Here is a 72,089-nt window from a genome sequence, read left to right on the forward strand (position 1 = left end):
TGAGTTGAATGTGTGAAACAAAATTATTTAAATGTGATTATATTGTAATCGAGACGACGAGATATGGCGAAATCTGTTAGGGAGCTTTTGCGGGAAGCTGCCGCAGCATTAGAACATGGAAACAACCAGCCTGACCATGTTAGTTATGATGTTAGACTCAGACTAGACCATAATCGACGATGAGGTTCATTCATGTATTAGGCTGTTTTGGAAATTCAACTATTTGGGTGTACAGAAGTCTTAGTAACACAATTTCTACAACAATTATAGCCAGACATTAATACCCACTGGCTTTAACCGAGAACCTCGGCCAATGTTTCATATTCGCGTCGTGCCTAACAACGCCCTTCAGCCGTGACTTATTCAGATACAGCACTAGCCTAGAGTAGCCTACCTTATTGCTTTTATAAAACGGTTACCACGCAATACAAATATTAATCCCGAAACATATGTATATATGCAACTTGCATGAAGTAAAATGAATCACTAAAAGCCAATTCCTTCCGCTGGAGAAAAAAAAATAGTCCCTGACCATTTGCAACAGAAGAAGTTACATTATTTCTCCATTAGATGGAGACAAAGACTGTCTTAATGAGTGAGTCAGTCAGTCAGTAGAGAAGACTTTTGAAATGACTCAAACTTGTGATCACGGAGAAGAAAGACGCAACTGACATGACTATAGGCACGGACAACCCCTATTAACTGTTAAAAGTACAAGATATCACACCGGACATTCAAACGGATTTTTTATTATGAATATAGGACTGACCTGAAGGAAATATCTAGCCTACTGTAAATGCAGGTACACTCGCTTTCTCGGTCTCATCCAGAAGTTGTTACTGGAAATGAAAATCAGCATTGTGATTATTTTTGTACACAAACTTAAAGACACGTAGCCTAACAGTTAAACAGCGGACTGATACAGGCTAGTGCTGTATCTGAATAAGTCACGGCTGAAGGGCGTTGTTAGGCACGACGCGAATATGAAACATTGTCCGAGGTTCTCGGTTAAAGCTAGTGGGTATTAATGTCTGGCTATAATTGTTGTAGAAATTGTGTTACTAAGACCTTTGTACACCCAAATAGTTGAATTTCCAAAACAGCCTAATACATGAATGAACCTCATCGTCGATTATGGTCTAGTCTGAGTCTAACATCATAACTAACATGGTCAGGCTGGTTGTTTCCATGTTCTAATGCTGCGGCAGCTTCCCCCAAAAGCTCACTAACAGATTTCGCCATATCTCGTCGTCTCGATTACTATATTATTTAAATAATTTTGTTTCACACATTCAACTCATGCGGGACGTCGATGACTTCGCTTTACAGAAGGCGTGCCTCTAGCGCCGTTACTAGAATAAGCCACACCCACTCATTAACATAGAATTTGCATGCAGGTTGTCTTTGAAAATGAAAACGAAAATGAAAACTGAAATAAAAGAGGAATTAAAATGAAAACGAAAATTTACATTTGTATTTGAATTGTGTCACTATTATTGCGTGAGCGTTACTAAAGAGCATTGTAAAAACTGTATTTGTAGTTTCTTTTTCACGTTTGGCTTTTCATTTTAATATTGGCAGTCTTGCCTCGAGACTGTAGTGAAAGTGAAATGTGAAATCACCAATTGCATTTTATTTTTCAATTTGACAGGGATAATGCTGTGAAAATGAAATCATTTAATTTCATTCTCAATTTTGTCACATATTTTGCGTACTGTTTTCTGTAATGAAATCGTTAATCTGGTTTTAATTTTAATTTTAATCATTTAATTTATTTATTTAAATTTGGCAGAAAATGCCCTCCATATGTAATAGGTGAGTGCCAGCCAATGAGATTTCCGTTTGCATTTTATTTTCTGCTTGTTCATAAAAAGCTGAATAATTCCAAATGAGCTCCATTATTTTTTTACAGGAAAATACAACAAAGAATATCGTTTACATGTAGCATGTCAATTCTGTGTGGTATAAGACTCTCTCTCTCTCTCTCTCTAGTTCCTCTTTTAGCGATAAACTCCTCCTCAGCTTCACTGGTTAAGTTCAGTTCCGCCATAGTTGTTTTCGCTCTGTGCGTGAGCTGCATATGGGTCGCAAACAGAAAAACATCATCAACTAGGCTTTATCGTTGTTATCGTGGGAAGACTGATTCTTATCGTGAGGGGAATTTTTACCGTTATATTGCAAACAATAAGATATCACCCATCCCTATTGAGAAAATGTTTAGTTGTTGATGTTTTATTGAAAGTATTAAAGTTTGTATTTGCTTTATAACATTACTTTTTCTCTGGCTGCTGTAATGTCTGTAACGTACATCTAGTGACGAAGATTGACAATTTCAAAGATTGTCAATGTTCAGTAAATACGGGGGAAAATTGATTCATGGCTTTTGAGAATCAATATTGAATCGACCACATTTTTTAAAACTGATTAATTTGATCTTTTTAAAAAAATTCTTCTTTTTTTTTGCCCAGCCCTACTAATGAGTGATTATCAAGGGAATTAATCAACTGACTTCTTCAAGCTTATGAGATTTACTGGAATGTGCTCTCCATTTTTTAAAGACAGAGAGGCAACCAATATGTGTTAAAACACAAAGACATCATATAGATAGACGCCCTATTGGCCGCTGGGCACTGAGAAATGCGTCCGCCATCTTAAACCGGTCATACTCCTAGTTTCGTTGCGTGGCAGCAGTTAAGATGGCAGAGCACTATGCAGCATTTTCCTGTTCAAATCGGCGGACTATCGCAAATAGGGCTCGGGGGATTACTTTTCACAAGTAAGATTTAACATTACCGTACTATTGTATTTTGTGAATAGAAACTTAGCAGAGAGTTGAGAAGGAGCAAGGATATTTGATATTACTGTACTGAAATCGTAGCCAGCTAGCTAGGCTATGTTTACTGCACCCGCCGGTGTTCACCCGGCTATGAACTGAGACTTGATGAGTCATATTCCATAACACTGACTTAGATTACAACTGACACAAGAATGCTATTGTACAAATAAAAGAATATTACTGGTATAACATTGGCCAGCGAATTTTATATAAGTGGCACAGACTGTATTATCAGTGTTGGGCAGTCACTACTTGTAGCTTAGCTAGTAACTTAGTATTTTGGTGGTAGCTTCACTATTTCCTCTGTGTGTGTGTGTGTGTGTGTGTTATTTTGGTTGGGTGACAGTTGTATGTTACAGTTTGACAAGAGTTTACAGTTTGACAATAGCACAATTATGTGTTTTATTGCGAGTGTACACACATAAGTAAACACTTTGCAGTTTGAATGATGTCCTGAACAAAATGATGGAGTACCTGAATGTTTTAATGTCTCCATTGTTCTATCGTACCGTGCCCCCTCTCTCTCTCTCTCTCTCTCTCTCTCTCTCTCTCTCTCTCTCTCTCTCTCTCTCTCTCTCTCTCTCTCTCTCTCTCTCTCTCACACTCACACACACACACACACACACACACACACACATTCATATTGGAAAACACATGGAAACATATTCCAGCATTATAAGGAATTATTATTATTTTTTTATTTTTTATTTTTTTGACTCTGGGATATTGCATTTATACCACTATATCAGTGGGGATTTCTTTAAGACTGCAAGGGAAGCTTGGCTTCCCCTATAATGTCAAAAAAATAATGGTCACATGTGTACTGTTGTGTTAACATTTTATTGACTAAAAAATGCGTTAGAACACGTTCATCTTGAAGACGAGTTCGTTCAGAATCAGTTACATATAGCAGGTCGGCTGACTCGATTTCCTTCTCATACATTCACAAATTTCCCTGTTGAAGCCCAGCGTCCATTGACTTCAAAGGGGCTGCTTTGAACTGTTTTTTTCAGTGCTACGAAACTAGATGGTCATTGGATAAATGCTGCGATTATGTCCCGTCCAAGAGCTCAGCGTCTCTGGGGGTGAATGCAGAGCCGGATTAACGCAAAGGCAAACTAGGCACGTGCCTAGGGCCCGATTGGCGGGATGGGGCCCAGACAGAGGGACAAAAAAATAAAAAAATAAAAATAAAATTAAATGTACAAATGTCCTATCTACAATTTATTTCAATATTTATTAATTAACTAAAAATAGTGACGATATTTATCTTAACCATAGACTGTTACATTACGTCACATTAACGCCAGCCCATGAGGCGCCAGCCAGTTAAGTCCGAGGGGACGTCAGCGGCGGTCAGAGCGGGACAACAAAGCTAGCAGTCAGGTGTGTTTTGAGTAGGCTAGCATTCAAGATGCTTTCCGGTGCGGCAAAAAGAAAAAAAATGAAGAGGAACAAAAGAAGAGACAGCGGAGGGCTTTACAGAAGTTTCTGTCGGGATTTATAAATGTTGTAAGCTATTGCATTTTGCAGAAAATCTTAATTACAACATTTATAAATGTTGTAAGCTATTGCATTTTGCAGAAAATCTTAAATGTGTTAATTAAATGTAAACAGAGCAAATAAGATAAACTTATTTGCTCTGTTTACATAGTTTACTGACACCTATTGGTTATTTACTGGTACTACTGCCTTAACAATGACACTCCCAATGGATAAGATGAGGATAATTTAATAGCATTTAATAGAGCCGTGTAATGACGTATAAATAATGAATATCAAAAAATAGTCTGATAGCCTGTTTAATATACAACACATGACTTATTTTGGCATACAAACAACCGATTTGTAACCAAAGACTAGGCTATGTAAAATGTGAATTAACTTTTATTAGTAACTTTGGTAAGTTTCAGATTTCAATTCATAAATAACATCGATGGAGGGGGGCCCAAAAAATGCAGCCTGCCTAGTGTAGTCCATTTATTCAATCCGGCTCTGGGTGAATGAGGAGTGGGCTGGCCTGGACTCCGGGCTTCTGCATGATTCGAGGCTCTGTCGAAAGGCTGCATCTCCTTTTGATTGACAGTGATTTTGTACTATAAAAAGTCGCTGACGCTGAAGCTATTCGAGGTCAGTCCCATCGCGGATTTTGCAAGTGTAGTCGAAAGACAAGCTGCTACAGCCTATTTCTTGGTATTTGCTTGGTGAAATTGTTAGCCAATTTTCATCATACTTTTCACACAATTATACACCACATTCCTGGTTTCAGTTTAACCTAATTCCCACATTTCCTCCGTTGAGGAGCACACAGGGTTTGCTCTTACACGTACACTTTAAAAAAAGAACCAAAAAAACAAAAGCGGGGCAGTTCAGACAATATATACTTAAACGTTTATCACTTTTGCCACTGTTTTATGTAACTTCAAAGGGTTTCCTGTAAAATTACACCAAAATTGTGTATTTAGATCACTGTATCTTATGGGAAGCTTTTCAATTCCCAAATTTGGAAATCCCTAAAAATGGTCCCTGATCTTAACAGGTTAACACCCTTGAGTGTGGTCTCAAATAAACTCACAGGAGAGTTAATTTAACAGTTTACATATACTCAGTTTTTGCTGTCTATATGTAAATCATCCTATTCTAAATGTTACTCATGTAAAGACATATGTGAGCAATAATAATAACAGAACTAGAAAGACTTCAGAGTCTTCAGAGATTTCACTCTCTCAGGACAGACAAAGCAGGAATGGTCAGGAGAGTGACACTGGAAGCACAACTTTTTCTCAAGACAATGTGTGAGGCCAGAATGAACAGGGCTCGAACAGACAGTGCATGGCAGGTCATTGAGGCCTTTTACTCGAGGTAGACCCACTTTGGGCTTCACGCGTGAACTTGGCTCTTTGCTGGCAGACTCTTTTAGCAGGACTTTTTCCAACAAACTCATGACTCGCTCTAAAGCAGACGCTTCCAGAGACCTGGACTGCTGGACATCAGAAGAAGCTGGAAGTGCTGCAGACGACAGTTCCACTTCTTCTGTTCTGTTCACAGGAATTTTAGTGGGTGCTGCATTTCTTACTGCAGATACAAGACTGGAATCAGAGTGATATTCATTCAAAATATCCTGAACTACTCGCACAGACCATGCGCCAATTGTTTTAGATCGAAAGGTGATGGCAAGCTCTTTACACGGGCAGTGTCTGATGAACATGCGTGTTACCTCTGTTCCTGGACAATCCAGTACTTTACCCTGTTCCTTCAAGCACTCAGCAGTTATGCACAATTTCAGTGTCACAGTTTCTTATCCCAAACTTGACCACATCCCTTGCTTTGCCTCTTAGATGGGCCATAATCTCCTCCGCTTGATGCTCTTTCCTCAAATTATTGCGTTTTATGTAGTCTCTCATGATATCTATCCACTCATTTAAGTCAACAGTATCAGAAACTTCTTCCCTGAAGCTAGGAGGTTCTTTCACATTTCTGGAAAAGGACAACTGGCTTTGTATCAGGTCCAGCATTTGTGAAGCTGTACCATCTGCAGTTACATTTTTGGAGGAATTATCAACTGAATGTGCGTCAACTTTTTGTGTAGGGCTTAGTCTGGTGACTATGCTATCAGCAATTTGCTGACTGACCTGGCTGATTATGTCAGTCATCGCAGTGATTACATTTGGTGGCTGTGCATTAGGGTATGGAGTAGACGAAAACACACCCTGCTGCTCACTTAAACCATCCGATTCATAACTTGTGGATGGGCCCTCACAAACTAATGGATCTGAATCTGAAGTGTTACTGTCTAAGATCACATGAGCATCACTCTGTACATCAGGCCCACTGAACTGTAAAGACTTTGGTACTTTCAATAACCCCCATCCTCTACCTTTACTACCACAGACTGGAGTGTGATATTTATCAAAACCTCTCATAATGAATATCAGTACTTGTAAAAAAATAAAATAATACAATAAATCAAAAACCTAAAATGTTCGGTTGTCTGTATAGCAAATTGTCCTTAGCAATTGTTGCAAATTGCTTAAGTGCAGTCACTAAAAAAAAAAACGTTCCTGAGCAAAATTGTGTCCAACTGACTCCAACAGAAGCTTTAAGATGAACCCTCGGCCGCTTCAGGAGCAATCTTGATTGAAGAAACAACGGGTCACGGCACCAATGTGACTGTATGTGTTTGTGTGGATGGAATCACACTGAGAGCAGGTGGATGGTTACTCAAGATCTCTCTTTACTGGACCTGGGATAAACACGACCAACAGCTGGTTAGTGTAAATCAATGCATCAGCGTTGCTCTGAAGTCAGCAGCGAGAGATGTGAGACTCTGCTGAATACATTTTACAAAGTGATCATGAACATATAGTGGAATAAAACTCAAAATAAAACATACATTAAAGAAATAAAATATAAATCACTGTCTCTGTTCTCATTTCTCACCAATTTACATAACCACAGAGTGCTATAAACTTAAGTAACCCTCATTTTACATATTTTACATATTTTACATATAATTCAAATACAGAAAGAGAAGAACGGCCACCTAAAATGGCGCCGTTACACAGTACAGCATGTGCAAGCATATAGCATGTGTGTTAATGCTAATACTCAATTCGGTTTAATATATTTTTTCACAACATGACAAATCCGAATATAAAACATACCTGGGATAAACACAACGCTTGTTAGTGTAAATCAATGCATCAGCGTTGCTCTGAAGTCTTAAATAAAATCAACAGAGATTCCAATTTCACAAGTAGGTTAACACACACACTTCAATTTATCATCGCAAATAACACATTTGACTCGACTGACCAAACTGACAGACAATTGAAGTAAATTTGTGGGTAGCATTAAAGTCCAACCTTGCACTTGAAAACAATTCAAAACTTTTTTATAATGCAGCGCTTATTGATGCGACTTACCAGCAGCAAGAGATGTGAGACTCTGCTGGTGGTGACGTAGCTCCGCCCGCAATATCACGCACACAAATGCGAGTGACGCAACAGCCAATGTCGAGTTTTCCCAATGAATGCATAATTTAACAGCATTAATAAACTCCGTTACATATATACCCCTGTCTTGTTTCTTGTGTCTTTTATTTTCCTTTCGTTTATTTGTTCTACGTTGTGAATGTTTCCTTTGTTTATATAATGTTCTCAATAAAAAAAAAAAATTAATCTGTTTTTATTCATTTTGCAAAAGGGTGATGTGTCACGCACTCATGCTACTCAACGTCGGCGGGCTGTCAAAAACATGATGATGACACAAAAACCTCAATATGGCGCCATGAGCGGTCGTGCGTTTGCAAGCTGAGAAGCAATTTCGAGTATTTCCCCACAAATGAAGATACAGTTTTCGTAAAGTTGCTAACTAATATTTAAAGGTTGTTACTGGTTGCTGAATCTGATTAAATTTTGATTTTGGAGCAGTGTGAACAGTATTAAATTACCAAATCATCAGCAGTTTGTTACACAGTTTGAAAAAATGGCTGAGGATGCTAATCTTGGCGCAGAGATGGAGGTTGAGATGGTAAAAGAGAAGAGAAACTTCAGCGATACCCACTCGTATGCCTGTACAGTTAAACACGGAGGAAGCTGTGATTTGTGTCCAAACACACCTAGCAAAAATCAACCTTCCAAAAGACATAAAAATGTGGTTCTCTCTGAGAAGATTAATGAGAGATCTGACCAGATTGAAAGGATGGTGAAGGAGAATTCTTCCAACTTTGAAGCTTTTGGGCAAATATCTTATACGTCAGTTCATGATGATGTAATGGAGCTGCAGAAAGAAAACAAAATCCTAAAAAATGCTTTCCTAGGAAAAAAAAAGACATGGAAATTAATACGAAAATTCATGACCAGGAACGTTACGGCCGCAGATGGTGTCTGCGTTTATACGGACTGTCCGAGCAATCCAATGAAAACGTGAAAACGAGAGTTGTGGAAATATGCAAAGAAGTGTCCGCTGACACAGCTGACAGGCGTTTGGTAGCGGATGCTCTGGATGTGGCACATCTTCTTGGCAGACCTAAAACCTCGGATGATGGCGAGTTCAACCGAGACCGGTGATCATGAGATTCATTTCTCGCACGGCCATAGATTTAATCTGGAAAAATTAAAAAAATAACGAGTATCTGACCACCAAGGGGCTGCGGTTTAAAGAGGACTTGACTGCTTTTGACGTTGAAGCACGGAATCGTCTTTGGCCGGCTGTGGAGAGGGTGAGGAAGGAGGGCAAAAGCACATACTTCAGCAGAGCGAGGGCTTTCGTTGATGGTAAAGAGATTCATCCTGAAGAGGGCAAGGGAACTTCATAGACTTGTGGTCGTTGGGTAGGAGTCTGCAGTTGGTGGTATCCTGAAAGTCAAGGTTAATCTTCTCTATTAGAGACAAGAAGTTCTTCGGATGGGTAAATAACGGATGCACTTTAAGGTTTATTTAAATGTTTGCAACTGCTATAATTTTTGAAGATTGTTTGTGGGAATCCCATTATGTTAAAGTTTAAAGTTTAGGCTATTTACCTACTCTTGTGGTTTATTTTTTACTAATTGGCTACTTTTGACACTTTATGTCTCTTTCTTTGTTTTCTGTCAATGCCAGAGGTATTCGTGATATCCTAAAGAGAAAAGCTTTATTTTTGTATTGCAAAGGGAAATGTGTAGATCCATCCATCCATCCATCTTCTACCGCTTATCCGGGGCCGGGTCGCGGGGGCAGCAGTCTAAGCAGGGATGCCCAGACTTCCCTCTCCCTCGACACTTCCTCCAGCTCTTCCGGGGGGACACCGAGGCGTTCCCAGGCCAGCCGGGAGACATAGTCTCTCCAGCGTGTCCTAGGTCTTCCCCGGGGTCTCCTCCCGGTGGGACATGCCCGGAACACCTTCCCAGGAAGGCGTCCAGGAGGCATCCGGAAAAGATGCCCGAGCCACCTCAACTGACCCCTCTCAATGTGGAGGAGCAGCGGCTCTACTCTGAGCTCCTCCCGAGTGATCGAGCTTCTCACCCTATCTCTAAGGGAGCGCCCAGCCACCCTGCGGAGAAAGCTCATTTCGGCCGCTTGTATCCGGGATCTTGTCCTTTCGGTCATGACCCAAAGCTCATGACCATAGGTGAGAGTAGGAACGTAGATTGACCGGTAAATCGAGAGCTTCGCCTTGCGGCTCAGCTCCTTCTTCACCACGATAGACCGGTACAGCGACCGCATTACTGCAGAAGCTGCACCGATCCGTCTGTCAATCTCCCGTTCCATCCTTCCCTCACTCGTGAACAAGACCCCGAGATACTTGAACTCCTCCACTTGAGGCAGCAACTCTCCACCAACCTGAAGCGGGCAAGCCACCCTTTTCCGACTGAGGACCATGGCCTCGGATTTGGAGGTGCTGATTCTCATCCCAGCCGCTTCACACTCGGCTGCAAACCGTCCCAGTGCATGCTGGAGGTCCTGGTTTGATGAGGCCAACACGACCACATCATCCGCAAAGAGCAGAGATGAAATCGTGTGGTCCCCAAACCTGACCCCCTCCGGCCCCTGGCTGCGCCTAGAAATTCTGTCCATAAAAATTATGAACGGAACCGGCGACAAAGGGCAGCCCTGCCGGAGTCCAACACGCACCGGGAACAAGTCTGACTTACTGCTGGCAATACGAACCAAGCTCCTACTCCGGTCGTACAGGGACCGGATAGCCCTTAGCAAAGGGCCCCGGACCCCATACTCCCAGAGCACCCTCCACAAGATGCCACGAGGGACACAGTCGAATGCCTTCTCCAAATCCACAAAGCACATGTGGATTGGTTGGGCAAACTCCCATGAGCCCTCCAGCACCCTGTAGAGGGTATAGAGCTGGTCCAGTGTTCCACGACCGGGACGAAAACCACACTGTTCCTCCTGAATCCGAGGTTCTACTATCGGCCGGATTCTCCTCTCCAGTACCCTGGCATAGACTTTCCCAGGGAGGCTGAGAAGTGTGATCCCCCTATAGTTGGAGCACACCCTCCGGTCCCCCTTCTTGAAAAGAGGGACCACCACCCCGGTCTGCCAATCCAAAGGCACTGTCCCCGACCGCCACGCGATGCTGCAGAGGCGTGTCAGCCAAGACAGCCCCACAACATCCAGAGACTTGAGGTACTCAGGGCGGATCTCATCCACCCCCGGTGCCTTGCCACCGAGGAGTTTCTTGACTACCTCGGTGACTTCAGCTTGGGTGATGGACGGGTCCGCCTCCGAGCCCTCAGCCTCTGCTTCCTCAATGGAAGACGTGACGGCGGGATTGAGGAGATCCTCGAAGTATTCCTTCCACCGTCCGGTGATATCCCCAGTCGAGGTCAACAGCTGCCCTCCTCCACTGTAAACAGTGTTGGTAGGGCACTGCTTCCCCTTCCTGAGGCGCCGGACGGTTTGCCAGAATCTCTTCGAGGCCAGCCGATAGTCCTTCTCCATGGCCTCACCGAACTCCTCCCAGGCCCGAGTTTTTGCCTCCACAACCACCCGGGCTGCAGTCCGCTTGGCCCGTCGGTACCCATCAGCTGCCTCAGGAGTCCCACAAGCCAGCCAGGCCCGATAGGACTCCTTCTTCAGCTTGACGGCATCCCTTACTTCCGGTGTCCACCACCGGGTTCGGGGATTGCCGCCTCGACAGGCACCGGAGACCTTACGGCCACAGCTCCGAGTGGCCGCGTTGACAATGGAGGTGGAGAACATGGTCCACTCGGACTCAATATCTCCAGACTCCCTCGGGATCTGGTCGAAGCTCTGCCGGAGGTGGGAGTTGAAGATCTCTCTGACAGGAGATTCGGCCAAACGTTCCCAACAGACCCTCACAGTACGTTTGGGTCTGCCGAGTCTGTCCAGCTTCCTCCCCCGCCATCGGATCCAACTCACCACCAGGTGGTGATCAGTTGACAGCTCCGCCCCTCTCTTCACCCGAGTGTCCAAGACATACGGCCGGAGGTCGGATGAGACGACCACAAAGTCGATCATCGACCTCCGGCCTAGGGTGTCCTGGTGCCATGTGCACTGATGGACACCCTTATGCTTGAACATGGTGTTCGTTATGGACAAACTGTAACTAGCACAGAAGTCCAATAACAGAACACCACTCGGGTTCAGATCAGGGGGGCCGTTCCTCCCAATCACGCCCCTCCAGGTGTCACTGTCGCTGCCCACGTGGGCGTTGAAGTCCCCCAGTAGAACGACGGAGTCCCCAGTCGGAGCACTTTCCAGCACCCCTCCCAGAGACTCCAAGAAGGCCGGGTACTCTGCACTGCCGTTCGGCCCGTAGGCACAAACGACAGTGAGAGACCTATCCCCGACCCGAAGGCGCAGGGAAGCGACCCTCTCGTTCACCGGGGTGAACTCCAACACATGGCGGCTGAGCTGGGGGGCTATAAGCAAACCCACACCAGCCCGCCGCCTCACACCATGGGCAACTCCAGAGTGGTGAAGAGTCCATCCTCTCTCGAGGAGTGTGGTTCCAGAGCCCAAGCTGTGCGTAGAGGTGATCCCAACTATTTCTAGTGAAATGTGTAGATTTATGTTTAATTCAGGAAACGCATGCATGTTCTTCAGACGCCATGTTCTGGAAAAATCAGTGGGGAAAAGAGATTTGGTTGTCATTTGGCAGTAATCGATCAGCGGTGGTCGCTATTTTACAAGATCAATTTACAGAGCGGATAATGAATTATGAAAAAGATGATTGTGGTAGATGGATATTACTTGTGATAGATAAGGATAACAAACACTATATATTAGTTAATTGTTATGTCACCAATAACAACATTAACAACAAAATACTCTTTTTGCAGATTGAATCTAGAATTTAGCATTTTATTTTCTTATATTCTTTAGCTAAAGTTATTTGGGGAGGAAATTTCAACCATTGATAGATGGCCTTCTAAAAGTAGGCCTGGCCCTTCGAGTGAACTAGTTCATGTATGTTTAAGATTGGGCCTTACTGATGTGTGGCGAGAAGAAAATTCAAAACACCTGGGTTACTAACTGCAAAATATTCATCAAGCTTAACGGAACACCAGAGGAGGCCAAGGTTTTGGTGATTAGAAGCATGGAGGAGTTGGAGAAATATGACTGAGAACGATATGGGATCAATGAGGTAAAAGAATTTATACAATGTCATCCAATCACATTTCATTTACTTCAAGAGATACTAACGACATAGGGTTACAACAAAGGATTCTGGACTATGATCACTTGGAACTGAAACCATTTGATTACACTGAGTACAATGCACAAGACTTGGAAGACGAGATAGACCCTGATAACAGGTTTTTCTCGTCTATCAATATTAATTGCAACTATTTCACTGAAGATGATTATAACAACAGTATCGACTCAGAAGGGAAATTGTCAATCATACACTTCAACTGTAGAAGTATGTATTCAAACTTCAATACCATCAAAGATTATTTACAACAATTTATACATCCATTTAGCATTATAGCAATGTCCGAAACATGGTTTAATGAGGGTAAAGGAATTGATTTTGAATTAGAAGGTTCTGACCTAAATTATATGAACAGAGTAAATAAAGCAGGTGGGGGAGTTGCTATATATGTCCATACGAATTTTAAGTTTAAAGTAATTGACAAGATGACATTAACAATAAATGATATATTAGAATGTATTACGATTGAAATTCATAATGAAAAGAAAAAAAATATTATTATAAGTTGTATATATAGATCACCGGGTTCAAGTATGGAGTTATTTACTGACTGGATGGAAAATATGTTTTCTATAGCAACTAACAAAATATTATTCATCTGTGGAGATTATAATAGATTTGATAAATCCAAATAAACATAAAATAACAGATGAATTTGTAAATAGGATGTACAGTATAAGCTTATACCCAATAATCACCAGACCCAGTAGAATTACTTCACATAGTGCCACACTACGGTGGCCCAGTAGTGCACAGCACAACGGAATAGCCACAACACAACGGAATAGCCACAACAAAACGGAAACAAGCCACAACACAACGAAATAGCCACAACACAACGGAATAGCCACGAAGACGGAGCTCTAGCCTGCGTGATCATCACCTGATCTCATTTCACTTTAGCTTTCTTTGCTGCTGCAAATGTGTTTGACAAACACACTGTCAAAGTGTTTTTTTTGCAAAAAAGACAAAAGATATAATACGAGTTAAGAGCCCAACTAATGGAAACACTATTCACTGTTATGGTGACTTCAAATGAACCAGAGTTAAACCTCTGTTAATTCTCAATAAAAACTTTTGTATACGTCTGCCAGAAATAAAGTCAGTCTGGTTAGTAATAAGTGAAGCTGGTAATGCTGTTTGTGGAGTTGTTTAATCCTCCTCTGCTGAGATCTTCACAGATTTAATGTCTTCTTTTTCTCTTCAGTTGATTTCATCTAAGGCTGTGGCTGAAGTCAGTTGTAGTTCTTGTGTTTCTGCTCGTCTCTTTTTTCTGTTCTCTTCTTTCTTTCAGTGATTCTTTTTGTTAACAGGCTGAGATGACTTCATATTTAATATACACAGATTTTGTGGCTCAGATAAGGTCCAGTTCTGGTTTATTTCTTTGCTCTTGGCTGAGATGTGGCATTGCTATGGCCTGCTTGTGGCCCAGATCTGGCAAACAGGAGTGGCCCACCCAAGTGCCGTAATTCCACGCTGCATGTGGGCCAGATCATCTTTCCACGTGTGCCAGATGTGGGCCGGATCTGGGCCGACACAATGTTGCTATGTGGGTTGTTACTGGTTAAGTTTGTGCTGGTTAAGCTGGTTTGGTTTGTGCTGGTGCAGTTGGTACTGATTAAGTTGGTACTGGTTATGTTGCCCTGGTTAAGTTAGTATTGGTTACTTTTGTGCTGGTTAAGTTTGTGCTGGTTAAGTTGCACTGATTAAATTGCACTGGTTATGTTAGTACTGGTTAAGTTGGTACTGGTTAATTTGGTACTGGTTAAGTTGCACTGTTTAAGTTAGTACTGGTTAAGTTAGTGCTGGTTAAGTTGGTACTGGTTAAGTTGGTTCTGGTTAAGTTGGTACTGGTTATGTTGGTACTGGTTAAGTTAGTACTGGTTAAGTTGGTTCTGGTTAAGTTGCAATGGTTAAGTTGGTACTGGTTAAGTTGCAATGGTTAAGTTAGTCTGGTTAAGCTGGTGCTGGTTAAGTTGGTACTGGTTAAGTAGGTGATGGTTAAGTTGGTACTGGTTAAGTTAGTACTGGTTAAGTTGGTTCTGGTTAAGTTGCAATGGTTAAGTTGGTACTGGTTAAGTTGGGTGCTGGTTAAGTTGGTACTGGTTAAGTTGCAATGGTTAAGTTAGTACTGGTTAAGCTGGTTAAGTTGTTTTTCTCACCTCACTGCAGCATCAGGCTGATGAACTCTTATATCATCATATTGACATTCATTCTCCTCTGCTCTCTTCGTCTCTGTCTTTCTGTGATGTTGGACAGTTGTGTACAGGATCTCCTCAGTATCTCTGGATTCAGGACTTTTTCCTCTGAATCTTTTGGGTTTCACATTGGCATACAGAGCGTCATTGGTTGAATCTTGTTCAGAAAGAGGCTTGTCATGGACTGAAATGCTCTGTGACACGCAAGAATAGAGATCATTTTGAAATACAAGAAGATTTGTAATTATTATTAAGACATGTAAATCAGTTTGATCTGAAGATTCTCAGTCTAGAGGAGTTTGCCTCAAACTTTTCAGATCAAGTATCAGGTTAGACCAAATCAATGTAGTGATGTAAAATACAGGTATATTTCATTGATTCACACATGGAGTGGAGAATAGGGCAGAATGAGTAAATTAAGTGACATGTTCATTCATCACACTATGTGTTAATGATTATGCAATTAGACCAACAAACCTATATTAAAACAATACATATATAAGTATTCCATTAAACCATGGAAAAATTAGTTAAATGTTTTCATTAGTTTTATTTATTAAATTTTTTTTTGGATTGTGTTGATAAAGTCTTTGATAATGTTAGTTTGCGATCAGTTCATACAGTTACAGTCTGAGACACAGATAACGGCTGATCGACTGATTTTCTGCTTCTGTAAAGTCGTGTTGTTTTTAAATGATTTACCTCTTTCACTGTGTGATCTTCAGCTTTAACACTCCTTTGTTTCTTCCTGTTATAATCACAGACATTAACAGCATATGGACGAATGCATTAAATTAAGAGAAAATATGAACGCTGTTTTTAAAGATTACTAATAATCAAACACAAATGGATAATTTCCTTCTACATCAGACCAAAAGTGTACTTGTACAATCACTGCAGTTTTTTAACTCACAGTATAAACAGGATGATGATGAAGATGATGATGAAGACTAATCCTCCAGATGCCGCTGTGATCACAATCACATTCCCACCAGCAACATGATGAACTAAAAGAGGAAGATCATCATGATTAACTCTCCAAACTGATGAATGATGTGAAGATACAGGAGTGTGTTAATAAAAGCTTCACCTGTGACAGTTACAGCGTCTGATCTCTGAGATCCATGTTGATTGTAAGCCTGACAGTAGAAGCGTCCACTCTGTAGTGCACTGAAACTCTGTCCAGATCCAACAGCTGAGGTTTCATTCTCCTTAAACCAGCTGATTTCTGCAGGAGGGTTTGAGTCACTGATGCAGTTCAGAGTCACTGAATCTCCCTCCACTATTACACCAGATCCACTCATCAACACTGAGACGTTTCTGGGACGGTCTAAAGACAAAAATGAAAATTCACAACACATATTAGAAAATTATGATTTTTTTTTTTTTTTTTTTTTTTAAATGCGGGACCCTTGAGGTTTACATTAGTTGGTCATGATTAAGTTGTTTGAGGGGAAATGGGTTTGGAAACATGTTATGCATGAGTGTGGATATGCCTGTGTGTATATGAAGTGATAGCTGCAGGGGCAAAAGCAAAAGAGAAAATAAAAAGAAAATATATAAACTTATAGAATGGAAGGGGGGGAGGCATGTGTCTGGTAATGTACACGGCTTGTAATTATGTTTGTGTGGTATTAAGAAATGTCTAAAACAGGGACCAGGCGTCTTCAAAGGCTGATATTTGCTTCCTTCTGTGTGCATTGTGTTTCTCCATTGAAATGTGTTCTGAGATTAAATTTGTCCAGTGATTGATGTGGCAAGATTTCTTTGATTTCCAGTTTTGGAGAACTACTTTCTTAGCGACAGCTAGAGAGATGAGCAATGGATTCCTGTATTTTTGCGGGGTATGGATTTCGGAAAAGTCGCCTATGAGACAAAGTGTTGGTGATGGTGATTCTGTGGCTCAGGATAGTGGACAGTGTCTCAGTGACTGTAATCCAAAAAGAGTGAACTGGTTGGCAGTGCCACAAGGCATGCAAATAGTTGTCTGTGCTACCTAATGTGCATTGTGAACAAATATCGGTGTTGTGTAGGCCCATTTTGAACATTTTACTTTGGGTGATATGAGTTCTGTGAATGACTTTATATTATATAAGCTGAAGGTTTGTGTTATAGGTCATGAAAAATATGTTCCTACAGATTTGTTCCCAGTACTCAGGGTTGGAAGAGACGGCCAGGTCGGTTTCCCACCTGATTGTTGGGAGTGTTACTGTTGTGTTTTAGTTGGAAATCAATGTATATAGTTGGGAGGTTAATTTTTTGAAGTTATTAATTTTCATAATTTCTTCTATAAGCTGAGAAGGTTGTAATGTATTGTTGGTAAGTGTGGTTTTATCTTTAATTTGAAGTCTAAGTTGTTGATATTGAAGGAATTGTTCTCTCCCAACCCCATATCTCTGTGTGAGTGTGTTAAATGACATGAAATGGTAGTTCTCAAATAAGTGGTGAAGGTGTGTGATTCCTTTTTGTGCCCATGTGGGGAAATAAAGAGGTTTGTTCTGTATCATGAATTCTGGGTTGTGCCAGAGTGGGTTTTGTGATTTGTTTCGTTTTCCACCAGGCTGTCAGAGTTGGATGGATGGTAATGCGTTGGCAGAAGTTGGATTTCTTCATTGATTGTGAGAGGAAGGGGAGGTCTTCAACTGGGATATTTGTGCATTGGTTTTGTTCCAATTCCAGCCACGGGTAATTATGCTTGTGTCCCAAATTAGCCGGGACGTCCCGCATTTTGGGTCTAATTTATTTGTCCCGTACGAGACCTCCCTTGTCCCGATTAAATAGACTGCTACGCTGATCTAACCACTGACTGATACAACAGCAACACGACACTTGAGAATGATCACGACACCGCATCATCCAATCACAGTCCACACTCACGCGCATCAGACCATACGAAGAATAACAAACTCTAAAATAGAATTAATTATTCTTTTGGGACAAATTATTGTTTGATTTGCGAACTGAATCCTCTGCTGTCTGGTGGCTCCCGGTTCGATCCGGAGATTCCGGACTCGCGCTAACGGCAAATTCCTTTCACTGTCCGGCCGGGTTTTGATTTCGGCAAATCAGTTTTGGTGAATTCAAACAACGTGATAATTGTTCATGAGCCCAACATCCAGCCATGCAAGAAATTGTCCTGCATTTTTTTTTTCTGAAGTTAGCAACCCTACTCAAGCCCCCCATGTGATTTTTTATTTTGTAGTGTAGAAAGTGATATTCTGTGTTTTTTTGTTTTTCCAATAAAATTGTGTTAAGAAAAAATCGTTTGAACCAATTATCTGTAGGAGTGATGGGGATCATAGAAAAAAAAGGTAGTTAATTTGGGGTAGGGTTTTCATTTTGACAGCAGCTATTCTTCTGATGAGTGTGAGTGGGTGTTTAGACCAGCGTTTATATTCGTCTTCAATTTTCTTTAGGAGTGGAGTGTAGTTGAGGGTGGAAAGCTCTGACAGCCTGGGGGAAATCTGAATCCCTAGGTACTTGATGTTGCCTGTGTGAAGGTGGAGGGATGTGTCCTGTGCTCCAGAATCCCATGCATCATCTGAAAGTGGTAGTATAATTGACTTGTTCCATTTGATAGTGTAATGTGAGACAAGGGAGAATCTGCTGATAATATTGAACATTTCTTGAAGTGATACTCGTGGGTTCTGTAAATAAAGTAAAAGATCATCTGCATATAAACTGATTTTGTGTTGTACGTTGTCTACCTGAATTCCTTTGATTATGGTGTTTTGTCGTATTGCTGCTGCGAGCGGTTCAATGAAAATGGCAAAGAGGTAAGGCGAGAGTGGGCATCCCTGTCTGGTGCCCTGATGCAGTGTGAAACTCTGTGAAGTGATACCGTTAGTGGTGATGGTGGCCTTGGGTGATGTGTACAGTATTTTAATCCAGTAGATGAACGACTCTCCAAAACCGAACTTGTGAAGTGTATTGAATAAAAAAGACCAGTTTACCTTATCAAAAGCTTTTTCTGCATCAAGTGAAATGATAATGGTTTTCTGTTGTCTTTCTTGTGCTATGTTAAATAAATTAAAAAGTCTGCGGACATTATCTGTGGCGTGTCTATTTTTTATGAAGCCTGTCTGATCTGAATGAATGAGTGTGGACTGTTTCTATTCTGGCTGCTAGTACTTTGGTGATCATTTTCAAGTCAGTATTCAATAGTGAGAGAGGTCGGTAACTAGAAGGGTGAGATGGATCTTTATTGGGTTTTAGCAGTAATGTCATGGCTGCTGTATACATGTGTGTGGGTATGGTAGATGACGTTTTAATTTCTATAATTACTCTGTTGAATAGTGGTGATAATATGTCCCAGAAGTGTCGGTAGAATTCAGCTGGGAATCCATCTGGCCCGGGAGATTTATTGCTAGGAATTTTATTGAGTGCTTTAGTAAGTTCATTAAGGCTAAGGGGTGCGTCTAGAATGTTGGTTTGTTCTGCAGTTAATTTTGGCAATGTCAGACTGTTCAAGAAGGTGTCGATTTCTGATTGAGTAGGTTGGTGAGTGGGGGAATAGAGGTTGCTGTAGAAATTCCGAAATGTGTTGTTTATATCCTGTGGGTTTTGATTAATGTTTCCTGTGACGTCTAAGATGGCTGGGATGATTGATTTCTCTTTCTTGTGTTGGAGTAGATTTGCTAAATATTTACTGTTTGTTTTATTACTGTATTGAAAACCATCATATTTCAGTTGCTGAATTTGAAGTTGTGTTTTTTTCTGTATGATTTTATCGGTTTGTGTTTTGAGGTCCTTTAATTCCTTCTGTTTTGGTTCACTGGGATAGTGAGATATTTCATTCGTTAGGAATTAGATTTTTTGCTCTAATATATTTTCCAATTGTTGTTGCTGTTTTTTCCTATATGAAGAGTATTTATAGACAGAGAGATAGGAGAGTGATCACTGATTACAATTGGATGGATTGTGTTATCTGATATCTTGGTTATTAGCGAATTGCTGATAAGAAATAAGTCGATTCTAGATGAACATTGGTAGAAAAATATAAATATTCCCTTAAGTAAGGGTTCCTCATTCCCCAACTGTCGCTAAGGCCATAGTCCTCCATATATTGCTTTATTATGTCAGTGGAGTGCCAGTTTCTTAAGTTGCCAGAGGTGCTTGAGCGGTCAATTGTGGGATTGATGACTGTATTGAAGTCTCAAGCTATGATGAGGTTGTTTGAATTTGATAGTATGGAGAAGAGATTGTGGAAGAAAGAAGGATCATCATTGTTAGGGCCATAAATGTTTGCCAATGTAAATGTTGTATGATTTAGAGTTACATTAATGATGATGAATCTACCGTCTGGGTCCATGATAGATTGGTTTAGTGTGAAATGAATGTCTTTATTTATTAAAATAGAGACACCTCTTTGTTTGCTGTTATATGTTGAAGAGTATATTTTGTCAAATTGTTTAAAATTAAGATGTTGCAATTCTGTGTCTGATAAGTGTGTTTCTTGAAGTAAGCAAACATCAGCCCCCAATTTTGTTAGATGATTAATTACTTTAAGTCTTTTGGTTTGGTTACGGAAGCCGCACACATTCCATGTTATCAGGTTAAGTGGTTGCATGTGTGTATGTCAGGTACATCAGAGTTGTGTATCACGTATATAGGTTAAGGGCCATATGAAGTGATAAAGAGAAAAAGAGAGTGAGGAGGTGGAGAGAGGGATAGAGGGGTTCGATTGAGGGAATATGGCGTGAGTGTTTTCTTTTTTCTGGTCAGTATTGAGTGGATGTGCACTGTTAGACCTTACCGGTTTTTTTTACAGTAAAATACTGGCAACACTGTTGCCAGTAAAATACTGTCAATTGTACAGTTCTTTACTGTAATCTAGTTTGTTTCTGTAAAAATGCACTAAATTATAGTTAACTAATTACACTTGCAGAAACCGACTGCCTTAAATTGACCAACTGTCATTTAAATGTATTAACTAAAATGTATAATGCATTAATAATGTGAGTAAAGTATTACTGTGAACTTCTTTTATTTGAGACCACTAAAAAACTATTGTACATAAAAAGATTTCCACTGGCTCAGCAACTACTGTACACAGTCACCGCCTGTTAAATAAAGCAACATGCAGCGTATCATCAATGTTTGTAGATCTTCTGCTGGACTGAAGCACAGGCTCTACTCTTCTGCACAATGGTGACCCAAAAAATAAATTTTACAGTAAACTACTGGCAACAGTGTTGCCAGTATAAACCTGTTTTATAACTTACAGTTTATTACTGTTAAAAAACATTTTGTGGGTGTGTCTTTTTTATCTTACACAGTTAACCCTTTCAACCCCTCAGGGAAATCCACACTACAAAGAGTAAAAAGTAACGATGCAGTGAGATAATTAAGGGAATATGTAAGTGATTGTAAGCAGAATCACTGAAGAAAAGAGAAACACAAGAACAGAAAATAGAGATACACAATAACTACGACTGACTTCCAGCCATTACACATTATTACACTTATTATTAACCAGTATGACTTTATTTCTGTCATACATCTACAGAAGTTGTTATTGAGATGTTTAATTGAAAATGTTTGGTTTGAAGTTACCGTTATAGAGATCAGTGCTTGCTTTAGTTGGGATGCTGATGCTAAAACGTTAGTTTTTCTTTTGCTGCTTGAGCTGTGTTGTTGCAAGTCACACTTGCGCACACACAGTTTATGAATGACTGCAGTTATAATGATTATGATGACAAAATCATCATATTGCCTGTTCATTCACTAAGGAATTCATTCTCACTTATTCAGAGTTTAATCCTCAAGTAAAGTGTTACATTACCACCACTGTGAAAACGCAGCAATAAGAAACAATGACTCTTTTTTTTTTAACACATGATGCATAACCAGAGAAACAGAGCAACACTGTGTTTTAGAAACACAGAGATATCACAATTTAGCACATGAATCTCAACAATGGTGGCAATATTTCTTTTTTATTATTATTATTATTCATGCAGCAGTGCATGCTGGGAGTTTTATATTATCCTGGAACCCAGCATGCATTGCGACATGAAACTTTTCACCATTGTTGAGATTCATATGCTGATTGTTGATGTCTGTGTGTGTCTGAGTCAAGCAGGAGTAAAATAAAATTGAATGCACTATATGATTACAATATTCTTCAGAAGACCTGATTACAGAAATATTGATTTCATTTAATAGATTCACAGATATATGCTAAACATGAGATAACTATAATTTCAATGACTATATACAGGAAAAACCTGAAAATCAGGCATGTCCAGGATGATTGTGACATCATCACAAAAAAATAAAAACACCTGATCATCTTCCTCTTGACTTTTTCTTGCCATAACAAATGTGTTTTATAAACTCACTGTTACAGCAGCCAGAGAGAGATGAAAGGTAAGAAGTCCAGGGACAAGAGACCAACTAAAGCAAATACTGATCTCCATCATGGTGACAACAAATTTTATTAATAACTAAATCTCTGTTAATTCTCAACAAGAACTTTTGTACATGTATGAAAGAAATAATCATAAACTGGTTTGTAAACTGGTTTCACACTCAGTGTGGCTGGAAGTCAGTTGTAGTTCTTGTGTTTCTCTTTTTTCTGTTCTTGTTTCTCTGTCCTTCAGTGATTCTGCTTATCAGGTGTTCATCTGTGTCTCAATTCACTCACTTCTTTTCATTCAAGTGGACTATATTAGTGAACTAATGTAGGGAATAGTGAATGAGGGTATAGGGTGTGATTTGGAAAACAGCCTCTGAGTGTCGATTTTGAGCACTGTTAATTCACAGTATATTCCTGTAGGCTAGTTTTATTTTCTACGGTATATTACTGTTTTAATGGAAAATGGTATAATATTGTCAGAATTTTACAGCAAGGGTTAACAGTGTGTGTCATATCTCGCATAACATGTTTTCCAGCGTTTTTACTTGGGGTTGAGCTTAGAGGTAGTAGTGGTGTTGAACATAAATACAAAACTAACAAACACACTGGACAAAATCACTTTACACATATAGACAAAGACAAACAGAGTCAAGAAAATTATGATTTTAAAGTTTTTGAACATTGTGCAGGTGATCATTAACTCACACATGACGTTTAAAGTCACAGCATCAGATTTTTTCTCTCCATGTTCATTGATGGACTTGCACTTGTATTCTCCACTGTCATCAGAGCTGATCTTTGAGATGTTGTAGATTCTTCCAGATCCTACAATCGTTCCTCCTTTAAACCATGTAATGTTCAGAGCAGGAGGGTTTGAGTCACTGATGCAGTTCAGAGTCACTGAATCTCCCTCCTTTATTACACCAGATGGACTGATGGACACTGAGACGCTCCTGGGTTTATCTAACACAGAGAAATATTGATATCATTAACAATCATTTTAAACTTAACATCACAGATGTTTAGAGGATTAATGTCACAGTTACTGAACCATCATTAACTTACACATGACGTTTATAGTCACATTATCAGAGTATTTCTCTCCATGTTCATTGATGGACTTGCACTTGTATTCTCCACTGTCATCAGAGCTGATCTTTGAGATGCTGAAGATTCTTCCAGATCCTACAATCGTTCCTCCTTTAAACCAGCTGATTTCTGCAGGAGGGTTTGAGTCACTGATGCAGTTCAGAGTCACTGAATCTCCCTCCACTATTACACCAGATGGACTGATGGACACTGAGACGCTCCTGGGTGAGTCTGAAAAGGACAAAATAAACTCTATACTCATGTTTTGCATTTGTTAATCCACTAATTTGTTGATCACAGTTACTGAACCATCATTAACTCACACATGACGTTTAAAGTCACATTATCAGAGTATTTCTCTCCATGTTCATTGATGGACTTGCACTTGTATTCTCCACTGTCATCAGAGCTGATCTTTAAGATGCTGTAGATTCTTCCAGATCCTACAATCGTTCCTCCTTTAATCCAGCTGATTTCTGCAGGAGGGTTTGATTCACTGATGCAGTTCAGAGTCACTGAATCTCCCTCCTTTATTACACCAGATGGACTGATGGACACTGAGACGTTCCTGGGAGGATCTAACAAACAAACAAACAAAACATTAACATATCAAATTTGACATCACACACTTAGTTGAGACTTATAAATCACAGAGTCACTGAATCTCCCTCCACTATTACACCAGATGGACTGATGGAGATCACAGGTTTCACTGGAGGATCTACAGATGTCAGGTAAAAGTATTTATCAGAGACGGCTGGTGGAAAATGTTCTAGGAAAGGCTGCAGTTGGTTATTATTGGACAATTTCAGCAAACATCCCAGTTTAATTTTTCACTGTTTAAGGCTAAAACACATTCCCCTGTAGGATGTGAGGGAAGGTTGCAAGGAAAGAAAATAAAGACGGAGGAATCGAGGGAAAGTTTATGGGTGCTTCTCAATACTCAAATTGCTGCTTCGTTTCCTCGCTCCTCCGTCCTCCAGCCTGTGACCCAGAAACTGATCAAACTCAGCATCTTGAAGGACATCTCAATTCTCTCAATTCCCTTCACATGTCACAATCATTTTTATTTATACTTTACCTTTGCAGTTTAAATTAATTATATATCAAACATATATCAACAGGGCTTATTGCTTTATCTTTATCATGTATGAATTTCTTAAATAACCAAACTTTAACAACATAAGGGCAGATCCCTTGATCGCAGCTGTTGACGCTTTGAAGTGACGCTCCAGTGATCAAGAATATTCCAATATACAAATAGAGCGCTTCTCATTTCTTATTTGTGTTTCCTCGCTTCCTTTCCTCGTGTCTCAGTTCCACCCCCTGTAGTGGTGCTCGTTGCTCAGCGGTGAACACAGGGATTGTGGCAATGGGACGTAACTTATTCCTTCCCTCCTTCAGGAAACAGGGGTTATATTACACAGCAAAATCCCCAGAGTTAAATTAACTCTGTTCAGAGAACATTTGGTCCCTCTCTACAGAGAGTTAAAATAACTCTGAATCAGAGTTAAAGTTAATGAGATACTTAAGTGATTAATTAAGTGATGATTAGGCATTAATGATGAACACCTGCTGTTAACAAGTTCTCAGCAGAGGAGGATTCAACAACTCCACAAACAGCATTACCAGCTTCACTTATTACTAACCAGACTGACTTTATTTCTGTCATACGTTTACAGAAGTTCGTATTGAGAATTAAGGTTTAGCTGTTGACGATTTATTGAAAATGTATGATCACCATTATCGTGATGAGTGTTTCCTTTAGTTGGGCAGTTTGACTCTATCTTATTTTTTTGAGTGTTTGTGGTTTTTGTAACAGCTTTTACCAAAACATGTAATTTGTTGCAAAGAATGCCAGATGCAAAGATGTTCAGGTGATCTAGTTTTCAACAACAAAAAGTAGAATGATGCACTTATATCATCACTGTCCAAAAGTGGTAATTTGATGTTAATAGATTATGTTCACTAACAATACTCTCTTGCCACAGATCGGACATTTTGAATTTTTTAAATACATAATAGGGGAATTTTTTTTTCTAAGACACAGATATCAAGAATCAGCATATGAATCTCAACAATGGTGACGTGTTTCATGCCGCAATGCATCCTGGGAGCCATGAGTTTTATACTATTGTGGCTCCCAGCATGCATTGCAGCATGAAGCATGTCACCATTGTTGAGATTCATAAGCTGATTATTGATGTCTTTGTTTAAAAAAAAAAAAAAAAAAAAATCCCCCATTATGTATTTTAAAAAATCAAAATGTCCAATCTGTGGCAAGAGAGTATTGTTAGTGAATATAATCTATTAACATCAAATGACCACTTTTGGACAGTGATGATATAAGTGCATTTTTTTACTATCTGCTGTTAAACACTATATCACCCGATCATCTTTTTTTTGGCTTTCTTTGTAACAAATTACGTGTTTTGGTAAAAGCTGTTACAAAACCCACAAACTTGCAAGAAGAGTCCAACTGCCCAACTGAAGAAAACACTCATCACTATAATGGTGATCATACATTTTCAATAAATCGTCAACATCTAAACCTCTGTTGATTCTCAATAAGACCTTCTGTAGACGTCTGACAGAAATAAAGTCAGTCTGGGGTGCGTTTCCCGAAAGCATCGTTGGCCAACTATGGTCGCAAGTTCGTCGTTACCAATAGAGTTCAATGGACATTGCGATGAACTTGCGACCATAGTTGGCCAACGATGCTTTCGGGAAACGCACCCCTGGTTAGTAATAAGTGAAGCTGGTAATGCTGTTTATGGAGTTGTTGAATCCTCCTCTGCTGAGAACTTGTTAACAGCAGGTGTTCATCATTAATGCCCAATCATCACTTAATTAATCACTTAAGTATCTCATTAACTTTAACTCTGATTCAGAGTTATTTTAACTCTCTTTAGAGAGGGACCAAATGTTCTCTGAACAGAGTTAATTTAACTCTGGGGATTTTGCTGTGTAGTAACCTAGACGTTCCCATTCAGTCATCACTATGAGTTACGTCAGTGATTGATCCCTGAGAAAAACGCCACAAACACTGTCTTCCAGCGCCTGTTGTAAACCGCCTGATCCGCCGCACCCTTGGAGAAGGAGAGGGCTTTACACAGAGAATTCACGCAGTTCCCACGCAGTGAGGATATTGGATAACACTGGGAAAGCGTGGCTACTCGTTGTTGTGCGTTCAAGTTATCTCGTAAAGATTGTATTTTCATATCCCGAACGAGTGGGAAGCTTGGGATTTTCTTTAAAGGGGTCATATAATGGTACATGCACTTTTACAAGTTGATTGTACTGAAATGTGTGTTGGCAGTGCCTGTACACAACCATAATAAAGTGATACAAATCCATGTATGGATATATGTTACAAATATATGTTTCCTCCTGTCTCAAATCAACCTGTTCGATATTGTGACATCACAAAATCGACGCCCCTCCCACGATGGCTGATTGGCAGCAGCGTTTCAAACACAGACCCGCCCTCGTGAGCGAGCTGTCAATCATAGCACGCGCCGACCGGGTTCATTGTTGATAGCTGGAGCACTGAGTAGAATGGCGTCTAACGATTGTGGTGTTTTGTTCTTGGGTGTAATAACGAACACAGCATCATGTTGATGTCCCTAAATCCGTACAGCTGAAGACACAGTGGCTGAGTTTGTTTTCGAAGGGAATATTCCCCACGATCAAAGTCAATGCTGTCATGTTTGCGCAAATCATTTCACCAGACTGCTTTACAAACGAGGGTCAGTATAAAGCTGGTTATTTGCTAAGAAGCTGCTCCTGAAAAAAGGATCAGTACCAACTATTCGTGTTCCTGCTGCACCTCCAGAAGAACAAGTGAGTGTAACGTTTTATTGACCTTTATATTAATCTTTATATTAATCTTTGCAAATCGCTAGCACACTTCACAATGAATGTGGCTATTTTTACACTCAGGGTACATTATGGCATGTTTTCTATGTACGACGTTATCAATATAATTCATAATCCCACGTTTATAATGAACGACGCGTTATGGTTATTGTGTTACAAACGGTGTACGCACACAACAGAGGGGCGGGGTGAGCAAAGCTCATTATCATTTAAAGGCACATGCACTGAAACGGCGTGCTGAAAACAGAGCTGTTTTTGACCAGGTAAAATTAGTGTTTTCTTTCAATACTAATGAGATTTTTTAATTAAAGTATATTACAAACTTTTAATTTAGACCCTAAAGAATCATATTAGCTTGTACAAAAATTACATTATATGACCCCTTTAAGGCCCGATCTTTACAAGTTGAGGGCGTGTCGGTGAGAAACACGGTGGAATACCACAATACTTACAGGTATTTAGCAATCTTTGCTAGACTTTACAGTGAAGTAAGCTAATTGCCTGCACAGAATATGATGGCATTATAATATAACAATGCAATATGTAACGATAAAGTTTGCAATGGCTTCATAAAATAATTAAAAACATAAAAGTACACCTAATGCACATTTCTTTGTTCTTCATTTTCTACAACTACAGTTTAAGAACATTGCTGTATTCTTGTGTAATTAGTTAAGAGAAAGTACACCGGCGTCTTACTCTGACGAAAGTGACTTGAACGCACATGATGTCTTAAAACCGACTTCACACTTCGTAAATACGAACTTCCCAGGAGGACTTGAACGCACCATAGGATCATAGGATATGGCCTCCTCGACCTTCGGAAAAACTCATGCTGACAGGGACAGTCCGAAGGGGAGGACTTTGTACTGGTATGCCCGTCCCTTGAACGCAGAACGGTCTGTGTCAAGGGAGAATTGAGATATTAAAGTACACGTCCTTCTGGTCGATCGCTACGAACCAATCTTAAGAGCGAACACATTTGAAAAGGTGTTTCTGTGTCAGCATTTTGATCAGAAGCTTGTGAAGGGCTGATTCAAAACCACCACTCTTCGTGGGAACAGTGAAGTAGGGGCTATAAATCCCTGATCTCACTTCGGCTGTAGGGAACGGCTCGATCGCGTCCTTCGCCACACCGTAAAAAAAAATCCTAATTTTACAGAAAATAACTGTGATTTTTTGACGATCATTTTCTTTCATTTTAAATTGTACTCTGTTTACACTGTAAAAATACAAATAATATCTGTAAAATAAAAAGTCAGCTGTTATTTTAGGTATTGTGACATTAATGACAAATTCCAGTAATTCACATTTTTTATACAAAAAATTTATTGTATTTTTCATACAGTATTTTTTCTGTTTTCTTAAATTACATACAAATTTATGTAAAATTACCATAAATTTAAAGTAAAATATCCTCATTTAAATAAACCAAAAAACACTGTTATTTCACAGGTATTTCCTGCATCATTATGATCAAATACCTTTATTGTAAAAAAATCTTTAAAAAGGGTCAAATGACTGGCAGCTGCGGCTGTCAAACAAAAACCATAAAATTAAAGTAAAATATGCTAATTTAAATAAAGTGTAAAAAACTTTAAAATAAATTTGATGTCACCATGATTGAGATCAGTGTCTGCTTTAGTTGGGCTCATGACCCTTGAGTTTATAACTTTAGTTCTCTTACGAGAGGTCTCTCGTACTGCGTTGAAAACGCTAGGGGAAAAACCTTTTTTCCACGAGATACTGAAGCAAAAAATTATCCTTTAACTTTGAATTATTGTAAAGCGCGTTGCAGCAGCAGTACACAGCCATAGGCGAGACGGCTCGCTCGCTCATTGGCTGCTCTGCGGCAACTGCATAAGCCTATCGAGCGAGGCCTGTAGTGACGTCAGGCAAATGCCTCCTTACCACTTCGCGCCGAAACGGGCGTGGCCTAGCCCTATAAAGGGAGCTCGAAAAGGCTGATTCACTGATTTTTCATCTTTTCAGCGAAGCTCATGCATCGTTGGATCACGAGAGAAGCAGCGCGTCGTCTGAGAAAGCACTTCAGCGGGACGAGCCACTTCAGAAGCCGCTGGCCAACGCCGCCTTCGACTGCCGTACCTGCTGCGCTATCCGGCGCCTATATCCTTTCAGTCCAACTGTTCTTTGTGTGTGTGTGTGTGCTCGCCCTGCGACACACACTCGTAAAAGAGCTTGCGTCTTTTTAAAGATGCCTTCATGCGGCTCGTGCCGAGCCCCACTCAGCGAGGGAGACCGCCATGTCATCTGTGTCTCCTGCCTGGGTGAAGATCACGCAGCGCTCGCTGACGGCGGCTGCCCTCATTGTGAGCTTCTGCCGATGGTGACTCTGAGGACTCGCCTGGCAGTATTCTCCGAGCCTGCACCTCCCGCTGTGTTGCCGCGCCGTAAAAAGCGCCGCGCTCAGCGGGTCCCGGAACCTTCTCCAGCCCGACTAAGCTCGCCGGTTCGCCCGCCTGCTTCACCGGCTTCCCCTGAATCTCTTCCCGATGCACAGCGACCGCCGTCTGCCGCCGCTTCATTCGAGGAGGTTGATTTTAAAGCCGCGTCGGGGGAGGAAGATTCGTGCTCTCTGTTAGCCTCGGGCAGCGAAGACTGGGCGAGCTCCGTGGATCTCGCGCTTCCTGCTCGTAAACCTAACAGAAGAGCTAACGTCGAGAGGAACCTGATGCGCGTACTCACGCTGGCCGCGGCGAGCCTCGGCCTCGAGTGGTCTGCGCCGGAACCCCCCTCTCAGACCCGGCTGGATGGTTGCTTCCTTCCTGGTGAGCGCACTTCTCCTGAATCCAAGCCCGCTCCCTTTCTTCCTGAGCTTCATGAAGAAGTTGCGAAAGCCTGGAGCGCTCCCTACTCAGCACGAACACGTTCGTCTGTGTCACCAGCATTCGCCACCCTGGACGATGCTAAAAACAGAGGCTACCATTCACTTCCGCCGGTTGAACAGGCGATAGCAGCCCACCTTTGCCCGCCCTCTGCTGGACGGCGGACAAAACCGGTGCTGCCATCCAAAGCCTGCCGCACGACGTCGTCTCTGCTCGCGCAAATCTTCTCCGCCGCTGGGCAGGCTGCGTCTGCATTGCACACGATGGCCACGCTACAGATATTCCAGGGTGATCTCCTCCGAAAACTACGGTGAATCCAGAAGTAGCACACCTACTTCGTACCGAAATATCAAAACTGATGAGCAAAGGGGCTATAGAGCCTGTATCTCAAGCTCAAAGCGAAGGGGGGCTGTACAGCAGATACTTCTTGGTCCCCAAGAAAGACGGGGGTCTCAGACCCATACTGGATCTAAGACAGCTGAACAAAGCATTAGTGAAACGCAGTTTCAGAATGCTCACGACCAGAAAAATCCTCGCGCATATTCGCCGAGGAGACTGGTTTATGTCGATAGATCTGAAGGACGCGTATTTTCAGATACAAATAGCGTCACGTCACAGGCGATTCTTGAGATTCGCCTTCGAGGGACAGACATACCAGTACACAGTCCTGCCGTTCGGCTTGTCCCTAGCACCTCGTACATTAACAAAGTGCATGGACGCAGCGCTCGCCCCCCTAAATCACGATCAGAGCTCGTGGAGCACAGGACCATTTTACTCGATCACCTCGAGAATCTTGGTCTCAGAGTCAACTGGACGAAGAGTTCTCTGGACCCCAGTCAAACGATTTCGTTTCTGGGCACAGTTCTGGACTCGAAGTCTATGGTAGCACGGCTGTCACCACAGCGCGTGCTAGACATTCAGCGCGCAGCGAGCTCTTTCCGCTGCGACGCGACCTTCCCGCTCAGGAAATTTCAAAGGATGCTAGGTCTCATGGCCTCAGCATCATCAGTTCTTCAGCTGGGCCTGCTCCGCATGCGCCCTCTGCAGTTCTGGTTGAAAGCGCGAGTACCGCGCAGAGCGTGGACATCCGGTCAGCTGCGTCTCAAGGTCAATCAGAGCTGTGTTGCAGCTCTAAAACCTTGGAAAGCAAGCGACTGGTACTAATCAGGTGTAAGCCTGGGGACTTCCTCGAATGTAATGGTGGTATCGACAGATGCCTCCATGTCGGGATGGGGAGCGCTGCTCGAGGGCAGCTCGTTCTTCGGCCTATGGTCAGAACGGGAGAAGCTCCAACATATCAACTGCCTGGAAATGTTGGCAGTGGACAACGCGCTGACGCGTTTTTGTCCCCAAATCAAGGACCGACATGTTCTAGTCCGCTCGGACAACATGTCTGTGGTGTCCTATATAAATCGCCAGGGCGGTCTCAGATTCCGAAACCTACACAGGCTGGCAGAACGCCTCCTGATATGGGCTCAGCGCAACTTGCGCTCGCTGAGAGCAGTGCACGTGCCTGGGCTCCAGAATTTGGGACCAGACAGGCTGTCCAGAAACAACATTCCGTTGGGCGAATGGTCTCTACACCCACAAACAGTCCAGCTGTTGTGGGAGAGATTCGGCAGAGCGGAGGTGGACCTGTTCGCGTCTCACGAAAACGCTCACTGCCCCGCGTTCTTTTCCAAGAGCGAGAGCGCGCTGTCCCGAACGTGGCCGCGCTGTCCGCTCTACGCTTTTTCCCCCGTCTCTCTCCTGCCTCAGGTGATAGAACGGATCAGGGAAACAAAATGCTCAGTGCTGCTTGTAGCTCTGCTCTGGATGAACCAACCATGGTTTCCAGATCTGATGCAGTTGGCAGACACTGCCCCGTGGCCAGTGCCACTGAGGAGGGACCTCCTCTCTCAGGCCAGGGGTTCGATTTGGCATCCTCACCCGGAGTTGTGGTCCCTCCACGTGTGGGCGCTCAACGGGTACCCGCTGACCTCTCAGTGGGAGTGCTAAATACTATCACTCAGGCTAGGGCGCCGTCAACTAGGCGGCTTTACGCCTCGAAGTGGTCGGTATTCTCCAGCTGGTGCACAGCTCGGGGTCGTTCACCCCTCGATTGTGGGGTGACGGAGGTTCTCTCCTTCCTACAAGAGCTGTTGGATAAGGGCAGAGCCCCCTCCACGCTCAAAGTCTATGTGGCGGCTATCGCAGCGTTCTCTGTTTCAACGCTCGGTCAGTCAATAGGAAGGAACGATTTAATCATCCGCTTCCTCAGGGGAGCTAGGAGGTTGAATCCTCCCAGACCTCCTTCAGTCCCTATGTGGGACCTCTCTACGGTTTTGGAGGCCATGAAAGGTGCCCCTTTCGAGCCTATCCAAAAGATTAGCCTCAAACATCTGTCTTTTAAAACAGTGTTTTTGTTGGCTCTCTCTTCTGTGAAGCGCGTAGGTGACCTGCACGCGCTCTCGGTGACTTAGAGTTTGGGCCAAGCGACTCAAGAGTCATACTCAAACCTAGGCATGGTTACGTTCCAAAATCCCTCAACACACCGTTTCAGGCTCAGGTTATTTCCCTGTCTGCCCTGCCGGTGTCAGACGAGGAAGGGGACACAAGTTTTCTTTGCCCTGTCAGGGCTCTAAGAGCTTATGTGTCTCGCTCTTCTGTCTTCAGACAGACTGAGCAGCTATTTGTCTCGTTCAGTGGACGTTCCAAAGGAATGGCTGTTTCGAAACAAAGCCTATCCAGATGGATAGTCGACGCCATAGCGCTGGCGTACACTGCCAAGGGCTTACAATGCCCGTTGGGTGTCAGAGCGCACTCCACGAGAGGCGTCGCCTCTTCGTGGGCTTGGTCTAGCGGGATTTCCTTACATGATATATGTATGGCGGCAGGCTGGGCCTCGCCGTCTACATTCATACATTCATAAGGTTTTATAACCTAGAGGTTCCCGCCTTGCAGGCTAAGCTATTGTCGGTATAGTCGAATCAGTTGTCTGATTAGGACACTGAGATCGGGAGCGCGGTGCGCTACCGGCTGTCATGGGCAGTATTGCGTAAGACCCGCCTTTTCCCACATTAGTGCAGGCTTTCCGCCTTTGTCTATGTGATAATATATTTTGCGTCTGTGGACGCTACTATATAGGGACGGAGGGATTCTCCTCCTGTTCCAGGACTCTCTGTGAGTCCCTCTAGTGATTATGCACTGTAAATCCTGGGCTTCGCTTCCAGGTTTATTGGTGTTTGATCCAGCACGCACGGCGCTTTGCATTGGGTCCCCTAGCGTTTTCAACGCAGTACGAGAGACCTCTCGTAAGAGAACGTACTCGGTTACTAACGTAACCTCGGTTCTCTCTAGAAGAGGGAACGAGTACTGCGTTCCTTCGCCGTGCGTACGATTCACTCCGGTTCGCTTCAGCGATGAAAAAATCAGTGAATCAGCCTTTTCGAGCTCCCTTTATAGGGCTAGGCCACGCCCGTTTCGGCGCGAAGTGGCAAGGAGGTCACTACACCGTCTCGCCTATGGCTGTGTACTGCTGCTGCAACGCGCTTTACAATAATTCAAAATTAAAGAATAATTTTTTGCTTCAGTATCTCGTGGAAAAAAGGTTTTTCCCCTAGCGTTTTCAACGCAGTACTCGTTCCCTCTTCTAGAGAGAACCGAGGTTACGTTAGTAACCGAGTACGTTTTCTTTGGCTGCTTTAACTGTGTATTAGATACACTTTTGTTATCGCAATAATTGCAGGAGAAAATATCAGATGATTTTGATTTTTTAATGGTGATGTTATAGTTATCATATGATGATCTGATTCACTGATATGACAGTCAAATCTCATCAATACATCATGGTGACATCAAACTTTATTCTTTTCAATAAAACTTCAACTTCTAAACCTCTGTTAATTCTCAATTTGAATGTAAGTATGAAAGAAATAAAGTCTGGATTGTAATAAGTGAAGATGCTGAGATCCTGAGAGATCTGGTAGTGTTTAATGTTCTGTTGGGGTTTAAAGTGTTTCTGTATGGTGTGTTTCGTGTGTCACCATTGTGTTGAAGAGTAGAGCCTGAGCTTCAGTCCAGGATGAGCAGAGAAACCCTGATGATATGCTGCATGTTGCTTTATTTAACAAACAGTAACTGTGTAGTTGCTGATGCAGTGGCATATAGTCACATCAAATCATGCATGTAGTTAACTGCATGTTTTTCAGTAAAAAATTCAGAAAATGAATGTGAAATAACTGTGTTTTAACTGTGTGTTTCTTTTAAAAAAGATTAATGAAGATTTCTGTAAACGTATTTTGTACTTAAATTAGGATATTTTTCATTAATTTTACGGTTTTTGTATGGCAGCCATTGCTGACAGTCATTTGACTGTTTTTTATGGGATTTTTTTACAGTGAAGGTGTTTGATTGTAATAATTCAGGAAATAGCTGTAAAATAACAGTGTTTTTCTGTAAAACATTTAAAGAAAAATTCTGTAAAAGTTTTTTGCACTTCATTTAAATTAGGATATTTTACTTTATTTTTACGTTTTTTGTTTGGCAGCCGTAGCTGACAGTCATTGACCGTTTTTTTTTAAAGATTTTATTTTTTACAGTGCAGGACGACTACAGTTCATGGATGCACAATTCATGGAGATTTAATGGATGCACTGGCCGAAAATTTCGTGACAAATTTTAGGTTGATATTGATAGGTTGATATTAGGTTGATGTGATTTTTTGAGCGCAGTAATTTTTTGAGCGCAGTAACAAACTTTTCCACTAGATGACAGGTCTAGTGGACCTCTGGTGACCATATAAGGACTCTTCGATTTCCATGTATAGATTGAGTGATCTTAACCATATATTTCCATTCCAAATAGTAGACATCCTATTCAGAAGTAGTTTGGGTAGTAATGTTAATATTTGATTTGAATTCTATCTCTAAAACACATATAAAAACAAAGAATCAGAGCGTTTGTTATAATTTGGCACCACATCTTTTGAAAATCAGTCGCCAAATATGAAAACTTTGACGCTTTCAAATGCTATATAGTTGGTCAAGATTACTTTAGGTTTTGACTAAGATATTATTGTTATAAATGTATAATGGCAAGTGTCCCATGGGTGTCGGGGAGGGGCAGTCTTAAAAATAGTGGTTAAAACATTTTCTTAAATCATAAATTCAGATATTTTTTCTTTGTAATGTCTGAAAAGTATTGATATTAAAAGTTCGTTATTTGTACCTGATTGTAATTATTATTATTTATTTTTTCATAGTGTGATTTTTGGGGAATACAATTAGGGTCAATTTGACCTGGACCACACCTGAAATCTAAAGTGCATGAGGGTTAAAGAGAGAAAGTCAATCTGTACTCACACATGACATTGAGCTGAACAGCAGGAGAGATGTGAGTGTGTCCGTCTACAGCACAGCTATATCTGCCTGAATCCTCTCTTCTGACTGACTGCAGCAGGAGTTCATTGTTTCTGTCTCTTCTCTCAGTTAATGGCTGTGAGTTTCTGTACCAGATGAATGTTGCTCTGTCAGTCAGAGCGCAGCTGCTTTTACATCTCAGAGTGACTGAATCTCCCTCTGTCACTCTCTCAGGAGACTCCACCTGAAGATCTGAACACAACACACACATTATATCTAGTGCTGCTGTCATACACTGATTATTATTCAACATAATGCACAGAAGAAGAGATAAACCTCACCAAAGTCATCTGTGACAGTAAGAGTCACTCCTGGATAACCCAAATATTTTCCATCTTTATCAGTGATGAATCTGAAACAGTACATGTGTGAATCCTTCAGTGTCACATGACTCAGTCTGACGGTGCAGTTCTGCTGTTTATCTCCCAGATACTGAAGCCTCTGACTGTATTCAGGGTCCTTAGACAGATCTAGAGGCTCAACACCCTTTACAGGGTTTTTGCTCCAGAACACTTTCTTGATCTGATGTCCAGTAGGGTATGTATAAGTGCATCTCATTATCACTGTTGAGTCCTTTAGTGCACAGATGTGTGAAGGACTGTAACTCACACTCCAATCATCACTAGAAATCCCTGAAACACAGAATTCATCAAACTGTATCAAACTGTTGTTTTATCTGTTATATAGGGCCATGAAAACATGACAATACTTTATTACTATTTGAAAACAGCGACTCATTACAGGAAATATAAGATAAATGTAAATAAATAATCTCAGTGTGAATTACTTTAAGACAGAGGAGTGAAGAGAGAATCAAGAAATCAGCCAAAAACAACAAGCTGCACAATTACAGTTTTTCTGAATTGCTAAAACACATTTCTTGAAACCATCACTCACTTTCTCAAAACCTTAAACACAAAAGCAAATGTTCAAAACTCATTCAGAGAATCTCTGACTCTTCTGGCAAAATCAAACAATGCTTTCAGATCTTACACACATCAGTCAATATTAGAAACACTACAGATCATTCGTTAGACACTACATGAAGAATGGAGAACACAGAATCCAGAGCAGTTACAGGAGAAATATTTATTTATATATTGTAAGAAAGTAAACAAATTTTGCAATTACATAATAAAGTAGTACTGACACCTGACAGTGGTGAGTGAATAAATACTGTATGCACTGCAAGTACTGTATAGTATTGTACTGAATATTGTATAGTATCGAATGTCTGTACACTGTAAAAAAGAATACAGTGATTTTATTGATATCTAATCAATAAAATTGAGGCAACAGATTACAAGCAATATTATTAATTACATTTAGAATTGAGTAATAATTAATCAAATTAATTCCTTAAAAGTTAACCATTTAAAATTAGTAAAATTTACAAAATATCTTTTATTGCCAACATTAATGACACCTGGTGTTAACAAGCAGAATTACTGAAGGAGAAAACCATAATTAAGTCACCATTGTTGAGATCAGTGTGTGTTTTAGTTGGGCTCTTGACCCTTAAATTATTAACTTTAAGTGTTGTTTGGCTGAGTTATAACAGCCAGATGAACAAATAGTAAAGGTAATCTGATGGTGTTGGTTGCGTTATAACATAATCATGTTTTCACAATCATTTGACCTGAAACACTGAACTCACTGTCCTATTTAGTTAGGTTAACTTTATTAATTATAGCAGCACTGGCCTTGTACGGCATAATATTTTTAACTTTTACAATGTAGGGTTGAGTTATGCAATGTTATTTCTTAAAAGTTTCTCATAGGCCCCGTTTACACTGCCAGTGAAATGTGACCCAATTCCGATTTTTTGCTCACATGTGACACAGATCGGATGTGTTCTATGACAGTGTAAACAGAAAAAAAACGCATGCATTCGGATATTTCCAGATCGGTTTCAGGCCTCATTCATATGTGGAAATAAATCGGATATGTGCCAATGCGACTGTCATGTAAACAGGCAGATTGGATTTTCTAAGGCGTCAGGCAACGTCTCCGCGGTTTAATGACGAGAGAAACCCTGACGCACATCTGCAAAGGGACGGATGGCCCGACGAAACGTTGTGTCATCGTAGGAGAGGAATGTGGAGAGGGGCACGGGAAGTGTTTTCACATGATTGTAAGTTTAACAAAAAAAATTGTTAATTTACATTTATTCATTTTAAGCAATTAGTAATTTATTTGTAATAAACACTTTAAGTGGGCTATTTAAATTTAAAAAGTGCTAGGACTATTTACTATTTAGAAAAAATTTGTCCGCAGCCGCTCAAAAAAGAAAAAGAAAATTGTCCACAGCTGCTCTACTCCTGAGCGCAACTCCACTGTCAGTGTTGTGTAAGTAAAGGCTCTAAGGCAGTTTTTTGTGTTAATTTATATTTCTTGTCGCTGTGCAGGCTCTTTATTGTATAACAGTGAACAACCCTTAATTTATGTGCCGTAGATCGGTCCGTTGCATTACGAATTAAAGCAGTATCAATAATAGGCCTATGTGATGTGCAGTCAAGTTCGGGTGTGTGCATGTTGTTTTAACGAGTGTTCTCACCGATACGCTTGTGATTCGTGGAGTTTTAACGAGTTTTATAGACATTGTTTCTTATTAAAAAGTGGTGTTTGGCAACTTTGCATATCGCAGAGCATGAAACATATTTTGTGTTCGTCCATTTGTGCAAGAGAATTTAACCCTTTAAGCATGCGTGATATGTTTCAGATAGTAGCCTATGGCAAGTGTAAACACATGAATCAGATATGGGTCAAAATTTAAAGAACGTGTAAACAAACAGTAAAAAAAAAATAGGCAACAAATCAGAATTGGGCATCAAGACCTGCAGTGTAGATGAGGTCTCACACAAAAAAGAGACATCAATAATCAGCCTATGAATCTCAACAATGGTGACAATTATAAAGCATGTTGCAGTGCATTCTGGGTTCCACAAATCAAAACTCATTCATGGCTCCCATCATGCATTGCTGCATGAATAAATAATGAGCTTATGATCAGAGGGGATCTGTTTGTCACCATTGCTGAGATTCATACGCAAAATCTTGTTGTGTGTGCCTATTAAATTATTTTATTTTTTTATTGATTTGATCATTTGTATTTCATTGAGAAGGCTAAAATTGATGAATAATGATTATGTTAAAACATAACCAACACCATCAGATCATCTTTACTATTCCTTCGTCTGGCTGTTATAACTGAAGTACAACAGCCAAACAAAATCTAAAGTTTATAATTTAAGGGTCAAGAGCCCAACTTAAACACACACTGATCTCCACAATGGTGACTTTAATTATGGTTTTCTCCTTCAGTGATTCTGCTTGTTAACATCAGGTGTCTTCAATGTTGGCAATAAAATATATGTTGTAAATTTTACTAATTTTAAATGGTTAACTTTTAATGAATTAATTTGATTAATTATTACTCAATTCTAGTTTGTTAAATTTAATTAATAATATTGCTTGTAATCTGTTGCCTCAATTTTATTGATTAGATATCAATAAAATTAATGTATTCTTTTTTACAGTGTATATTCAGCATTTGCATACTGTGAAATACAGTGACCAACTGCAGAAGCCCAAAAGGTTACAGTAAAAAACTGTAAATGAAAAGCATGTTACTGTAAAGTACAGTCAGAAGAGTTGAGCAACTGCAGAATCAAGGTCAGTGAGAGAGATTTATTCTGCTTCAGCTTCACGTCTTCATGTCGGTCCGGCCGGAGAATATCATCTCTGCAGGAGAAGAGAAAAACCCTGAAGCAGATCCAGCCTTGACAACATTCTCCACACCTTCCTCTTCCTCTTCCTCCTCGTTCATCACCTCTTACACACACTCTTCCTCCTCTTATACACACACTCTTCGTACTTCCACTTCCTCCTCGTTCATCACCTCTTTCACACACTCTTCCTCCTCTTATACACATACTCTTCCTCCTCTTATACTCATACTCTTCCTCCTCTTATACTCACACTCTTCCTCCTCTTATACTCACACTATTCCGCCTCTTATACTCACACTCTTCCTCCTCTTATACTCACACGTTTCCTCCTCTTATACTCACACTCTTCCTCCTCTAACTCACTCTTCCTCCTCTTATACTCACACTCTTCCTCCTCTTATAATCACACTCTTCCTCCTCTTATACTCACACTCTTCCTCCTCTTATACACACACGTTTCCTCCTCTTATACTCACACTCTTCCTCCTCTAACTCACTCTTCCTCCTCTTATACTCACACTCTTCCTCCTCTTATACTCATACTCTTCCTCCTCTTATACTCACACTCTTCCTCCTCTTATACTCATACTCTTCCTCCTCTTATACTCATACTCTTCCTCCTCTTATACACACACGTTTCCTCCTCTTATACTCACACTCTTCCTCCTCTTATACACACACGTTTCCTCCTCTGATACTCACACTCTTCCTCCTCTAACTCACTCTTCCTCCTCTTATACTCACACTCTTCCTCCTCTTATACTCATACTCTTCCTCCTCTTATACTCGTACTCTTCCTCCTCTTACACTCATACTCTTCCTCCTCTTATACTCGTACTCTTCCTCCTCTTATACTCATACTCTTCCTTCTCTAACTCACACTCTTCCTCCTCTTACACTCATACTCTTCCTCCTCTCCCTCTTATATTGTTTCCATCCATTGTTGTTCTCAACATTCAATGCAACATTTTGAGTCAATTTAGGTACTTTAAACTGTCTTGTATTTTGTACAGTTGGTTTCCTCTCATCATTAGAAATAAGTCTGAACATTGTGAGTCGTTGTGTGTAAACGATGACAACTGTGTTGTAATTGTGTTTAATTTTTGCCTGCCATGTGTTTAGTGTTTTGAAACATAAGTGCATCACAGTGAGAAATGTGTTTTAGTGAGTGAGAATGTGTTTTGAATTTTGCAAAAAGAGTGCATGAGATTTGCAAACAGCATTTTAAATACCTGAACTCGTTTAATGTTTTACAGAAAGAGTGATTTATTCAACAAATTGGTTTAGGCTATTGAGAATTATGTTCAGAGAAGGTTGTTTAGTGTTTTAGCAATTCAGATAAACTTTATCCTGGAATATGACTAAATAAATATTTAACATATACACATTCACTTACGAGAACAAGAGCAAAAAAATATTCCCGATCTAGTGCTAGGGCAGGGCTGTGAACTGTCACACTTTCAGCCTGAGACTCTAATCGACACATTTCACACACTCTCACACAACACACACATTTTCTCACGCAGAGAAAAATCGCACCAACACTGACCAGAGGTGTCCAGGGGTCAGAAAGTAGAAGTCCTGCCATAGGTTTATTCCACCCATGAACTCAGTCAGCTGATTTCACTAATTAGTTCTCTCTCCTGCTGAATTAACAAATCCAGGTGATTGGAACAAAATACTGAGGGGGACTTTTACTTTCTGAACCTGGACTTTACACCTCTGACACCAACAGACAAGATAGAGCTGTTACTTTTGAAAATTTCAAATTGAAATGAAACAAATTCTCAGCCCTCAGATTCTGTAAATTTTAGTTTGAAATTAAAACAATAAATATTATTTTGCCGTTGTAAATGTGAAGTGGCAGATCGCTGTAGAGCCTCAGTTCAAGCGGCACGTGAACTGATCATCAACGAATGAACAATAGGTAGGCTATGTTGAAAGATACAATAAAACTAACTGAAATGTATATGCCTCTGTAGTCGCATAGACTCAAATACTCGTATATTGTTATTCATATGTTTTATTATTACGTATTGTTGGTTAACATTTATTAAGTAGGCCAATAGCAGTTTATGTTAAAGTCCAAATCAAATCAAAATTGACCCTACACTAAAAATAAAAATTATGTCTAAACATAAGATTTATGTATTTGAATTGCATATAGAATTTCCATCCATTTGGATTACATAGTTTTAACATAAACCAATTAATAATCTGAATGTGATTCATATTATTTAAGTCATATATAAATGAAACAGATAAGATTTATGTAATTGTATTAATAAACTGAATGTGATTCATGTATGTCAGTCATAAAATGAAATGGGTAAGATTTATGTAATAGTACACAGAAAAACGCCTATGTTAAATTAACACTTCTCAGTGTTCATATGTGTGCACACTACAGAGGTAAAGTACCATTGAAGCAGTGTTGAAGTTAATGAGATAATTAAGTGGTGATTGAGCATTAATTATGTACACCTGCTGTTAACAAGCAGAATCACTGAAGAACAGAGAAACACAAGAACTACAACTGACTTCAGCCACAGATGAAATCAACTGAAGATAAAAGAAGACATTAAATCTCTCAAGATCTCAGCAGAGGAGGATTAAACGACTCAAACAGCATTACCAGATTGACTTTATTTAATTTCCGTTTTAATGAAATCAATGGTTGTATTTTAAAGTCACCATTATGGTGGTTAGCGTTTGCTTTAGTTGGACTCTTGACCCTTGACTCTTTAATGTAAACTTTTCTTTGGCTGCTATAATTGTGTGTTTATAAAGCACAGTTGTTATAGCTAAAGCCATGAGAAAATGAAATCAGGTTATATTGGCTGTTTATTGATGATCATGTAATTGCCGGAATCCCTGATCTTATGCAGTATCTAATGCTTTGATTATATAGGACTTGTGGTTTTAATATTGTTTTATTCATAAAAGTAATTTGATTCTACAGTATATCTAGCAGTGTTGTTGATCAAATACCAATTATTTAAAAAATGCATTCTATGGCATTACTAAGACACACGCAGACATCAAGAAACAGCATATGAATCTCAACAATGGTGACAATCAAACAAAATATCCGATAATCAGATCAACTCTGAGCATAAACAAGCTACAAAAAAATCCAGCTGCATAATGTATTAATGTCGCAATGCATGCTGGGAGATATGGGTGAGTTTTGATTGGTTGTACCCAGCATGCACTGCAGCATGAAGCATTTCATTGATTGTTACCATTGTTGAGAGTCATACACTGATTCTTGATGGCTTAGTAATAATGTAGAGGAAAAAGTTTAATACACTAAAGGTTTTAAAAATCCTTTATATTATTTGATTAACAACATTGCTCTCATGCTGTAAAATTACAATACAAACACAAGTCATATACAATCAAAACATTAGACTCTGAATAAGATTAAAGATTCAAGCAATTACAGGATGATGATTTCATCATCAATAAACAGCCAACATCACCTGATCTAATCTTCTCATGGCTTTTTTTGCCATAACAAATGTGCTTTATACACAAAATTATAGCAGCCAAAGAAAATTTAATACTAAACAGTGAAGGGTCAAGAGTCCAACTAAAGCAAACACTAACCACTATCATGGTGACTTTAAAATACAACTATTGATTTAATTAAAACGGAAATGAAATAAAGTCAATCTGGTAATGCTGTTTGTGGAGTTGTTTAATCCTCCTCTGCTGAGATCTTCACAGATTTAATATCTTCTTTTCTCTTCAGTTGGTTTCATCTAAGGCTGTGGCTGAAGTCAGTTGTAGTTCTTGTGTTTCTCTTTCCTTCAGTGATTCTGCTTGTTAACAGCAGGTGTTCATAATTAATGCTCAATCACCACTTAATTATCTCATTAACTTCAACACTGATTTAACTCTGTAGTGTGCACACATATGAACACTGAGAAGTGTTAATTTAACATGGGCATTTTTCTGTGTACTATTACATAAATCTTACCCGTTTCATTTACATATGACTGACATATATATCACATTCAGATTATTAATTGGTTTATGTTAAACCTATATAATCCAAATGGATGGAAATTCTATATGCAATTCAAATACATAAATCTTATGTTTAGACATAATCTTTTTTTTGAGTGTTTGTTAGCGCATATTACTAGTCTTGTGGTGAAAAATTAATCCGTGCAAGTTAATACACAGAAAAAAATAGTTTGTCGTCGAAATCTTTAATCAAAGTCTGAAAAGTTACTTCCGGTCTGGAATGGCGTTCCTTCTCCGATGACCTAGGTTTGACGGCTTGGTTTGGGAAACGGTTAACCACTCCCCTCAAACCGTTAGTCTGCTATGAGCGAGAGATGGAGAGGAGGAGCGCTAGAGTAAAACCCTGCCCTCTGTTCAATATTCCTTTTCACTGGGAAATACGTCACAACACTGGAGAAAAGTTGTTTGCAACTTCCGGTTCACACGGAATTTAACATCACTTAAACCTGCGTATACTGCCGGGTGAAGCTAGGGGGCAGTGGTAAGCCACATGGTGTTTCACTTTTTGACATGGAGTCACTTTTTGACAATATCGATCAACCAGTGTTTTTCAACCGCGCAAAGAAGTCAATAAAACAGCTGGAGAACAAGTATATCACATTATGTTACATAATGCTGGAGAAGCAAAACATTACATTTACCCCAAGAAAGCCATTTAATGACCATAGCACGTTAATTGGCTAGAAAAATTAGCTAGAGACCATTTGCTAAATATGTGCACTATATTAGCCTACATATTTATAATATTTTTACCTATATCACTAAAACATTTTTATGTTGTTATTATAATAAAAACACATTATATTTAATTAGAGTTGTTAACCTTGATTAGATTTGTTTTAACCTTTAATAATAATAGCTGACAGAGCTCTGTATGTTTACAGCATTGTATGAGTTTTTTTTTCTCTTGAGAAAAATGAACATGTATCTACTGTACCTAATATTTATCCAAATTAATGGATATTGAATCAAAATCAGAATCAAATCACAATAATTGAATTCGTAAAAAAGATTAAGTTGGGTTTAGATTAAGAATAAAGTTTTTTTTACACCCCATCAATCCCCCTTCCATAATCATCACTCCAAACTAACCTCAAAATTTGGCATCCCTGTGCTACAGTGATTTTTTGATGAGCTTTGATGGACGGTGTTGCAGAAAAGCTGAAGTAAATGTAGACACAGAGTGAACAGAGTTCCCCTTTTCAGTCACTCACGTTTGATGTGAAGCGGTGGCTGCGAGCATTGCAGCTCACAACTGCTGTTTCACAGACTGCAGTTCTGTGTGTGTGTCGGTTTCGGTGGGCGTTTCCTCCTGAGTGTGTGTAAATACACACCGCGGCTACCCCTGGGTGCCTCAGCATGGAGAGAGTTTTTTTCTGTTTTTTGTTATTTACTAATAGAGCAACACAAGTGTGACCCTGCATCCTTTTCAGGATGTCATTCTGCTTGTGCGTTTCTGGGTGTGGTCGTTCCCTGGCATCAGCAGACGGTCACAATAGTTGCCTCTCGTGTTTGGGCATTCAGCACGCTGAGGCAGCTTTTGTGAATAGTTCATGTTCCTATTGCGGGAATATGACTATGTCAGCGCTTAGATCGAGACTTGCTTACCTCAAGGCAGGTGCAGTCCCCTCGCCTATGCCTCGATCTTGCGTCTATTCTGGACCTCAGAATAGACCTACTTCTGTGCATGGCCAGGGTAATCTGAGGATCACCGTGAGGGCTTCCCCGCCGAGACAATCTCCGTGGGTCCCTCATGCCTCACAAGCGCTGCCACCGTTGGGGCCCTCAAAGGAACGCGCTGGTCCTCCTCATGGACGAACAGCCCTCCTTTGGGGCTCCGCCTGATGATCAGATGTCGATCGCAGCATCGGAAGGGGAGCTTCAGTTCTCTGGAGATGAGGATTCGGCTGCGTTACCGCCTTCGGGGAGTGTAGCGTTGCCCGAGTCTGATCCAGAATGGGCAGCTATGCTTTCCCGGGCCGCCGAGAAGATCGGGCTTGCGTGGAACTCTCCACTACGTCCCGAACCTTCCTGGTTGGACAATTGGTTTCTCGGGGTGGGCTGTGCTGGTTCTCAGTGTGCCGCCCCAGTACCTTTCTTTCCAGAGGTGCATGAGGAGCTTACTAGGACGTAGACATGTGCCGGTATTCGGTAATGTGATAAATCGTGGTAATGAATATGCACGATATTGTTATCGCGGGCACTTCAAAATACCGTGAAAAATAATAGATCAGAATTTATATTTATAGAACGTGCAGATTATTTTCCATCAACCGCTTAAACAAACACTGCATATGCTGCGCAAAACACGTGCGCACTCTGATGTAAACAATCCCCACATGAAGCACTGTGTGCATGCGGTGCAGTGCGCACTCTAGTCTAATGTAATGAATCCTCACATGGAGAAGAAGCATGGCGGAAGGAGGAACGCTGCCCACGATTTATCCCCCTTCTAAAAGCAGGGCTGTCAACTCTACGCATTCAGCGTGAGACTCATGCTATTTACACTTTTCACACGCTCTCGCGCCACACATCCATTTTCTCACGCAGAGAAAAATCACAGAGCAAAGAGGACACTGACACCGACAGACTAGATAGTGCAGGTTACTTTTAATATGAAAAAAATTCTTAGCTCTCAGGTTCTGTCCATTTTATAACGAAATTCAGACAATAAATACCGTTTTGGCGCTTGCAAATGTGACGTGACCGATCCCTGTAGCGTATCAGTTCAAGTAAACTGATCATCTGTTACTTTTTATTTAAAGATACAGTACAACTTACTGAAAGGTATTTATGCCTCATACATAATATCGATCAATCAGTGTTTTTCAACCACGGAAAAAGGTCAATAAAACTGCAGGTGAACAATTATGTCACAGAACGTTACATTTACCTCAGGAAAGCCATTTAATGACCAACACGTTAGTTGACTAGAAAAAATAGCTATAGAGAGGAGTATTTTGCTAAATATGTGCACTATATTACATTTGTATTATATTTTTACTTGTGTCATAATTGTTATTATAATGAAAACCAAATTATATTTAATTTAATTTGTTAATTTTTAACCTTTAATAATACCAGCTGACAGGGCTCTCAGTATGTTTACAGCATTATGTGAGATATATTTTTTCTTGAGAAAAATTAACATGTAGGCTATCTACTGTAACCTACCTAATATTTATCCAAAGAGTCAATATTGAATCAACATTGAAATCAAATCCCAAGAATTGAATTGAAATCGTGAAAATTGTGTAACATTCTGTTTATTTACCAAATGGTTTGACAATCCCAATTACACATATTGTGATGCAAGTTGTTGTTTTTTCTACATCCCCCCCAATCCATCCGTTTCTCTTGAGCAATTAAAATATTGTGATAATACCGTATACCGCGATAAAAGCTCAATCAATTAATCGCAGCATGAAAATTTGATACAGGCACATGCCTACTAGGACGTGGATGGCACCGTATAGTGCCAGAAGCCCTCTTAGTGGCTCCTCCCCCCTCAGCAACCTTGACGGCGAGGCAACTAAGGGGTATGTGGATATCCCCCCAGTGGAGCGTGCCGTTGCGATGCAGCTGTGTCCGGCATCTGCTTCCTTTGGGCGGGGTAATCCACGCCTCCCGTCCAAGGCTTGTAAGTTTTCATTTGGTCTTACGGCGAAGGCTTACAAAGCCTGTGGACAGGCTGCTTCTGCCATCCATGCCATGGCGCTCTTGCAGGTCCACCAGGCCCAGGCACTCATGGACATGAATGAGGGTGGTTCTGACCCAGAGCTCCTCCGGGAGCTCCATGTGGCAACTGACCTCGCACTCAGGGTGACGAAGGAAACTGCACATTCTGTTAGTCAGGCGATGTCCACCTTGGTGGTCCAGGAGTGCCACCTTTGGCTCAACCTGGCCGATATGAGGGACACTGGTTCCAGGATGCCCTTCTTTCCCAGGTTGGGTTGTTCGGCGATGCAGTCAAGAGCTTTGCTCAGCAGTTCTCGGCCGCACAGAAGCAGAAGGAGGCCATCTGACACATCCTGCCCCGGCGGACCTCTGCTGCTCCCACCCGTCTGCCGGCCGCAGACCCTCTGTCTGCTTGTCGCTGAGGTCGGCCTCCCGCAGCACCCTCCGCTTCTGCTAAGCCTCAGCAGCAGCGACCATCCAGGCCTCAGCTTGGAGCAAGCCGCAGGAAGCCGACCCCGCCTGTCCAGGCCGCTGCCAAACCAGGAGGCAAGCGAAGGTGCAAAATTTCAGCAAAGGAGCAGTTTCTGAACCCTCTGGGTCTCAAGAGGGCGCGCTTGGCGGTCGATGACGCTATGCCTTGTCACCCTCAAGCCCCTCTTTCATCGCCAGCAAGTAGCAGTGGCTGTGTCCTGGATGCACTCACGCCTCCGCACACTCACTCTGCCCAACGACGGAAGCAGGTATGTGTTGCACCACACACTCAAACTCCACTCCGGGCCGCTAAGCTGTCTGAGTCGGGTCGCTGCATTCCGCTCCCACCACGGGTACATCTCTAGTTCCGTTGGTTCCACTTGCACGGTGTCTGGGAGCCTGGCTAGCGCTTCCCAGCCTGTCTCGCTGGCTCATCCATGCTATCAGACTCGGCTATGTGATTAAGTTCGCCCGGCGCCCCCCTGTCTTCAAGGGCATTCTGTTCTGGCGGGCAATGCCTGCTGGCGAAGGACGTGATCGAGCCGGTCCCTCCAGGCGATATGAAGACCAGCTTCTACAGCCCGCACTTCATTGTACTTCAAGAAAGGCAGTGGGTTACGGCCAATCTTGGACCTGTGTGTCCTGAACCGGTCCCTTCACAGGCTGCCGTTCAGGATGCTTACGCAGAAACGCATTTTCAAATGCATCGGTCCCAAAGATTGGTTCGCAGCGATCGACCTGAAGGACGCGTACTTTCATGTCTCAAATCTCATTCGACGTTTCTTCGCTTTGCGTTCGAGGGACGGCATATCAGTACAAAGTCTTACCCTTCAGGCAGGCCCTGTCGCCCGTGTCTTCAAGAAAGTCGCGGAGGCGGCCATTGCTCCCATGTGCGAGCGTGGTGTTTGCATTCTCAACTACCTCGACGACAGGCTCATTCTGGCACAGTCGAGAGAGCAGTTGTGCAAACACAGGGACATGGTGCTCAGTTACCTCAGCCACCAAGGGCTTCGGGTCAACTGGGAAAAGAGCAAACTCACCCCCGGGCAGAGGATCTCTTTTCTCGGTATGGAATTGGATTCGATCAACATGACAGTGCGCCTCACTGAGGCCCGTGTCCAGTCAGTGTTGAACTGCGATCTTGCTCGATCAGAGCCGTGCTTTCCTTCCTGCAAGAGGGGCTAGAGCGAAGGCTGTCTCCCTCCACCCTTAAAGTTTATGTTGTCGCGATTGCCGCACATCACCATAGAGTTGAAGGTAAGTTTTTGAGAAAGCACAACTTGATCGTCAGGTTCCTGAGGGGGGCGAGGAGACTAAATCTGCCACACCCACTCTCTATACCCTCTTGGATTTGTCTCTGGTCCTTCTGGAACTTCAGAGACTACATTTTTAAGCCCTTGCAATCAGCTGAGTTAAAAATCCTGTCCTATAAGACAGTTCTTCTGGTTACATTGGCCTTTATCAAGAGGGTAGGGGACCTGCATGCATTTTCGGTCGACGAATCATGCCTAGAATTTGGCCCGGATAACTCTCACGTGATCCTGATACCCCGGCCTGGATACGTGCTCAAGGTTCCTACCACTCCCTTCCGGGACCAGGTAGTAAACCTGCAAGCGCTGCCTTTGGAGGAGGCAGACCCAGCCCTGGCTTTTCTCTGTCCCGTTCACGCTTTCAGGACCTCAGATCAGCTCTTCGTCTGTAACGGAGGCCAGCAGAAGGGAAAGGCCGTCTCCAAGCAGAGGATGGCCCACTGGATAGTGAATGCCATCGCCTTGGCTTATGAAGCCCAAGCTGTGCCCTGCCCGCCCAGGTAGAAAGCCCACTCCACAAGAGTTGTCACTTCTTCTTGGGTGCTGGCACATGGTGCCTCGCTGACAGACATCTGTAGAGCTGCGGGCTGGGTGCCACCTAACACGTTTGCTAGGTTTTGTAGCCTTCGTGTTGAGCCGGTTTCTTCCTGTGTGCTCGCTTCAACCAGCCGGTAACACCGAAGTTCGTGCTCTAGTGTCGGCTTGCTGCACCACTCCCTTCCACTGGAACGGATACGTGTGCTTTTTGCTCTGTGAGTTCCTCTGCACCCCTTCAGCAGTCGGACATTGCGGAGCATCCGACACCAGGCCTAGTGCTCGTATGCTTGTGTAACTTGTGTTAGGCTGGGTTCCATATGTGGTGATCCCTGCGGCGATCCCATATGCGTATTCTTCTGTGGTGAGCCCGTGTCTTTCCCTTGGCAGAACTGCTCTGCCGTCATTGTAAGGTGCTGCCTCCCCCTTCTCAGGTGGAGCCACCCCAGTGACATTCCATATGTTGCACTGCCCCTATACGGCCAGTCCATGGGTCTCATTCACGAAACACGAGCAGAACGAATTTTTGTGTAAATCGTGTGAAAGTGGTTCTGGCGTAAATTTTCGGATTCATTAAAATGTTCGTATTTCCCAAATGTTAGTTGGTACGAAAGAAATCTACACCTGCTCCCAACCACGCGTAAATAGTGCGTTTAACATCCGAACGTTTTGCTCATTAATAAGGCTGACTTTTAATTCACCGTAATCGGGTAGCCTACATATTTACACAGCATTTTGAAAAAAATATTATATAGTAATTACGTACTATATAGTAATTATATATAGTAATTAGTAATTATAGTAAAAATGGTTTTTCTTTTTACTTTTAATTCGAGAGCCAGTAATAGCATCTGCAAACGGAACACAAGTCCGCAAGTCTTTGTTTTATTTTATTTGTATTTATTTTTATATTCAAGCTATATATATTTTTTTTTTAAAGTTCACAAGTGTTGCAGTCAAGCTTCATGTCGAACCATTTTCTTTTCACTTCTGGGACTGTTCGATTAACAGATGAAACTTCATTAACTGCATCTGTAATATGCTGCTAAGCATTTTTACCTAAAGCATTTAGGTATTACCTAAAAAATCATTTTTTTAGGACCTGATACGCCACTATGTACGCTTGAAAATAAAATGTGGCGTTTTGAATGAACTTCTGATAATAAAACTTCAATTTCTGCATCTGAGAAATTTCTCTTCTTCATTCGCTTTTGAGAAGACATGTTGAAATCCTTCGTTTCGTGTCATAATATGATGCCCATATATAGTTGTCAGTCGGTTTTAATGGGCGGGATTTATGGTAATTAAGAATGAGCGTGCACGCGCGTCCCATTTACGACTGATTGGAATTCATTAACCCACACACACATTTCACTATCAAATCTGACGTTTACGAAGTATTTGTGAATCAGGAAAAGAATTTTCGGGAATGTCTCTTTACGCGCAAATCACTCACATATTTACTAGTATATTTACGAATGTTTCATGAATGAGACCCCATATGTGTACTCTCAACATGTGTAACCTCCCTTCGGGCAGGATGTGGCTTCTGCAGTGTCCCTCTCCCCTGGAAAGGCACGCTTTCCCAGTGTTATCCAAGAGTTCCTCTGTGTTGTGTATAACAGAACAGCAGTTGAACTCCCTCTACGCAGGTCTTCCGCCCCAGCCAGTTGGGGGTCTGAGAGTCTGCGTAGGGTGCTGCAACTGTGGCGTTTTCCATGGCATCCCAATTATGTCGTCACGTCAACGCTACATTGAACGTGAGCGACTGAAAGGGAACATCTCGGTTACTAATGTAACCCTCATTCCCTGAAGGAGGGAATGGGAGACGTAACGTCTCGTCGCCATCTTTGCTGACCATCGCTGCAATGGCTGTCACAATCTCGGCTCCTCAGCGAAAAACAATGTGTGCGTGCGCCCGCTTCCTGTTTATACCCACACTGCGGGGCGGGTCGCGTGACGCATTTCATGCATGCCAACTTTCACTGGCTCGTAACCGAGACGTTTTGTCCAATCAAATGCTCTGAACTTTGAGAAAGTCCCTCCCCCTAAAATATGTGACACTGACTAGCAAGTAGCAAAAGACTATTGAACATTTCTAAAAGGGACAAGCGTTTGACATGTTTAACACAAACTTTCTGTTTCAGAGTGAAATATGTGAGTACAGGACGGAAGAAAGTGCTGTATGAAGGTAATATGATACCAGAATCGCATGCACAGGGTAAGATTTGTGAAAGTGTACATAAGATTGTAAGCGTAAATTAAATTTGCATGCGCAAGAGAAGATTTGTAAAGGTTTGTAAAAACAGCCATCTAGTGGTTACACGATGTCATTGCAGGTGATAAATGGTGCAAAATTTAGAGATGCTCTTAAAATACATGTTAAAGGGAAAAAATATTATTGTAACTCATTTTAGAAAAATAATAATAGTAATTCTGCAATCCTCCCAATCAGTAGACAGGTGAAATTATGCATGCAGTAGTACAGATACTAAATTTTCTTTCTTAACACACCAGTTCGAAATTCAGTCTGGACTCATGTAGTCAGCCTAATGGTGCACATGCTATTAAGCAATCATGATCTGTTTGTTTATCTATTTATTTAACATGTATGTGTGCATTAAAAGTACCATTTCGGCAACGGGAACGTTTCTGAGCCAAATGAAGATAAAGATGTGTTCTGGTGACTGGCGTGTTTATTGAACCAGTTAAATAACAGTTAAATGTTGCAAATATTTTTTTCTTACACTTGAAAGGTGATTTACACCTTTACCAATCTTCTCTCGTGCAAATTTAATTTACGCTTGCAATCTTATGTACACTTTCACAAATCTTACCCTGCACATGTGATTCTTTATGGCATAATATTACCTTCAAAGAGGTGTTTCTAATGTGAATGTAAGAGAGACTCACTGTGAATCATGAGCAGAAAGAAGATCAGAGGAAGAGGAGGAGCCATTCTGACCCACATCAGCATTAAATATATCTATAATACAGCATTCAATTCAATTCACATTTATTTGTTTAACGCTTTTCACAATACACATTGTTTCAAAGCAATGAGTCCACATTACAGTTTAGAGTTATCTGTTATCAGAGGAAACTGTCTTAAGTTATGCATTTCAGAAATGTACATATACAAAATCACAGTTAGCTAAAAATGTATTAATTTAAACAATGTCATAATTTAAGGCAGAAACAATGAGCTCATTGAAGTAATTAATACTTGCATTAATATATTCATCACTTAAACAAGTATATGTAAATCACCCTATTCTTAACATTTCTCACGTAAAGACATGTATGTTATATGAGCAATAATCATTTAAGCAAGAGTGTGTTTGTCTTACCGTGTTGAAGCTCATCGGATCAACAGCAACCAAATGACTGACTGTTTTAACACAAGCACTTTAGCTTTACAGTGAAGGACTTTGTGTGGTTAACACTGTTTATTAACAAACGCCCATCAACGGAAACATCACAGTCCCTCCCTCAAAAAGAGAACAACATTACTGTACTGAAACTAACTAAAGAGAAATAATGATATTTTTCTTTAAGTTGAAGATGAATAATTGTGAAGATGAATGATAGTGATTTACAGGTGAGGCTCATCAAGGTTGATGTCAGTCGCAGGAGATGGTGACCTCTGGTGGCAGTTTGAGGGATTGAACGAGCATGTATGAGACGAGATGTGTCAGACTGCAGAACTATATACGTCACTGTAGTCTCCCACTGAAAAGGGGAACATAGAAATATTAAAACAACGACAGACACTTGTTGCGTTTCCCTCAATCTCTGTATTATGAGTGCACAAAATTACCATAAAATGCATAACAACTTGCATATAACAATACTGTATTCTCAAATGACCCATATTGTATTTACTGTCAAAACATAAAGATACATAAAGAGCGTCAATTGGCATAAAACACTATATCCATCCTGTTACAAACAATAAACAAGATAGCTTGCACCTGTGTGTGTGACAAAATAAACTATTAAATAAAGAAAATGAATTAAAAAAAAAATGCAAATCATATTACTTATAAATCAGAATTAATGTAATCCTGTCAATTATTCTCTGTACTCTATATGTAGTGCATATTAATCTCAAAACATTTTAGTTGTCACAATATAATACCACTTTACACGTCATCCTTTTTATGTGATAACTGCAGGCCTTCACACTTGAACATGGACGGTTCAGCATGTGACCCATTAACACTCATGTAGCCTACGATACAAACTCAAATAAACATAAAACAGTGTTAGACGATAATATTACAGCCAAACTCATCTTAACAGCATAATAACACTGTATTTTAATTAAACGAATGGTTAGAAACCCATAAAACATCATGTACTAACAATACAGTGCATTGAGACGTGCTGATGGTAGAATAGCATCGGAAACTATTCCCGTTCGCCATGTGCAACAATCTCATCTCTTTTTCCACAATACAGGTATATTAAAATTATACGAACATCCTATTTACACAAACTCATTTTAACATCAAATATTCCGATATTTAAAGGGGCTTCCCTGAAAAGTGTATCATAGAAATATTAAAACAACGACAGACACTTGTTGCGTTTCTCTCAATCTTTGTATTATGAGTGGGGGAAGGGAACCGTGTGCCTGATAATAACTCTCCATGCTCGCCCCACCCCCTGCTGGAGTCTTTCGGTACTGCACCATAACAAACTACATGAACCAATGAAATAACCAATAGTCAACAATAATATTCTCTTCTCAATACCTGCTACAACTGCAGTTTCAGGCCAGCAGCTTCAGACCGGACGTTAGGAGCTGACAATCACCTAAAGCCTGCTTTATACCAGAGATGGTCTTATTACTGGAAGATAACAGGATCTGTGGCTCTACCATTGGAAAAACTGTAACGGCTAACTTGGATCATGTGTGCCTTGATAACCAATCGCATTACAGCCTTGACGTCATTGAGGCTGTGTCTGAAATCGCCCCCTATACCCTCAATAGGGCATTGTTTGAGGGAACAGCCATTTGTAGTGGTGTCTGAAACCATAGAGCCGGTAAGTCCCGCCCATCCGTAAAACCCCAAGTGGACCTCTAGGTTGAAAAATCGTCAGTGCAAGTGAATGTGAGAAAATAATTATTTTCTGGTCCCGTTTGAATTTTGCCATGAATGTGAACATATGTTGTCTGTGAATTTTTTATATAATTTTTCATGTTACGAGTTTGACAGTATATTGTATGATTCTTATGGGCTGTTCTTTCTTCAGATTCCCGTCTGATGTAGCGAAGAGTTGTAGTCCACAAAGTGTTCTCACACAAAGTCTAACCATATCAAACTTCTACCCGCTAAATTGTAGCATTCTTCACACGAAAAATTATATTAAATATTCACAGACAACATATGTTCACATTCATGGCAAAATTCAAATGGGACCAGAAAATGATTATTTTCTCACATTCACTTGCATTGACGATTTTTCAACCTAAAGGTCCAGTGGGGTTAGCGGAAGGGGCGGGACTTACCAGCTCTATAGTGGACGTTATCGAGGGCACTCATTCAATCCCACAAAGCACTGCAATAACCAGTGTACAACAGATAATAGCTGTGTAAAAGGCTGCATCCTCCGAAGGCCGTATTCGAAGGCCGGTTGCGTCATCGCGGCGCAACGAAACATCACAGTGGCGCGACGAAGGATGTCCCAATTCAAAGACTGCATCCTTTGAAGGTCGCATTTGAAGGCTGATTGCGTCACCGCGGCGCGATGAAGGATGTCCCAATTCAATTCTGCATCCTTCGAAGGCCGTATTCGAAGGCCGGTTGCGTCACAGCGGCGCGGCGAAGGCTACCCTGATTCAAAAGCGACGCCAAATGCACCCTTCTTTTCCCCATGAAAGGAAGGATACATAAAAGGATCCTTAGTGGCCTATCCTACCCCATAAGACATTGTGTGCTGCAATAATTAATAAAGTAAACCTAACTCAGAAATTGGGCTCTATATGAGTTCAGTGATTCAGGTCAAATTATTGTGAAATTATGATTATGTTAAAACACAACCAACACCATCAGATCACCTTTTCTCATTGTTCATCTGGCTGTTATAACTCAGGTACAGCAGCCAAACAAAATCTAAAGTTAATGATATAAGGGTCAAGAGCCCAACTAAAACAAACACCAATCACCATAATGGTGACTTAAAATTATGGTTTTCTCCTTCAGCGATTCTGCTTGTTAGCAATAAAATATAAAGAGTTCTTAATTCATCTTCGACATCTGTCTGTTATTCAGATATTTTTGTTTAAAAATATTTTTTTTGTAATTTTTTTTCATTTTAATCATTTTAACCCTTGTGTGGTGTTCATATTTTTGTTACTCAGCCAGTGTTCGCTGCATTTTTGGGTTTTTAATTCAACACAATCAAAAATGTTATGTTAAAATACTCAACAGATGTTTACTTCATCCCAATTACAAGCAATATAAACAGCATATATGGTTAATATTTTTCCTTTACCTTTGTTAGATCACATTTAAGAATTGCAACCTCGTGTGGGAATGGCAGGAGTAGAAACACAAAACTCACTCTTGCACTCTTTCACACTTACACACAATCTCTCTCTCACACGCACGCACACACACACTCATGCACACACATACACACACCCACAACACACACACCCACAACACACCCACAGACACACACAAAACACACACACACACACACGCACACACACATACACATGTACACACACACACACACACACACGCACACACTCACTTGGATATGTGGTGTACGGTCACTCTCCATAGGCGTAATGGTTTTTCTAATGTACAAACTGTATAATCTATCCCCCTACACTAACCCTACCCCTAAACCTACCAATCACAGACAACTTTTGGCATTTTTTGAATTTCAAAAAACACCATTTAGTATGTTTTAGTATGAGGACACAGATGTCGTCATAAACCATGTTTACATTGTAATACCCATGTCATTATACACATTTGTGTCCTCATAAACCATATACAAGAACATACACTCACTAACAGCAGGCCCTGACAGGAGGAGGACAGAGTAAAGGTACACAGGACCTACAATTTCCACACTTTTATTATCCCCGGGTCCAGTGGACCCGAACATCCTGTGTGTAATATAAATGTGTAGGGGGGGGGGGGGGGGGGTGTACAGTGTGTTTTCATTGAAAATGTGTTCTGGTTAACTTTTAAGGAATTAATTTGATTAATTATTACTCAATTCTAATTTGTTACATTTAATTAATAATATTGCTTGTACACTCTAAAAAGAGATGTGTTAAAAAACAACACACAAGATGTGTTGATGGAATTTGACACATGTTGTGTAGATTTTTAACACACAATGTGTGTTAAAATGTAACTCTGGAAACACTCTAAAAAGAGATGTGTTAAAAAACAACACACAAGATGTGTTGATGGCATTTTGACACATGTTGTGTATATTTTTAACACACAATGTGCGTTAAAATGTAACTCTGGATAGAATAGCACTGGGTGGAGGAGAGTTTGTTTTTATGAAAAAAAAATTATAGGTATATTTTATATGGTATCCCATAAAATGCTCTAAAATAAATAAAGCAATATATTCAAATAAATAAATTAAATCTTAATTCATGAAAACTTAAAGGGTGTTTTTTTTCAGCCAATCACATCATGCCTCTTTTTCAATGTCTTTTTCAAATGCTGCTTTCACTTGTTATTAATAACCAGATTAACGTTATTTCTGTCAGACTCTACAGAAGCTCTTATTGAGAATTAACAGGTTTTGGTGTTGACGATTCATTGAATGTTTCATTTAAAGTCACCAGAATCGTGATTAGTGTCAGCTTTATTTGAGCTCTTGACCCTTTAACATTAGTTTTCTCTGATTGCTGTAAATGTGTATTTAATCTGTGCATTTGAAACAGAAAAAATCATGAGAAAAATATGCTCAGATGATAATATTATCATCATGAACATGTAAGATTGTTCAGCAGAAGCTCAGAAAAAGTTTAATATTTGAAAAATGAGTGTAATACATAAAAGATTAACATAATGCAATTATCTTAAAATTAATTTTTAAATACACAGTTCGTACAGAATCTTACAGTCTAAGGTATCAAACAGATATCAAGAATCAGCGTATGAATCTCAACAATGGTGACAAACGAAATGCTTCATGCAGCAATGCATGCTGGGTGCCACCATAGTGCAAATCTCATCCATGACTCCCAGCATGCATTGCTGCATGAAGCTTTTTGTTTGTCACCATTGTTGAGATTCATGCGCTGATTCTTGAGGTCTGTGTTTGACTAATTTCTGCTGCAGATTAAAATTTTCAGAAAACATTTATTTTATTATTCTGCTTTGCTGGACAGAATGATGTAGTGTCACAAGATCATTATAACTAACAGCACATAAATAAAATAAATGTGCACCATCCATATACTCATAAACATGATCAGATCAGCACTTGCTGATTACAACATCATCAAGAAATATCTGATCATCTTTTCACTCGCCATAACAAATGTATTTTATTAAAAACCAGTTAAAGCAGCCAGAGAAAAACTAACAGAAGAGTAAAGGGTCAAGAGCTCAAATAAAGGAGCCATTAATCACGATTCTGGTGACTTCAAATAAAACATTCAATGAAACATCAACATCTAAACCTCAGTTAATTCTCAATAAGAGCTTGTCTATGTAGATTCATAATGTCTAAAACATCCAAATGTTCAAACAAACTCTTTATTAAACGTCACTGGACTCCATAAACACAAGTTAACAATACGTTTCAGTTTTCATCCAAACACTCAGTTGTAAAAACACAGGAAGTGACTCTGGCAAATACACACCGACTACAGTCACATGTGACACATATCTGACACAAGTTGTGTAACTATAACACATTAGTGTGTAAAAGGTTTCAACACACTTCTGTGTAAGAGGAATAACACATTAGTTGTGTTAAAGGTAACACAAAATGTGTAGTCCTTATAAACACAGAGATGTGTTAAGAATCGACACAGGTTGTGTGTTAAATTTGACACAACATGTGTTGTCCCTGAGCACACACACTACATGTGTTAAAATCTACACAACATGTGTTGTCCTTGAGCACACACACTACATGTGTTAAAATCTACACAACATGTGTCATTTTTAACATCTCTTTTTACAGGTTGTGTTGTTTTCAACTCATCATTTTGAGTGCCGACACTCACCATCACTGTGAATGGTATGCAGTGTTTGTTATGTTCTCAAACTAACAGGCCAGTGTAAATACAAGTTATTTATATACAATATTTTGTCAGTTGCTACATTTTAATTAAATTCAAAGTGCAAACTCGGTTAACTGTTATCTCTTCATGAACTTTTGTCAAAAGCAGCATTATCAATTAGGGGTTGAAGCGTGAATAACTGAATAATGTCCAGTACAGTGAGTCTGTCCAGTCATTGAGCTTGAAACATTGTCTTGTACTCTGTGTGCACATGCATTCTGTACACGACTATTGATTAAACGGTTAATATTGTTGCATCTGGCCCTTTCGCTTTATTTTTTAAAATGACAAAATTTGTGTGTTAAAATGACTTACACAGTGAATGAGTTAAAATTAACACAAAACTAGTAGTCCTGGAGCTCACCCACACATGTGTCAAAATTTAACACAGGTTGTGTCATTTTTAACACATTCTTTCTAAGAGTGTACAGTAATATGTTGCCACAGTTTTATTGAGTAGATATACATATTCATTTTTACAGTGTACTCTGATTAATTATTTTGTCATTTTGCCTCCATGTCCCCCCGATTGCTCGCGAGCTTCTCCTGCTGTCTATACTCTAATTTCTCTACTGTGCGACAGAGAGTTGCGTGGTTATGACGCAATCATTGGCCTATTTAGCAGGTGAGGGTGCGGGTGTTTTACCTTTAGGCGATACATTTAGATTTTAAATTCAATATTGATTTATGCAGGACTGTTGAACTAATTTACAGTATGTAACGCAAGTACATTATGAGTAACTGTAATTAAATGACCTAAAAATGAACAGTAATCCCTTACTTTACCTTTTCAGTGGATAATAGTATTTAGTATTTAGTAGTATTTAGTATTCTAATTACATAACACCTTACTTTGTAATGTGTTACACCCAACACTGTTCATTACTGGTAAATGAGCTTTCAATTATCTTACTAAACTGTGAAATAATTTGTTTTCTGCATTAAATTAAGTAGGCCTATAATCCAAATGGCTGGTACAGTTATTTCAACTGTTAAATCTTGAGTAATGATGAATTGCTTTGACTTGTGAAAGTGAAACTGATAAACTTGTGTTAATATAAAAATATTTTGCTAGTTATTGATCACATCTTTACAATTTTACATAATGCAATACTTGTTTGTGTGTGTTCTTGGGGCTTTAATCCAAAGATAACTTTAGGATTATAGCAATAAAACCCTCGGACATGGACAAGTTCTTCTTTAGCCTCTCTCTCTCTTTATTAACTCTTTCTCTTCCGCTCTCCTCTCTGTCCCCCCGTCATAATAAAAGTCCTCACAACAACATCCACTTTAACACAATATATACTGCTGAATTAACATTTAAATATTCAAATATAACATCAGCATTCATATTTTAATATAATGTGCAACACTTTTATCTGTTCCCAAGCAAGTGGTGGCTTAAGCATGTGCAGTAAGTGGACTTTTTCTAACTTTTTACAATCCAAGGGAAGAAAGAGCAACTCTTTGTAACACCCATTTTTTTTCCATTGCAAAGGACAGTGAAGAAACCCTCTCAGATGACTGTCCTTTGAAGGAAGTACCTGTAAGTGCGTAAATAAGTTTACTTTATAAATTTATACTTGTGTATCTATTATTCCTGACAGCAATATGAGTTGCAGGAGTCACATCTGTAGAAAGTCCTACAGAAGAGTCAGCACAAAGAAGTGATACTGAGGTCGGCAGTGTCGTACTTTTCCTTTTTATTTGTTGCATGAGGCATGTGTTTATAGTTCTTCAACAGAAACAACATTTGGTATTTTGATCTGAAAATAAATAAATAAATAAATAAATACAATATACATTGGCACTAGAGATTGAATTTCTTCAAAAGGTCCTTCAGAGTAAGTGCTGATACACTATTTCACACAGAGTAATATTGCTGACCTTGCATAACAATATCTCTTATTGCAAGCAAAAGATGACTTGATCACTGGCTTTTCTTAACAAAGAATAATTGAAATAAAACTCAATAAATATGTGCCAATATATTTACTAATATCATAATATATGTAATTTTATATTCAGTAATACACTTCATAATATATATATATATATATGTGATCAGATATAGTTATATTTATATTGCAGATATATTTACTCGTGCAGCATAAAAGCACATATATAGAGAGATATATATATAGTGTAATATAATTCTTATAGTTATAGATTATATACATTATAAATGTTTCATATTTTACTAACAGATTCTCTCAAAAAAGACAAAAAATATAATAAGAGTTAAGAGCCCAGCAACTAATGGAAACACTAATCACTGTTATGGTGACTTCAAATGAAACACATTAGAGTTAAAACTTCTGTAGACGTCTGACAGAAATAAAGTCAGTCTGGTTAGTAATAAGTGAAGCTGGTAATGCTGTTTGTGGAGTTGTTTAATCCTCCTCTGCTGAGATTTCCACAGATTTACTGTCTTCTTTTCTCTTCAGTGGATTTCATCTGAGACTGTGTCTGAAGTCAGTTGTAATTCTTGTGTTTCTGCTCGTCTCTTTTTCTGTTCTCTTCAGAGGTGTAAAGTCCAGGTTCAGAAAGTAAAAGTCCTCATCAGTATTTTGTTCCAATCACCTGGATTTGCTAATTCAGACAGGAGAGACAAATAAGATAACGTCAGTAAACTATGGAGTGCCGCAAGTTCCGTATCAATTACAAAGTATTACTAATGACCTATAAAGCCCTAAATGGTTTAGCTCCTGGGTATTTAACGGAACTTCTATCGCCCTACAATCCATCGCGCTCTTTAAGATCACTAAATTCGAGGCTTCTGGTCATTCCTAGGATATCTAAGTCCACTAAAGGAGGGAGGGCATTTTCACATTTAGCTCCTAAACTGTGGAATGGCCTTCCTGATATTGTTCGAGGCTCAGACTCGCTGTCCCAGTTTAAAACTAGATTAAAGATGCATCTCTTTAGCCAAGCATTCACATAATACTTACCTTTTATACTACAGTTGAATCAGATTGAATGCATTATTGTTATGAACAGCAGCTACGCTAAGTCTTTCCCATCTGCTTTTCTGTTGTTATCTTGGAATAAATACAGATTGTCAGCTCCAGTTTGTATCCAGCCTCCCATGGAAACTACAGATGCCCCAACACCCGTGCAGAGACGACTCGAAGCCTGTGAAGAGACGACTCAACGCTGGCGATATGTTTATGTCCTAAATTAATACATGATTAACTAACTGTATTTTTCAATGTACATTTCTGAAATGCACTTTCTGTAAAGCTGCTTTGAAACAATATGTATTGTGAAAAGCGCTATACAAATAAATTTGAATTGAATTGAGAGAGAACTAATTAGTGAAATCAGCTGACTGAGTTTATGGGTGGAATAAACATACAGTATGGCAGGACTTCTACTTTCTGACCCCTGGACTATACACCTCTGGTCAGTGTCAGTGTCTCTGGTTAAAACATATATTTGATCTTCTAGCTGAAGACATGCGAGGTCACTGGGGTCTTCAATCAGTCGCCTACGTGATCACTTCTTAGTTAAAGCATTTACTTTACTTTTCATCTTCAATCACTAAAGAATAATGATGTATATTGTCTAGGGCTGCAACGATTCATCGAGTTACTCGATTTACTCGATTACAAAAATTCCTCAAGGCAAAAACTCTGCCTCGAAGCCTCGTTAAATTCTTATGACGCGCACTATACGCGCAGGGATCTGATTGTTTCACACGGACCGTTGTTCAATGTTCAGGAAGCACACCATAGCGCGTGATACATTTTGAATTTAGTTGGCGCAATGGCGGAGAGTAAAGATGTCCATAAACGGCAGAGAATGTCTAAAGTTTGGGATTGCTTCCTTTCAGCGTCGCTGAAACAAGGTAACGATTCTGTCCCCCGAATTTTTTTTTTTTTTGACCCAGCACCAATATTTCCGCCCGTGCCATGTTCGCTGATTTTAATCCCATAGGCTACTGTATTTGTAGTGATGTCGTGATGCGGTTTGACTAGATATGATGTTTAGCTTTGATGTTTTTAAGTAGTAATGTATTCACGTTCAATTGCAAGAGAGTATAGTGTGGTGAAATACTCCTTTAAGCCTCACTCCGCCCCATTATTAGTTAGTGGCCTTATTTGGACTAAATAAGGGCATCCCCAGAGTGGTAGGCTATTGCGTCATCTTTGTATTCATCTCAGTGTCCTGGTTGCCGGTGCTTGAGTGCTCTGTGTGGGAGCTGGTGTCTGTTTGGAGGTCCGGATTGTACTGCTGGAGGGTTTTCTCTGCACATTGCTGTTATAGTTTCAGGGTAGAGAAGAGAACCGATCGCACGCAGGACCCGGCGTGCTGTGAGCAACTGCCACTCTACTGCTCGCTGGTGTCTGTTTGGAGGTACTGCTCGAGGGTTTTTTTCCTCTACATCGCCGCTGTCGTTCCAGTTTATAAAAGAGTCGATCGCACGTATAACACAGCGTGCTGTGAGTGACTGCTGCTCTCCTGCGCGTGAATGGGATGAGGGAATGGTCTGCCGTATATTTGAACGGAAGTCCTGCTGATCGGTCATTAAAGTGGGCGTTTGATCGCAACGTGGTTTGGCCTCGACGCTGCTGTTTTGCTTCTAGTAGTTTTGTTTACAGTTGTCTCGTTTTCATTTTGGTTTCCTTTTGTTTGTTTCTATTTTGTTTGGTGGATAGCTGTTTTTGACAAAGTTCTTGCGGGCAGCTGTGTGGTATACAGCTGGGCTGCGTACCGGCTGCTTGGTTTTTGGTTTGTTTTCTTTTTTTATTGTGATATTTGGGTTATGGTTTGATTTGGATATAATTGATTTATTTTGTTTTTGTGTTATTAGCCCTTATTGTCGGTAAGCAACAGTACATTGGTTCTGTGTGTTTATTTGGCATTAACTGCCTATGGCTGGCAATATCAATGACAATTGATGCTGTTTTCTTATAGGCTGTATTTATATTCTTTTGTTAATTAGTTTTCTCTTTCTTTTCCAGGAGCAGGGGTGATCCAAAAGCGGGCAGGCTAGCCATCCTATGCATGGGAACAGATCGAAGTTCTCCTTTGAGTGTGCGGTAGAGGTTTTCTTGTAGTGGATTTCACAAGTGTGTGTGTGCTGTGGAAGTTTTGGGCACGGTGTACTCCTTGCAGGCTGATTTGAGGCCTACTGCTCAGCCTGCCCGGCTAATGGTGCACCCCAGCTCCGTCATGAGAGTGACATGTCTGTTTATTGATTGAACTGTGTTGCTCATATACAAAGTAGTGGCCTGGCCGTCCAGCCCCATTGTTTGACGGATTCTAATACCCTGTTTTAAATTATTTATGACATTAAATAAAGAATTGTATATATTTTCATACGTATTCACGTCTCAGTGTTTTGTGATTGTGGGAGGGAGAAACGAACTTGTGTGCCCCCTTTTTCTTAGGGGTATTTCCCCAGTTGGGTTAAGGCTGGGGTGGCGTAGTCGTAATTCATTATAGCTCAGTATTTGAGAGCGTGTCTGTCACCATCTAAATCCCATCGTCATTGCCACAATAGCCTAAAAAAAGAACCCCTTCACACACACACACCCTCGTCTCTCTCACGCGCCAGTCAGACCAATTGCGGCAATGCATAATAAACTTTTATGTAGCCACGCAACAATAATTTCAGCATGCATTCACTGTATTCACCGGGACGTGATGGAGGAACAAATATTGTATTGCAGTCTTTGCGAGACCTTGTTTGTAGGCTATGTCACGTCTGCCAAATAGTTACAGACAACAACAAAAAAATGAAACTCCCCACCAGCCTAGCTGCTTCTCCAAATCCACTCATACTTTTGGGGAAGACATAATCAGCTACCAAAGTAATTGAGTATAGAACATTTTCAATTAACAAAAAAATATAATACTACAAAACGTGCTAATATACTTCAGCTAGCCTAAGTGAAAACAAAATGCTGTTCTTTTTCTATTTAACAAAATGCATATTTGCAATAAAACATTCCCCTTTTCAAAGCTACACTTATTTTTTTTTAATAAATTGTATACATTGTGTACCTGTTTGGCTTGATATTTTATATTAATTTCATTTATTTTTGTTCTCCGGTGGGTAATTTGCAGAAGGTGCAATCCTTTTTTTGTAATGTTGTATTAAGAAGACAAAACTAAGGCCAAATGGCCTTTACTATTTAAGTTTGTATTCATAGTTTTACATGTTATACATGTTTTACAGTAAGTTGACTTAACTGTATTGTTATATAATTGTTGGCACTGGCACTTATAAACACTAATGGGTAAAAATTACAATAAATAGGCTTAGTTTTGGAGCCAAATGTTGGAGTTGGAATAAATGACTCCTTTTTTTTTCTTTTTTTTTGAGAAATAAAAGCCAAATGCTTGATAATTTTACAGCCACATCATTTTCGTTATGCATTATTTGTTTTGGTTGTTTAAAAACACACTACATTTTTTTTATCCGATTACTTGATTAATCGATCGATTAAGTCAGGGATGGGCAACTTCGGTCCTGGAGGGCCACTGTCCTACAGAGTTTAGCTTCAACCCTAATCAAACACACCTGAACAAGCTAATCAAGGTCCTCAGGATTACTAGAAAATTACAGGCAGGTGATTTTTTTCAGGGTTGGAGCTAAACTCTGTAGGACAGTGGCCCTCCAGGACCGAAGTTGCCCATCCCTGGATTAAGTGCTAGATTAATCGATTACAAAAAGAATCGATAGCTGCAGCCCTAATTTTGTCTGAATCTCTCACTGAGAGAAAGCACATCAGTATCAGTATCATCATCATCATCATCAAAGCTTTATTAAGGACACACATGGTCCAAAAACACAAATAATAAAACAGAAAAACAAAAAGAGTCCACGTATCACATATTTACATGTAATTGTAAAACGCCAATGGAGAAGAACCTGACTGAACTTAGTGCCGGGTTCGTTTGTGTTGAAATGATCCTGTTTGCAGAGTGATAACCTACACATACATCTGTACATGATATTGCCCACAGCAGAACAGGGGGGCACGTCAACACTGACACACATTTGGCTTGCTCTGCTCCACAGTGGCACCTTCAGCATCAGCCTATCCCATCATTATATGATACACTGAGTTTCTGCACGCTGCTCTTTCTGTAGCGCCGCCACAAATGGGAAGCACACAAAGGTACATAGGGCTACAATATGCTCTAAATGTGTAGTCTTTAGATCCTGAGCACATGCTAAATTAGCGAATCAACATGTTAGCTTATAGAACATACGACGCTGTCTATAAATGTCCCAATCATCAGAAAGGTTGTCAGTTATATAATGTCCTAAGTATTTATCCTCATCACATACTTTAAGGACAATATCAGACAGAGGGAAATCAGGAAATTAGTTTCATGTCTTCCTTGCATTATATTTAATGTCAAAGTCTGAGCCACACTGAGAGCAAACCCTCAGTAACTGTTGAAGGCCGGCACTATATGGACAGAAAAATCACCAAATTAACATTGTTAAAACTTTCCCCAAAACAAGTATATCTTGTTTAGAGCCAGAGTTCGACCAACTTCAACCTTGAAGAAGCCATCCTGTGTATTTGTGTGGGTGTGTGTGTGTGTGTGTGTGTGCTAGTATTCCTTTTACACTGCAGTATTGGCACCCTGGGGAGACTAAATAACTTGTTCTCTACAAGCTGGCACCTCGAAACGCAGTCCTGTGACCCAGGAGAGTCTCTTCGTACCGAACTCAGGGTTCTGGTGTCAGCTGTATAATCGATGGAGATATGCTTTATCAGTCCATGTGTGGATATTATAGTATAGTAGAAGTAATAATGTAGATATCATGATTGTGTGAAGAGTATTATTGGTGTGAAAATGGGAATGTACTGCAGAACAGCCTACGAACTCCTGTCTGAGTATTGAAGCTGATTCTGCTGATGAAACTGCAAACTTTCTTCAGGAAAACTTTCATCAATTGACATCACTTCTGATTCCTGGTCTTCATTCATCATATCTGGTCCTAGTCTTTAACTGTAAATTCCTCTCCCTCAACAAGACAACAATAGGACTAAAACAAAACAAAAAAATGATGATCTTTTTCTTTGTTGAAGAATGAAGATGAATGATAGTGATTTACAGGTGAGGCTCATCAAGGTTGATGTCAGTCGCAGGAGATGTGACCTCTGGTGGCAGTTTGAGGGATTGTTAGGGATGGGCGATTACAAACGTTTTTTATTTTGATCCGATACCAATACTTTTTGTTACAGGTTTAACAATGACAATGTCAAAACCAGTTATTTCTTAAATTAGTATGTGATTTTTCAAAATTATATTTAGAAAAAAAATGAATGACTTAAAGGCATATCACACCAACAAACTCCAGCTAAATGTCATGGGTGTTTTGGAGCAAACATGAAAAAAGTATTGAAAACAAATAAAAAGTGATACAGAAAACCAAGTTTTTCATTAACAATTTTAATATTGATATTTTTTAATGGAATCAATACCAAATAAGTAGCTTGTGAGAATCTACACACACATATATATATCAATATATATATATATATATCAATATATATATATATATATCAATATATATATATATATATATATATATATATATATATATATATATATATATATATATATATATATATATATATATATCAATACTGCAGTATCTATGAGCCCTTAAGCAAATATGAGATGATCACAAATACAACTTAAAAACTTAAAAACATTTAAAGCGAGAGTTACAGGAACACAAAAGACAGAATAACAGAAGCTGATTATATTGAGCACTTTGAGAGCAAAAAAAAAAAAGAAACATTTTCCATTGTGAATGAATTCCATTATCAGAATAAAATGATCAATTATGATTTGAAAGCAGGAAAATGTTGTAAAATGAGAAAGCATAGATTGTTTGCCACAACTGAACATCACTTTAGGTGTTTTGACTTAATTTTAACATATATTTAGACAATAACAATTCACCAGCTTTTAACTTTCATTTAATTCCACTTTTATATCATGTTTCATAAACTATACAGAAATTAATCTCTTGTGACTCATCACTGATGACCCCTGTCAATCATCAGTGGCTCCGCCCACATAGCGCAGGATTGGTTCATTTGTGCTCCGCCTCTCACTGCAGAATCTTCCTGTTGATCTGAACAAACAATAAGATGAAGAAAGACTGACTGTTCATCAACAACATTATAAAACCTTTCACAAGATACATAAAACAATCACACTAATACTGAAGAGAGTTTTATTGATTATATTGAGAAGAGCTGCAGGTTCTGACACTTACTGATGGATTCTCATGTTTAGAAAAGCTCTGAGGATCAAGAGTCTTCAGGAGGTCTGCGATCAACGGTCTGTGTGAAAGAGAGCGAGAGATCGGTCATGTGATCATCAGTGATGGAGTATCTGACTTTGACGTCTCACTTACTGTGATTGTGTCGTACAGGTCAGAGGTCGTGGACTTGAGATCAAGAGCTGTATATGTGTCTTCATTGGGATTAGAGATCTACAGGAGAGACAGAAGGACACACATTGTGAGTTCATGTTTTAAACGCTGACTGTAATGTTTAGAGTAGTGGTTCTCAACGGGGGCGTTCAGAGACAGAGGCGTTGGAAGCAAGATTTTTGAAAGGGGGGCGTTCAGGTGTTAATGGGGGGCGTTCACAAGTTTAAATATGTAACGCAAATATATTTGTTCATTTACTTTTATTCATTTTAAGCATTTAGTAATTTATTAGTAATAAACTATATATATGTTAAATTATGTTGTAAAACATATGCGCAGAGTGTGATGTCATATTGTGTGTGCATGCGCGTCTATGGTGCGCGTGACAAAATTCGTCAGCAGCGCTAAAAAAAAAAAACTCCTGACAAAAAAAACTCCAGCTCTAGTCCTGACCGCAGTCCACCGTCAGTGCTGTAGGCACTAGGCAGTTTTTTTGTGTTCATTTCTATTGCATTACGATTGAAAGCAGTATCAATAATGTCAAAAATATGATGTGCAGTCAAGTTCGGGTGTGTATATGCTGTTAAATTGAGTGTTCTCACCGATACGCTGGTTGTGATTCACAGAGTTTTGAAAAAATACACCTTAAAAGTACACATTCAAAAATTTTAATGCCTTAAAATTTTTAGGCATTAACTAATTCACATCCCTAATGCCAAAATGTTTTCTTTGTTCAAGTAATTTACTGGTCAGACATTGTTAACTCGCAAGACAGTAAGGAGAAAATGACAATGTGATCGATAATTTAAATATATTCTGCAATACACATTTTAGTAATGTATTCATTCCGCCATCACATCTTAGTGGATAACGCTGCTTGGGTTTCAAGATATACAAATAATTAATAATACAATAATAATTTAATTGTTCATATGTGTTTATTCTTGTTAGAAGATTTTTTTTTTTTTTTACTGATTATGAACACAAATTAATCACGACAAACCAAATTAATTGTAATTGTATTAATTATACCATTGATGAAAACAAGCTGATACCAAGGTATTTTCTAACATAATTTTTCATGAAAAATCATGATTGTATTTATTTATTTTTCGAAAGTAAGGTTAATGTAAGCAGCTTCTTGCAATACTCTCCTAAATGCGTAATAAAACCTAAGTGCAAACATTACCGCTTTAATGACCGTCCTTTATTTTTCAGTGCATTTGTTTTACAATATATGGCTATTACTGTCATGGGATTAATATTATAACTATTATTATGTAGTAGTGTAATGTAGACAGACACAACTAAAAGAGGTTTGAATTTTTCATGCCCCCGAACCCCCCTACAAGGCCTGAGGTCCACCCACCACAGATCTACCAAAAATCCTGTGAGAAACACTGGTATTGCTATGCCAATGCAGTTTATAGCTTGTTTTTTGGAATAACCACTGTGGAGTATAGTTCGATTGTATTAATAAATGACAGTTTTGTACTTATTTAATCTGTTAACTCTCACTCGTTCCTGCTCGCTCATTAGTTTGGGGGTGGGGGGCAGTCAGGGACCTGGATATTGGATAGGGGGCGCTGGCCCAAAAAAGGTTGAGAACCACTGGTTTAGAGGATCTTGATGGAAATCAGTTTTACTGGATCTAGAACTGAAGAATCGGGTGTTTGGTCACGAGACTCGTGTGTCTTATACACTTAATATCTGTGTACGGCTCATAGCGGCTGTAGGAAACATCTTTGCATGCAGGAAAACACTGTGAATAATTGAGATCATCTCACCTCCTTCATAGCAGATCTTCTGTTCATCCTTTTAGTAAGACTGTCAGAAGAAAGATGAATAAACAACACATTTAACGCCACAAATAACTGCAATTTCAGGATTCAAACAGAGATGGCGACAAAGAGGCAAAGCTTACGCACTACCGCTTTAAATGCAACACTTAATCTAAATGTAATACAGTAATTATTCATATATACAGAAGTAGATCTTTTAAATGAACTTCTTACCAAATGTACATCACAAAAGCCCCTGATGCTCCACCGAGTAAAACACCAACAAAAGCAGCCACACCAACAACACCGACAGTTACAGACGAGAAACATCTGACTGCTGAAATACAGATAAAAACACACCAATGTTTAACAGGACTAGATCAGACAAAATATACTAACAGATAATAAAGTAAGCAGGAGTATGTGGTTAAAATACAGAATATGATTCATAAAACTCACACATGACACACAAAGTCACAGCATCAGAGTATTTCTCTCCATGTTCATTGATGGACTTGCACTTGTATTCTCCACTGTCATCAGAGCTGATCTTTGAGATGCTGAAGATTCTTCCAGATCCTACAATCGTTCCTCCTTTAATCCAGCTGATTTCTGCAGGAGGGTTTGAGTCACTGATGCAGTTCAGAGTCACTGAATCTCCCTCCACTATTACACCAGATGGACTGATGGACACTGAGACGCTCCTGGGAGGATCTACAAAGACAACAAGTGTAAAATGACATGCAGTGAGACAAATCATTGCACAAATAATCTTCCAGAACTGGTTAAAAATAAAGGCAGACTTACACATGATATTCACATTCACAGCAGCAGAAGTCTGAGATCCATGTTTATTTCTAGCAGAGCAATGATAGTCCCCGCTGGCCTCAGACTTAATATTAGTGATGCTGTAGGTTTCACCAGATTGCAAAATATTCCTTTTTCCTTTAATCCAGCTGATTTCTGCAGGAGGGTTTGAGTCACTAATGCAGTTCAGAGTCACTGAATCTCCCTCCACTATTACACCAGATGGACTGATGGACACTGAGACGCTCCTGGGAGGATCTAAAGACAAAAATGAAAATTCACAACAAATACTGGAAAATTATGAATTTTAAGTTTTTGAACAATGTGCAGATGATCATTTACTCACACATGGTGTTTAAAGTCACAGTATCAGAGTATTTCTCTCCATGTTCATTGATGGACTTGCACTTGTATTCTCCACTGTCATCAGAGCTGATCTTTGAGATGCTGTAGATTCTTCCAGATCCTACAATCGTTCCTCCTTTAATCCAGCTGATTTCTGCAGGAGGGTTTGAGTCACTGATGCAGTTCAGAGTCACTGCATCTCCCTCCACTATTACACCAGATGGACTGATGGACACTAAGACGCTCCTGGGTGAGTCTAACACAGAGAAATATTGTTATCATTAACAATCATTTTAAACTTAACATCACAGATGTTTAGAGGATTAATGTCACAATTACTGAACCATCATTAACTCACACATAACGTTTAAAGTCACAGTATCAGAGTATTTCTCTCCATGTTCATTTCTGGACTTGCACTTGTATTCTCCACTGTCATCAGAGCTGATCTTTGAGATGCTGTAGATTCTTCCAGATCCTACAATCGTTCCTCCTTTAATCCAGCTGATTTCTGCAGGAGGGTTTGAGTCACTGATGCAGTTCAGAGTCACTGAATCTCCCTCCACTATTACACCAGATGGACTGATGGAGATCACAGGTTTCACTGGAGGATCTACAGATGTCAGGTAAAAGTATTATCAGAGACGGCTGGTGGAAAATGTTCTAGGAAAGGCTGCAGTTGGTTATTATTGGACAATTTCAGCAAACATTGCAGTTCAATTTTTCACTGTTTAAGGCTAAAACACATCCCCCTGTACACTGTAAAAAAGAATACATTGATTTTATTGATATCTAATCAATAAAATTGAGGCAACAGATTACAAGCAATATTATTAATTAAATTTAGAATTGAGTAATAATTAATCAAATTAATTCCTTAAAAGTTAACCATTTAAAATGAGTA

General features: G+C 40.0%; 1 protein-coding gene across 1 annotated transcript; it reads right to left on the bottom strand.

Moving 5' to 3' along the window:
* Positions 1-15,173: 15,173 nt before the first annotated feature.
* On the bottom strand, positions 15,174-52,516 carry LOC311077951 (B-cell receptor CD22-like; the record flags this gene model as incomplete). The annotated part of the gene is made up of 9 exons (XM_084106597.1): positions 15,174-15,407; positions 15,916-15,961; positions 16,127-16,220; positions 16,304-16,543; positions 23,639-23,893; positions 23,986-24,240; positions 35,730-35,978; positions 36,068-36,418; positions 52,459-52,516. 9 exons carry the CDS (start codon positions 52,514-52,516, stop codon positions 15,174-15,176), a joined length of 1,782 nt encoding a protein of 593 aa, XP_083962723.1.
* Between the last annotated feature and the right edge of the window lie 19,573 nt (positions 52,517-72,089).

This window comes from Abramis brama (genome assembly GCF_963993115.1).
Source record: "Abramis brama genome assembly, chromosome: 2".
Classification (NCBI taxonomy): domain Eukaryota; kingdom Metazoa; phylum Chordata; class Actinopteri; order Cypriniformes; family Leuciscidae; genus Abramis; species Abramis brama.